The following is a 72,089-nucleotide window of genomic DNA, read 5'->3' on the forward strand; positions in this document are numbered from 1 at the left end:
TGTGTTTAAAACGACGGGCCAGAAGCACGGCTGAAGACCAGAGATGAAAGAACATTTGTGCTCAAAGCCCTTAAACTGTGAAATGAGCTGCCTGAAGAAATCCAGCCGCCAGTCATTGGCCTCTTTTAAATCTTAAAACATACATTTATAAAAGAGCCGTCCCTGGTTTTATTTAACTCTTGATTTTTATTGGTCGACTGGAACGCTGCCCCACTATTTTATTGTACGCCTGCTTTGCTGTTGTTGTTTTAATTCAGTTTTATGACGTGATTTCTTCTGCTGCCTGTGTGAAACCCTTTGTGGTACGATGTTTAGAAAAATGCCACAAACAAAAAGGCAACCACCCATTACTCTGCCCCAAAGGGCGGGATACAAGACAGCATTCTGGCTCTCCCAAGACAGATCTGCATACGAGCTGCTTGAAGCGTTCACATTTATTTTCCACTTTTATGTTTTGGTTCAGTGTTGAGACTCAGATTCTGCAACAGCAATACGACAGTTGCTTTCCAAGATTACATACATCTGTGAGGCGTATTAACGATTGATAATATGCATAGTATAAACAAAAACTGGCTGCAGCTGCAGAAGGAGGATGTGGAGTTGATAGTGTATACTTTAAACAGGAACATATTTTGCATATATAACAACAAAAGTGCATATTAAATCACACAGAAGAGTTCTTACCATATTTATGTGTAGCATAATTTTGTGTGTGAAGCAACAGGAAACTTAAATCTTTTTTTTTTTCCGAGCAGCCTACTACAGCTCACTTTATCTTGACTTCCAGAGAGACTTATTTTAAACAAAAGTGTTGCTGTAAACATGGTCACTAACATAAAAACCTCTGCAAACATCACTGAAAGAATGTCGCTACAGAGTATCTAAGCTCTCAAATCCTTCACATTATCCTGAAAAAGCCCTCCTTCTGTGAGGGAAAGCAGAGAGGAGATTTAGGGGGTGACCGATAACGCAAATAAACACTGATATCGTGATAATTCATGTCCTAACGTCCAAAGTCAGGCAAAGAGTTTCCGTGGACTTTAATCACTGCTTTGTTATTCTCTTTTTTTATCTGTTTATAAGACGTTTCCCACGTTTTTTTTTCTGCTCCGTCAAAGCAGCTTTGAAGGGGAATGACTTTTATCTCATGAAGATTTGGGGATAGAGATAATGAGCGTCACTGTGGGGTTGGTGGCTGATCCCCGAGCGGCCTGGAGCGCGGATGCCAGCGCGTCTGCAATTTGTGTCACTGGGACAAACACCACCAAGTGTCTGACCCGAACTCACCCGAGGGTTCAGTTAAAGACTAAAACGCTTCTAGTGCTCCAGAGCTGACAAAGCTGACTAAGCCTTATGTTTTATTTGACCTTGTTTGGCATCATAAAAAATAAAAATAAGGAGTGAGGGGAAAGTAGAGTACTGATGTTTCAGCCCTTTTCTACGTCCAAAACATGATCATTAAAAAAAAAAAAAAAAAAAAAAAAAAATATATATATATATATATATATATATATATATATATATATATATATATATATATACACACACACACACACACACATTTTCATGGTGGATGAAGGTATTATTCAATCTAGTAAAAATTAAGCCAAAAGAAAAATAAAAAAACAGGAAAAAGCAAAGCTTTCCGTTACCAAGTCCATACGATTTAATAACAGTGATGTGTTGTAATCACTAGCCCCTGATGAACTGATCATTAGCAGTCCTTTTATAAAGATGTTTGGCAGCTTGCTGGTCTGACGAGTTCACGAAACATAATACCGAGAGGGACAGACATGAGTATTGGTCTTAGACCAACGATTTTTGCGCCACATCGCTCTGCAGAGGGCTATAAAACCATTTTCAGAAGGCTTAAAGTAAGAAAATAATGATACAGTGGAAAACATTTAAAGAGAATAGCCAACCTTCCCGGGAGTGGACATTACAGCAAATTGACCCCATTGTTCAAATCCTGCACAACTCAAACACGGTAAACCCAGGACTGGGGTACCTGGTTGCCACTGAGCCAACCAAGAGCTCTTCTGTACTGCAGAATGTATTAAGCCTGAATTATGGTTCTGCGTTAAAACGACGCTGTGCCTACGGCGTGTGGTACGCCTCGACGCAGACCACAAGCCGTCACTGACGCCGTCACTGACGTAAATTGTAACTACGCGTCGAGGCGACGCAGACCAAATGCAGACCGAGAGGGCTGTGATTGGTTCGCTTGGTAGCAACGCATTTCCGGTTTCCGGTTTGAAGCAGTCGTGAACTGTCAGCGCTCTTTTCTTCGTGTATGTGTGATTTTTCTTGTTTTGGTTTTTTGCACAATAGTTGTCCTTATCTCTTTGATTCACTGTGACCGGAAAAAGTCGGATAAACCATTCAGGAAAAGAATTAGAAGAAGAATTAGAAGAAGAAAAAGAATTAGCGGTCGCAGGGGGTACTGCACCGCGGCGAAATGGAGTGACGGAGAAGTCTGAAGGGTTCACGACGGCGTCACGGTGACGGCGTGTGCACGGTGTCGTGTTGACGCAGAACCATAATTCAAGCTTTACTGACAAATGTGAGACCATCTGTCCAACATCTAACGCTTGGTTGAAATTGGGTCGTGCAACAGAAAAACCATGTGAAATACAAAAGTCTGCATCAGAATCGCTGAAAGATAAAATAATCAATGTTTTGGAATGGCTTGGTCCAATTCACACCTCAACACCATGAAAAAACCCATAAAAAATTCTGTAACGGGACCTTAAGAGAGCTGCGTGTAAATGAATCCCCCCAAAAATGTTATTGAACAAAAGAAACATTGTAAAGTAGAATGAGCGAAAATGCATGTACGTCAAACAGGAAATAGCTTCTTTAAGTTATTGAATGGGGGTACTTAGTGTTGCCCACATTATTAACTTGTTTGTTTTTTTTACTTCAGTTTTGTTTCTTCATGTTTACGCTGCTCCTTATATTAAAGGAACACAGCATCAAGTCAATTAAACTTCTGAGATATTGATCTGGTCAGCTAAGTAGCAGAGGGGGTTCTTTTAATCAGTTTCAGCTGTTTTGATGTTAGTAAAGTTTATAAAAGACACTCTGGAGAGACAACAAGGAGACAGTCTCCAAAACAGGAATGTTTATACAAATAAGGGCCATTGGCTTTGTTTTTGCCCTCCTCATTTTCGGTTTCAGACCTCTGCTGGTGAAGTGGGTCCTGTGTTCGTCCTAGTGTGGCGAGACCATGCACACAGTTCCTGCAGGATGAAGGACCGTCAAGACAACTACTTAAACACCCTTGATGGCACATAAAAATAATATGAGAGTCTAAATGTGCCATGCCGAGAGAAGAAAAGACCATTTCCATTTTCTGAAAGAGGCCAACCTGCAGCTTGCTTCCCAGGCCTATTTTAAAACGTCTCCCAAGCACAAACATGGTAAAAGAAAAGCTAACAGCCCCAAAAATAGGGTTTTGCAGCTGCCACTCAAACCAGTGACTGACATCGGCTTGCTGCAGAGAGACAAGAGATGTGTCTCATCATTGAATTCCTGTCAGATCTGCCTAATGTGCAGGCTGTCTGCTTGTCATCTGCACGTCTACCAAAACTTTCATTACGCCTGTGAATGCGCCCACACAACTGTGCCCACATGGAGAAACACTCAGCCCCACGCACATGCATATGCACATCCACAAACCAGCCTCAGCTCCAACCCCAACCATCCATCTCCCGCTCTGGTGGTACTTATGCAGAGCCCAGCCTGACTTTGGCCGGTTACACTGTCGTCTTGCTTCGTGATGATTCACTCCGCAGCCACAGATGGAAGCAGACCTGGCTGGTTTTGCCCTTTTCTAATGCCTTCGCAACTTTCAAGCTCCGTTCCATCATCACATCCCTTAAAAGGCAGAAAAAGGCTCAGCAGAGATTGAGAGGGTAGCAAACGCAATGGGTTTTTCTTTTTTTCTTTTTATTTTCTGCCATTCCTCGAGCCGTCAGAGCCAAGGAAGGAAAAAGATTGACAGCTATTTGCTTCGACAGCCTGGCACTTTTTACTTTAAGTGCCAGCCAGGAAACACAGAAACATTAAATAGGAGATGCACAAACTGATATTTCAGAGCTAAAGTGGGAGAATGTTGTCATTTTTTCTTCCACGTATGCCCTGACTTTGTTTACCTGGCCTGCCGTGATGTTCAGGATGTTTTATTCCTCACCCAGAACCCTGCGTCCCCCCCCTGCCAGGAGTACCTGGCACCTCACTGATACCATTACACCACTGCTGGTGTCAGGCAGAAAAATATGGAACTTCCTGAGGGCTCTTTTGTGGAAACAAGCTATTGCTCCAGACATGATTACACACTCAACGTCGAGCACGGATCCCAGCAAAGAGAATAATGCGTGGACTGATCCAGCTCTGCAGCCTCGGATGGGCCAGAAATCTCTTTGCATTAAGGTGAGAAGGATGGATGAGAAGAGAGCTACACGCTGTAATAGCCGCCACATGCACACCGGCAGCAGTGCATCCCACAAACACAAATTACCTGTCAGCATGAATGCCAGATCCCGTGTGTTGCAGTTCTGTGAAAGGTTAAACAGAAACAAATGGCTGATTTGTTGGGCGCTGATGCCTGGCAGGGGGCAGACCCAGTTTCTCAGGAGGATCCCAGAACAGGGGCGACCGCAGTCACGGGGGGCGGGGGGGGCTCCACTCGGAGATTTAAGAGCTGTGCTCCTGCTGGGGGCGTGTTGGCGGCTTGGTTTATGAAACCGCATTGTTCCTCGATTGTAGTTCAATGTGACCCAGTCGTCTCGTCTTCACTCTGAGCTTGAGGAGAAGTCTGCCGTTGCTGACAAGTCACAAATCTGCCGGGAGTTTTGATGACATTCCATAAGGAAAGGTAGGGTCTCATCAGAAAAGTTTTGTTTTTGTTTTTAGCAGCAACGTGCAAAGGTTTGGACCCCCTTAGTCACAATTTATGAACAAAAAGGAAAATGGCTCCTTGTCTCTACATTTTATTTGTAACACCATTTCCTCCTCCTCACACATCACAGCCTGTCAAAAATAAAAACGTTAAGCTTAAATTGACTTCCACCTGTAAAGGCTGTTGTTGTGAGGTTTGTGTGCTCTCCTACACCTGTTTATGACAGCTTTGCACAGATTGGTAATGATGTTAGGTCAGGTAGAGCTTTCTGCCCAAATCAGGAAAAACTGACAACAAAAAAAGCATGATTCTTGGATGCTATAAAGATTTATTATGTCCTTATTTTTTTCTTTTCTTTTCTTTTCATTTGTTAATATACTTCATTTTTCCTTTTCAGACCTGTAACTCATACCATGCCAAGAAAGGTTTTACCACTCTGTAATGTTGCTGTGTCCTCTCACAACACCAACAAGGTGTTCTGGCACGGAGACCAGATGAAATGAAACCAATGTTATTTTCTGCTTTGATGCTCCCATCGCAGAAGTGTGGCTGGACCGGCTGTTTGGATGGTCCTTTTCATCTTTTGGGCAGAGCACATGGTGCCAATCTTTAAAAAAAAAAAAAACAGTTTTGACTTTATGATGTTGAATCACAGAAGCCTCTGAGTCCAGAGATGTCAAGATAGTCTCCAGACAAGGTAAGCATTTCTTTTTATAAAGTCAAATTTTAAGTGACACACAGAGCCGGATTAACGCTAAGGCAAACTAGGCATGTGCCTAGGGCCCGATTGACAGGGGAGGGGCCCATACAGAGGGACAAAAAAAAAAAAAAGAAATTTGTCTGCACACATATTAATGGTTGATACCATACCGGTAAAAACCTAAGGCATACTATATTTAGTATACGGTATATACATATATATACGCATACATACGCATACACATACGTACATACATATACACATACAAACCCACTGCCAATCCAGGAAGCAGGAACACACGGAGGCACACGTACTGCAAATTGTATTGGTCTTTGTAGATGTGACTTCTTATTTAACTATTCAATTTAATCAACACATTTAATTAAGATTTTCTGCAAAATGCAATAGCTTAAAACATGTATCTTATTTTACTCTGTTTACATAGCAATGCTGACACCTATTGGTGATTTACTGGTACTAATACCTTAACAATGATACTCGCAATCGATAAGATAAGGATAATTTAATAGCATTTAATAGAGCGGTGTAATAACGTATAAATAAAAGAAATCAAAAAATAGTCTGATATACAACACATGACTTATTTTGGAATACAAAGAAACAACTTGACTATGACTATGCTATGTAAAATGTGAATTAACTTTTATTAGTAACTTTGGTAAGTTTAAGATTTCCATTCATAAATAACATCGATGGAGGGGGCCCCAAAAATCACAGTCTGCCTAGTGTAGTCCATTTATTTAATCCGGCTCTGGGGACACGTGAATAGAGCTCCATCCATCAGTGCTTGATGAACGCTTCCTAAAGTTGCATCCGCCCTTAGTGAAGGAAGTTTCATAATGCAGTGCTGTCAGAGGGGTCAAAGGTCACTAATGTCCAACTGAAACGTGTCCCTTTTATGTCCTTAAATTCTCCCACATTTCTTGAAAGATTTATCCAAATTATACCTGGTGGAATGAGAAATATGTCAATCTTTTTCAGTCTTTGTGTGAGGACACGTTTGTTGCTCCTCAGGGACTCATTCTTTTATGGATACTGCTTCTGTACCAGGGTTTGACTTTTATGGTGGACAATTTCACATTGGTCAATACAAAGACTCGTGGCATTTTTAAATTTCAGTCCACAGCGCTCCTTTTGTGTGTAACTGTGGTGCAGTTGTGTTGTTTGAACTTTCACTGTAATGGTTTTGGAAGTCTGAATGGCTGAGAGCAGCGTTACGCTGAACAAACAATGAGCAACTGGGACTCCACGCTTACATGAACCAGGCCATTTGGCCAGTTCCTGGGTTTTTATACGTGCCATATGAGCAGAGTCAGAGTGGGGGTAACATCACTGCACTCCATTATCCAAAACTGCTGTTTGGACTTACTTTCCATGAAAGCAGAGCTTTCTCATGCGTCAGTGGGGGCACAAACTCAGCGGGGCACAATAATGTCAACAAGATTTTAATTTAAAAAAGATGGAAAGGTTAATCAAATCATATTAAGATTTGTCGGTCTGATTGCTTGATGTTCTTTTTGAGTTTATTTGCAAATATCTAAAGCTGAAATTTGACGTTGCGGATGTAGGAAAGGATTTCAGATGACGTGTCTTCTATAAAAGTGCACCACTACAAAAACTTCCCACAGGAACTTTAATTTGACTTTCTAAATACCTCACCAGCACTTCTTCCACGGGGTTCTTTATCTCCTGCATCTTTTTCTTTTCTTTTTTTTCTTTGATAGCCCATTCCTGCTTTGTGGGCAAAATTTACTTTCATTTTCAAAACTCTGGAGCTTCCCAGAGGAGTTTGTGGTTGCTGATTGTTGGTGATACAATAAATGCTGCTCTGCACCTTGTGGTGTTTTATTTTATAGATTATTCATGATGGGGCTCCAATATTAATGCTCTACATATACGAAAGCTCCGCGTCTGGTCAATTGATGTTGGTCGACACACAAGTTTGATGAGAGTGTGAGTGAACGCTGCAACTTATTCTTTATTCCTGAAAGACACTTATCCTCACACACCTTCGGTCAAATAGAACAATCACCACTTCATCATCACTGTGACATTGGTTCTCCTGAAGGGCTAAAAAAGTATGATCTGCCAAAACTTTGGTCCACACCTTTATACAAAGAGACATGTATATATAAGAGGGTTTTACAACAATTGCTGCTAAGTTACCCCAATGTTCCTGCTGAAAGACTATTTGTCTGATCTGAAACCAAAACCAAAGATAACCATCGCATGCAGCTATTGCTCATGGCATATCAGGTTTTTGTGCTTTTGAGAGTCGAACAGCCTTTCAAATGTATTGGTTAAAACTCTATCCATTTGTTTTGGGCTGCACACAGATGTTAAATAATGTAGCTGAATCAGCCAATCTAAGGACACTGTGATGTCACAGACCTGGATTAGACTACAATGATCCATCCTTCACATCTTTACCCCCACTCAACTTTAAATCAAGCTATATTTCATGTTCCCCATGAACATAATGTAATATCATTTTCAAAAGAAGCATGTCAGACTTTTCACTATAGCAAACCGTGTTAACTTTTCTTAGAAAGTTCCCCATCAAACGCATTTAGACACAGAAACTAGGGCTGTTCGATTAATCGATTTTAAATCGTAATCGCGATTATGTAATTAGAACGATGTTAAAACGTGAAAATCGTAAAATCGATTTTTCACTTTTTTTTTTTTTTTTTTTTTTTTACCTTGTCTGCACACATATTAATGATTGATACCATATTAATGATTGATGGAAATACCTCCCAATACCTGCGACAAGTGCCCCATGGGAGAGGCTCTTTAGTGTAGGAGGGGGCGTTGGAACCATGGTGATATACTAACATGCCACCGGGTAGACCGGCTCGTGTTCCTTGATAAAAACTTGCAAATGTGAACAGCAAATGTAATGACTGACCTTACACACCTCTACCTCCTTCATGGGTTGCATTATTATTTAGGATGCAAAGACCCAGTTTAGTTTAATTAGAAAATGTCTTGTTTTATTTAATTGGAAATATAACTTACTGTATGTTTGCAAGTGCTGATATGCTGATTTTTTTTTTCAGAGATAAAACTTTATATTTTATAAAACTTTTTTTCAACTTATTTTACAGAGTTTTGCACTTTATTCATTCATTTCTGGTTTAATAAGAGCAAAGTTTGCACTTAAAGCCCAATGGGGCAAATGTTCAATAAAAAAAACAGCATATTTGAAATCATTTCTTTGCCTTTTGTCAATTCACAAAATAATCGTAATCGAAAATCGTATTTTGAGAGAAAAAAATCGAGATTTTATTTTTGGGCAAAATCGAACAGCCCTAACAGAAACATGTTACATGTTAAACAATAGTTTCTTAAAACGTATAAAATCCTGACAGCTGATGGATTAAATCATGGAGTTAAACCAACCACGCTAGTTAACTCTTTATCCTTTAGTTCTTGTTTACAGTGCCAATACTTATTTCACAAAATATAACTAAAAAGACCAAAAAAAACCCTCAAAAAACCAAATCATATAGTCATTATCATCCAATTATGTGAGACCTGGAAGTAAATGTGTCTTAAAGAGAAACGATAATCTAACGCCGCAGGTTTTACTACTGCTGAGCATCAGGTGCTGGATCCAGCAGGCCGTCACTCAATAAACACTCATTCTTCTCATTAAAGCTAAGTCATTACATTTTTTTTTACCCACAAGTCATTAGTGTGTCATTTGTTAGATTCCCTCGTCTTGATCAGTGAGCTCATCGTCCTAAATTAACTCCATGATGGCAAAGATATTAGGCCGCATAGAAACATTTGTTTCTGGCTTTTAGATTCAAGTGTCAGCTCACTCCTCTTTTTTCTAACCTCTGGCTCCAAAAAGACCGTCTTAACTCAAGTCACTGACACTAGTGTATAAATTATCCTTTGCGTTATTTTCAGTTGACTGACATATTCAAATTTGATCAAATAATAGATGATGCAGAAAAAAACACCCAGAAATACTGAATCTAAACCTGCTGTGACCTGTGAAACATTTCAATAAAACTACCACTGCTTATAGATCTCTGTTGTGGGAAATAAATGTTCATATTTAATCCCCTGTGGAGATCTTTAAAAGCAAAGAAAGTCAAAAGAAGAACTCAACAACTTATCTCCTTAAATATCTAAGTTACTTGCACTCAATATTTTTGTCTATTCTTTTGCTTATCAGAAGTAAATAATATATTTTATAATCCAACATTACAAGAGCTATGGCTGCGGTAAATACCCCTATGTTGCAGTCAGTGACGTTATAGCATCCTGCTGTTCTGTTGACACAACTACTATTGTCAAAAGAGTCGTGAATTACTCATAAATTCATTAAAACAGGATTATCAGCTGCATTTTTTACCACGGTTTTTCAATCTAACAGGACTGCATTAATCAAATCTGGGCAATAATTCAACTTTTTCTCTCAACACAACAAGACAATTTCAGCATTTCTACTTCCTGCATCACAGCATTTAGCCCTTTTTCTCCCTCCAGCCCAACCAGATTAGATGTTGTGATACACTGACTCGAAAAGCTATTGACGTCTCTGATGAGGTAAATACACATTTGCACAAAAGGTCATGGCGACAGCGGACGTGAATCACTGAAGACGTACGCAGCAGGGGGTCTCCAACAAACCTCTCCTCAGCAGCCTCCATGCTGGAGTCTATTTTCACAGGGTACGTCATCGTCAATTGGCAATTTGCTCTCATAATAGATGTTGATATTATTCAGCATAGCAGACTGAAGCCTGAATTATGGTTCTGCGTCAAACCAACGCAGAGCACACGCCGTCACCGTGACGCCGTCGTGAACCCTTCGGACTTCTCCGTCATTCCATTTCGTTGCGGTGCAGTACCCCCCGCGACAGCTAGTTAGCGATCTTTTCCTGAATGGTTTATTATCCGACTTTTTCCGGTCACCGTAAATCAAAGAGATAAGGACAACTATTGTGCAAGAAACCAAAACAAAAAAAATCACACACACACGAAGAAAAGAGCGCTGAAAGTTCACGACTGCTTCAAACCGGAAACCGGAAATGCGTTGCTTCTAAGTGAACCAATCACAGCCCTCTCCGTCTGCGTGTGGTCTGTGTCACCTCGACGCGTAGTTACAATTTTCGGGAGGTGCACGTCAGAGACGGCGTCAGTGACGGCGTGTGGTCTGCGTCGATGCGAACCACACGCCGTAGGCACGGCGTCGTTTTGACGCAGAACCATAACTCAAGCTTAAAGGAGCATGAGGCTCCTTTTAAGAAATTACTCATTAGCGCCACCCTTCGCCACGACGGCCGTCGGGGGTACTGCAGCCAACGGCGAAGCCGGCACGGGAGAACGCACATGCAGCGTCATGTGACGTCACATCCGCAGGACAGCGCGGGAAATTCCGGTCACAATTGCAGCACATTTTGCAGCACACAGCCTGTTCAAGGCAACGGAGAGATACGCTAGAGGGCTCATTCTTTTTGGTTTGGAACACTTCATCTGACATTATTACTAGAAAACTTAAAACGTATACGAATTCTTTTCATAAATCCTGCCTCCATCCTGCCTCATGCTCCTTTAAGTGACACTGAAAGACGGGCATGAGCAGGCAAACATCACCTCCATAAAGCCTGTAATAGTTCTCGAAGGGTGTTAATATTATGTCTTGCACAGTTTTGTGTAAAAATGTTTTTAGAGGTTATCTCTCCTGTAATACTTCCAAGGGATCATATGTATGTTTACAGCCCGACTGACATCCATGAAAGGCCTTTCACTGAGGAGAAGAACGTGAGGATGTGAGAAGCAGCAGCATTTACTCATTGTTCATTAGAGTTCTCCACAGCTTCATTCACACGTGCCTGTAAGAAACACACACAGGAGTTCTTATTAAAGAGACCAGCAGGCCTCGCTGGTGTGAAGCGTCACAACTGAAAACACTTGCGTCGTTACCGAGAGTTTACTGGGCTCAATTAAAGTAGTCTAGATGTTATCTCAGAGAATCATGAGCTTTCACTTCACCAGAGGAAACCGTCTTAACTCAAGCCACAAGGCCACAAAAGCCATATTACCGTTACACTTTTAAAGCGATACTCTGAATTTGTGATTGTTACCGAGTAAGATCGTATAATGGCTGTTTGTCAGAGAAAATACCTTTAAATGACAAATGTGACGGGAAGCAGACTTGTAGATGAAAGAAAAGTTTTAATGTGTCCCAGGCCCTGAAAACTAAAGACAAAACAACTCTAACAACAAATTGCCACATAGTTTAAATCAAGAGGTATTGAGTAAACCTCTCCCTTACTGAACCATTTTCTCCTTATAAAAGTTCTACTGACCCCAGCCCTGGTCAAGTAATGGGCAAGTCAGAGCATTGCTGCAACCCAAGCCAGGTGTTTCCATGAACTAATCAGCCATACAATGAAGGCAGCTTCCAAATAACAATTCCTGTGTAGATAAGTAAAGATCTTTGAAAATCACAAAGCAGAATATGCACCTTCTGTGGGACAGAGGTCCCGTTTACACGTAGCAAAAACGGTGGTGTTTTCATGCGTTTTGGCCGTTCGTTTACACGAAAACTAAGCTCACCAAAAACGATCATTTCTGAAAACTCCGGCCAAAGTGGAGATTTGCAAAACCTCCGTCTTCACGTTTGCTTGTAAACAGAGAGAAACGGACATTTAGGCTTCAGAACGTCACATTATGACACAGAAACGTCACCAGCGTCATGTGTGCGACCTGTGTTTACAATTTGTTTGGCCACCGTCAATATTTTCTTGTATTTTACCTGTTTTATATTCTAAAGTCACACTTAAAAGTAACTCCACTTCTCTGTCACTCCAAACGAAAGACTCTCGTTCCATCTTTGAAGTAACTTTAAGTTACTCGTGTCATTTGTTGATGTTTTCTTCCAGGATTCTGATTGGCTAGCATGACTTCACGCTTCTCGTTACACTGCCCCCTGTAGGTTTGGCTGCTCATAGCACCTTAACAGATATTTATGCAGGTTCGTGTAAATGATGGTATTTTTCAAAAGGGGGAAATATCAGTTTTTGTAAATACCCGGCTATGTGTAAACGTAGCAAGATAATCCAAGATGCAAATAAACAAAACACTACATACTGTATTGCTTAACCGCATCAACACTCAGAAATAGGCTACTCTGTCACAGCGATAAAATGTACAAATTGTTGTAACTGTTGTCATAGTCAACAGAAGAAAAGGCAGCGGATGATCAATCAAATGATTATTCAAAGAGAATGCCTGTAGTGCAGTGATGTATAATGATTAAGTGACAGGACACATATTAATGGGGCCAAAAACAGCTGGATACTAGATTCTGGTGACTTTAGATCGACCGGCTACGTCACATTCAGCTGTCAGGGATGTGCCAATGTGCAAAAAGTGTTTCTATTACACTTTTGCAGTAAACTGGTTTATCGACACACCTGATAAACTCCTGGAAGTATTAAAATATAAAGAAAAATGTTGCAGTTTTTTTCAAATTACAGATGATTCCATGACAGTTTTTTCTTTGTGATATATAGGTTTTGCGCAAATCTGGGGTAACGGAAACAAGACTGTAAAGTTTTATTAGTGTATTTCATCAACCAAACAAGCCTCATGCTTTGTGTGTGTGTGCGTGCGTGCGTGCGTGCGTGCGTGCGTGCGTGCGTGCGTGCGTGCGTGCGTGCGTGCGTGCGTGCGTGCGTGCGTGCGTGTGTGCGTTTGATTATTGGTAACATGATAAAACAAAAACATAACTCGGTGCTACATCTAACAATCGTAGGTTATAACAAGCAGGAGAAAAGTTTGGACACCGTATTACTCTTATTTGACAAGAAATACATCACATTTCTTTGAACATTCAAATTCCCCCTCCTGCCGTGCGTGTCTGTCCGTCAATGCAGCAGTTTGCAGCAGACTTTAAGTTAAACGCCATATGTGGTGTATTTATGACTCTGTCCTGCTTCCTCAGAGTCTGCTCACTCAGACATAAGACCAACGCCGCGGATGCAGCATGTTTGTGGATTCATCTCGAGTGTTGCAATGATTCATTCTGGTTTTAGATGTCATTACAAGCTTGAGAAAAAGGGATGCGTGAGATGTTGTATTTCTATCCAAAGTAAAGAGGGTGCATCCAAGCATCACACAGCATGAGGCTTGTTTGATTGATGAAATACACTACACGGCTTTAGGTCAGGACTTGAACTAAGTATTTCATCGGGTGGGAATTGTCCAGATCGATCAAAGTGATGGTGGCGGTGAGGTGTGGATCCGGCCCAGCTGTTGAGGGGGTTTAGGGGACAGCTGGAGAACAGACTGGACCAGCTGAATCCACTCGTCTCCTTAACCTCTGTTCTTAAGCAGGCGCAGCTGGAACCGGAGGAGGGATCCAAGGACCCGGGGCTGCTACCAGACCGACTGCGTGTGTTCCTGGGCTCTGAAAACGGTGTTGTGAAATAAAGTGGTTTGGGAAAACGTTGTGTGTGTTATGTGCCGCTGGAGGAGAAACCCTTAGCAGCTGCTCCCGTCGTGATGCCAACGGTCAAACAAACGCATCTTGGTGGGAACGCGTGAAATCGATGAAACAGCTTTTACAGTCGCCCCGAACAGGGATGTCAGTGTTTAATCTCCGCTGCTGCAGTTCCTCTGATCCGTGACTTTCATACTCCGGATCCAATTCTGGCTTAAACATGGATGCCTGGATTTCTGGACCCGTCCTGGAAAACATAACTGATGTCATAGTTTTGTTTAGCTTGGTTTGGACCTCTGCGGTCTGTGAACAGCAGTTGGGTTTTTGAGGCATCCAGATACTTAAGCAGTCAGAAAACAAGAGCATCTCATTTTCAGGAGTGGTATTACGCCGGATACTTTACTTTCCTCTTCCTAAAGTAACTAGGGACTGTTTGTAGGTATGAAGCTGATATAGAAGAACCCTAAATAAGACAAGCATGGCCGGAAATGTCCACCTGATCTTCATTTTAATGCAAAGCAGTGTGTGTCTGATACATAGTTTTGTGTGTGTTTGTTTTGCGTAAAGCCATATTGAAATAGTTAGGATTGGTCTCGGGGCCATCCATCAGCCCATTACTGGTATAGCCCATCGGCCATATCACAAATTACAAAAGTCCCCCTTTGCGGGAAGGATTGCTCACAAGCTTGGATGACAGCACTCAGCTGACGTGGTCCACTCTTGTTGCCAGTTCGTGTCTAACTTAATTTTCTGGAAATTCAATTGGCCACTTGCGAGCATACTCTTAGTTTTCCAGCTAACAGATAATGACTACTAATATATTTTGTGTTATGTATGATTGACAATACCTCTGTGCCTCTCCTCTTTCTCTCTTCTTCATCCTCTCTTTCCTATCTCCCTTTTCTTGCCTAACTGGCCTTGGCCGTGGATGAGGGTCCCTCCTTATGAGCCAGGTCCTCTTTAAGGTTTCTGGCCTCTTAAAAGGGGAGTTTTAACCTGCTGTTTCTTTAATTATTGCTCGGGGGTCATAAAGCTCCTTGACAACTTGTATTGTAAAATACATGATACAGATAAAGTTGATTGAATACAGCCGTTGAACCCCAACTAACCTGAACAGTCATCAACAAAGCAAAATTATTATATTTAATTATTTTCTTATTTAGCTTGGATCGGCTCTCGGGCTGCATTTTGTTCATAGTCACCGTGGAGATATATCCTAAGTGAAAAGGAGAACAAGATGTATATGTATCAACATGCATAAATGTGTGAAACTTAACTCCATCGCTTTGAAAAGTAGCGGCACATTTAACACTTTTAACGATTGATTTTGAAACTTTTATTTAGTGATGCACCGATTGTTCGGTAACCGAAATTGTTCGGCCGAAAATGGCAAAAAACACTTTCGGTGTTCGGTGGAATAAGTGGGAAAAAAACCAAACAATTAATAAGGGCGTTGTAATATAAGGAAATAGACTGGCCACTCCTGTACCGGTTGCGCACCATAAAACATAAATCGTTGGCCAACCAAAAAGTAACCACATAAGAATTTTACCTAACATTCACCAAGAGGTGGAACCAAAACAACTGGGAAATTAAAAAATGTTAAGTTTTTTATGTTCAATAAATATTTTCTACCTTGTAATTTTGTAAAAGATTTTTTTTTTTGAAAGGCATGCCTAAATCAAATTTATTTGATTTATGCAATGGTGAAAAAATTGGCAAAATAAATGAAAAACTGCGAAGAACCATGTTCGGTATTATTCGGTATTCGGCCAAGTGTTATTATTTATATATTATTATTTTCGTTTTCGGTTTTCGGCCACAAATTTTCATTTTGGTGCATCACTACTTTTATTTATTTTAAACTGGATCAACAGGCTTTGACAAGAAGAATAGCAGGCTGGGGTTTAGCTAACAGTCAATATACTTAAACCAGGGTATTTTTTTAAATAGTAGAGATCAGTGAAACTCAAAGCACACTGACTTTTTTACAGAAGGAAAGCTGAACAGACGGACACCAGAGAGACACCAAATACAAAGAACTGTTTTCGCTCGGCGGCTAACTGTGTGGGACGATACGGAACTGGATTAAAACTTCACACAAGCCCCGAAGAGATGGTGGGTTTTTGCTCAACACCCACAGCTAGCCAAAGGGGGACAAACAAAAACCACACCTGTGTGGAGGAAACGTTAGGACAGAGAGAGAGATCACTGCATGCTGGAAACGCACAGAGCTATGCAGCAAGAATATGGGCCAAGAACGCAGAGGCAGCATTGATTCACATAAGTGGAACAAATCATTAATCCCGAGCTGTACTGTATACGCACCACTACAAACACTTTAAGGAAGTTCATTAATTTACCACAGAGCCCAGGACCTGGGGAGCTTGTTGAGGGTGACAATCAAGCTGAACTTGTTCAAAGAAATCAGTGATGTGGAAGTGAACAATAAGATAGCAGCTGGTCAGATCAATTATAAAAGGTGTCCATGATTTGAAACAGGAAACGGGATTGTCTTTAAAATATTTTTTCCACTTTTCATTAGATGTTACACAAATGGACTTGATTGCAGTTAAAATCTGCCTCATTATGTTTTATAACCAGCCTATTTTCCTTAGAAGAACATTCTCATATTTTTTACTTGCACAGGTAGTCGCAAACAACTTTGACATATTTTCTAATGTTAAAAAAAAAATCATTTTCCATATCACGCAATGCTTGAATGTCAAAAGTGTTTTAACATTTTATCCTTTACAGTTTTCCGCCTCTAGCAGCACTTTGTGGCGATGCTTTTGTGAGCAGATGCAATCAGCAGTTACAAACTAGACAATGCAGCTGCCGACGGTCTGCGAGCTGAAAAAAAGCATAAACTGCAACACAGGAAGAGAAAGAAAACGCACTAGCAAAGCCAAGTGAAGGATTACAAAGTTAGTAGTCCAAAAGTTTAGTTTAATAGTCACTCTGCAAGTGCTCAGAGATAAACATTTCACAATGCATGTTGGCAGATGTAGATTAATATTTAGGTCACAGTAAAAGCTTGTTAGTCATGACTAGTTTTTAAGTAATTTGAGATGCATCGAAACGAGTATTTTGTACCGATACATTTCATTAATCACCGTATCAATATATTTCACCAGTAAACACGATTTCTATCAAGTGTCTTTTGTTAGATTGACTTTGTGAATTCAGGTTTATGATGGGTGACGTACAGAATCCTGTTATCACCGCCAAGTCTACAGAATGGAGACATCAGCTGCAGTGTACAGTACCACGACACAGAAAACAAGGGGAAACAGCATACTGCATTACTAGTATGTACTGATTGTGCCAAACTATAGTACACAGGATTGAGTGTGCAAAAAAAAGAACAAATAGAAAGGAAAAAAGGCAATTAAAACCTTTTAAAATATGTCCGGTACAGCTGACTAGATTTCCTTGCTCTCCCATATTAAAACATACTATTACTAATGATGAGTGCATTCTGCACACCTTGTGTAAGTGGGTGTTGAGTATGTAATTTCTGAGATTGCCCGTTTTCATGAACCCCAAAAATAACTAGATACAAGTGGAGTAAATACACAGGGATGTATACAGTAAAATTCATCATTTGACACATACTCAAAACCAGAATGACACAGTTTCCATGGTGACGGGTAACAGTATACACAAGACACAAGACGCTTGCCCCATTCCTTTTCAAACCTCATGTCTTCACAGTCTGAAGAGGTTTGCTGTCGTGTCTGATCCCTTCCTTCCCGTTAAATAGTTCAGTGTGCAACTTTTCAACAGACTGACAGGTGATCTCATTACAACTGACTCCCCTTCAACATGTGGGTGAAGCTTCTTTCTGAAAGTTGAAAGACAAAATATCCTTCGACGATCTGCAGTAACAACCACTTAGTCGTCAAGGATGTTCTACTACCTGGAGGTCTGATGGGCTTTTGTTCAAAGGATCCTGGCTCTGTAGGATCATGCTGCAGTGATCTCCGTAGCATATTTTGATACCTCTATCTCTACAAGTAGTCAGCAGCTGGGTCTTACTGCACATTCGTGTGAAAATATGTAAAAGAGAAGAAAAAAAATGAAAAGAAAGAGACTTTTTTATTGAGGTTAGCACTGGATTCATCTCTGGGTGACTTCTGTTGCCATGCAAACCAAGAGGAGATCTGCAAATAGGCTGACATCAAAGAACAGAAACAAATCCCGCACTTTAATGTAGCAAAGCAAACCTTGACATGCCCCGTTCATACGACACTGAGAACAAATTGCAGTGATATCTTATGTAATGATGAAATATCCAGCATTTGCTTTTTTCCTAAAACAACAAACAAACCCACACACATCAGATGAGACTACTTTTACTGTCCACAAAAAACCCAGTCAGGATAAGTCACCAACATTTTTTAATGCCTTACAGTAAATGAAAACTAATGCACTATTTTTTTGTCATTGGTGGGTGCGTTTTTGATCCAAAGTAGCTATAAGGGGTGTTTAGAGCCAGATATGCATTCTTTCAACAGTAATATACCTGACAATTGTTTCAAATGCAATGAGGTTCAGGGAACATTTGTGCACTGTGTCTGGGAATGTGACAAAATTTAAACATTCTGGAGGGAGGTAATTAATAAAACCATGATTATCCTGTCCTGTATGAATATTCCACTGGAGCCTACCTTGTTATTGCTGCATTTATATCCAACAGATAATCAATTTGAAACCCCAAGAACATAAATGTATTGATTTTGCTATATTGCAGGCAAAAAGGATTATTGCTCTCAATTGGAAGAAAACGGATGCAGCTACAATCGGTGCTTGGATCAAGGTTATGGCACAATGTAGGTCAATGGAGAAAATAACATATACATTAATAAACAAACTTGGGATGTACGAGGAAATCTGGAAACCATTTGATCAATTTATTAAAAAAGGAGATATAGGGGTGCTTCTACGGGAGGAAAATGCAGGGCAGGATACCGTAATATCAGAGTAGTGGTGAACCTGGGAAAGGGGAAGGATTTTGGAGGGAGACAGTAAAAGTGTAATTTTTGGTTATTTGTTTAGTTTATGTATATCTTTAATTTGCTAGAGGTACCATCGGACTGTATTCACAATACTATCGTATGTTATTTTGTACTAATTTTGGATCTTATAACAAGAGAGATGTAAAGAGAGAAGGGATGTGGGTTGGGATGGGGGGGGGGGGTTAAGACTGTTAAGTCAAAAATAGCTGTGAAATGTCCTTTATTATAATACTCTGTTTGAATGAAAAATCAATAAAGATATTGTTAAAAAAAAAAAGAAATGCATTCTTTTTTTTTCTACACCTGTATTTCTGCAGTTATGTTGACGGGAAATATGGATGAGTTGAGGGGCAGGGGTTGGCGGCACGATGTACAAGGGGAGTGCTCCAGTCTGATGAGACGACCCCCCCCCCGGCCCTGCCCTCTCTTCCCTGCCCTCTCTTCCCTGCCCTCTCTTCCCTTCCCTCTCTTCCCTGCCCTCTCTTCCCTTCCCTCTCTTCCCTGCCCTCTCTTCCCTGCCCTCTCTTCCCTGCCCTCTCTTCCCTGCCCTCTCTTCCCTGCCCTCTCTCCTGCCGGTGCTGGTTGGACCGTGGCGGTGATTTTGTAGGTTAGCAGAGGTTGCTGTGTTGATGGGGAGCAGTGACAGCTGGGATTAGGGCCGTGACTCTGGGGACGCCAGAGATCACTGGGACTAACTAAACAAAACACGGATGAAAGGAGGTTCCCACCTCAAGACCCCGGAGACATTATCGCTGCAAACAGGTTTCAGGTTGATTTAAAGGCTTTATTGAGTGCTAATCCTTCAGCTGGACCAAGTTTCTTGTGGGGTTTATTTCAACCTGCTCCTCCACCTCATCGCCAAATTATCCATCAATTATGCTCTAAATGTTCTGAGTCTTATCATATTAAAACGTGTTAATAATTTTTGATTATGTGTTGTTGCATTATGGTTCAGCTTTAAGAAAACATGGACAGATCAGTCAATCGCACAAACACGCCTTCACAATTCAGAGCCACCGATCAACTTTGAACGCAAACTTTTGGACTGTGGGAGGAAACTGGAGTACCTGGAGAAAACCCACTCAGATACAGAAAACAAAAAAACACTACAAAGAAAGGCCTCACTTGGGATTCAAACCAGGAACCTTCTAGCTGTGAGGCCACACCCCCTCATATTTAAACACTTAAACACTGAATTTGACTTGCTGGGGGCTCTAAGCCAAAGTGGACGATGGCTAAAGTAATTCAACGTCCCATTGGGACTCCAGCGCTAGCACATGGCAGATGGATGACTGACTTATATGGTCATGTGATTGTTTTTACCTTGAAAATGAAAGACATGCTGCTCAGTCACACATTTGCTTTCATTTTTTTTAAAAAGGAACCCCTTTTTACCAAATCAGTGTAATAAGGGAAACAAACACTCGATCTGCAAGATCTATATATATATATATATATATATATATATATATATATATATATATATATATATATTTACATATATATTTACATATATATTTATTCATATTTTTAAATTCATAACATTTTATCAATCCCCAAAGGGAAATGACAGCATACATCTATGCAAAATATTAATAAAAAATAAGCATTTGAAGTGGATTAAAAACATGTTTACATGTTGATTAAATGTTTTGATCATCTTCAAATATTGACTGCTTTAAATTTTTAAAGGGCATTTAATGTATAACACCACATAGAGGAATATTTCACGAAAGAAATCAACAGTGATGTAAAGATGCCGTTCTTGTGGATGTTACGGGATTAGAAAGTTCAGGAGATAAAAGTTCCAACCCATCCTTGGGAGGTATGTCATTTCCAAAATGTGAAGGTCTGCAGGAGGTTGCGTTCTCTGACTGTGATAAAAGTTTCCTCTGCGAGCGCTCTTGGGGGGGACCTGTGGATGCCAGCTCAGCTTGAAGGACGGCGAGCAGCGGTGAGCCGGCAGCAGGGAGCAGCTACTCGGCTCCTGCTGTGGTCTGAAAATGTTCCCTTTCGTCAAGTCACCAGTTCACTCGTTCAAGATGCCCACTTTCAGAAGCACACATTTGAAATCGTATTCGATATATCTCTCCCTGGTTTGTATCTGCCTTGTAGCACCCTATAATGTAATAACTTCCTGAAAATGTAATAAAATTTACACTTAACTCAATCGAAAATGTAATAAAACCCAATAATGTAATAACTTCCCCAATAATGTAATAAAATATCCTGATGGATATTGTAGTAACATTTTTACCAATAATGTAATACCTTATTACGGATGTAATACCTTATTACATTATTGGGAATTTATTACATGGTACTCAAAGTCTGCAATTTAACCCAATAGCCATTCTGGTGTTTCAAATCCAGCGTATATAACATTCTTAGATACACAAACACAAAATGTAGAACTCAGGACTGAAAATGAACATATATATTAGATTATTTGTCAAGTATTACATTATCAGTTTTTGAAAAAAAAAAAAAAAAAAAAGACCCACCTGAAAATGTAATAGGTATTACATGATCGGTAAAAATGTTATTACAATATCAGTCAGGATATTTTATTACATTATTGGATTTTATTATATTTTTGATTGAGTTAAATGCACATTTTTGCTTATTACATTTTCAGGGAATTATTACATTATAGGGTGCTACATAGCTCTCTGTGGCTCACAGTCATTTGCTGTGCTTCTTTTTAAGAGGTGTTTAGTAGACAGAATTTTGTTTTTTAACAAGTTTCCTCAAACAAAGTTCTTTGCCTCGAAGTTATTGTCCTTGAGAGGCATCATGGAGTGAGTCTTAAAGAGCTTCTTTCCTTTTCCTCCCACCCACCCCAGGTTCTCTTCTGCTCTGTCTTTCCCAGTCCTGTCCTCTCTCCTCCTCCCACCTCTTCTAGGTCGCCGGAGGGGGGGTCTTGCAATGCTCTGATTGGTTTTATTGGCAGTGGTTCAACGGCGGAGGATGCTGACGTGACTCTCGATGCCGTGCTGGATAAAGATGAATTAGCACATAACGTTGCGCATAACTGTTCTCTCTTTTCCTTCTCATTAAAAAGACAGAATTGAATAAGGAATTAAATATCCTCCAGTGTCAGAAAGATGCATGTTGGGTTATTTATCTGCCAACTGGGTTTTATACACAAAGGCTGGTGGTTAGGCAATGTTTTTCTACAGCATTTTACTTCTTACTTTACTTTTCTTTTCTTTTTATTGACCAGAGACACACCACTAAATTAATTTAGTTATATTGTTTTTGTTGGTTTATATATTACCTGCAGGTTAAGTCCCATTCAGGACAAATGTCCGTTGATGTGAAGGAGACTGAGTGGCGCAGTAGCGCTCAGGTCGACCAGAAACAAACTCCAGGGACGGAAAGGTGCATGTTAGCTTAGTTTTCTGTTTACTTTGCTTTACATCAAAGCTTGTCAGACAATATATTTATAGTCACGATACTGCTGCTGTCCTCGACACATTTCTAAGTACATGTTTTATTATAGTCACACTTATAAGACCTATATTCATGTGCTGCCTTTAGAGTTTGAAATGTGAGCAGTGTGGTGAATTACATATACCACAATGGTGGTTTTACTAAAGAACTGTTTGTATGATGTTCACATAAAAGTCAGTCTTCAGAAATAGTCCAACTTTGTAATGTGATGCAATATTGCATTTGGTTTTAAAGGCACTGAGTGCATTAAATCATCAGGGTTTTCAATTGTGACTGTTTCTGATTGTTTCTTTTTTTTTTTGCCAACAACAGAAACAGTCTATTAGATAATAAACCTTTTCAAGATTGTACCTTCACTAGACGATTGCAGAAAATAATTTACCAACCAAATGATACTGTCAGTATTTAAATTGATATCAAAGCAAATAGTTTATTTAACAAAATACAAGATCTCAACATGAGTCAGGAGTTAAAATACTACCCCACAGCTAATCTAGCTGAACTTGTGAATCTAATCAGCCAACAGCCGTAAGCTGGATAAATGAGATTTGTTGTAAGAGTGCTACTATTAGAAGATGAAAAATATGAGAAATACTATGAGAAAAGTGTTAAAAAAATCGTGCCAGGCAGACTTCCTAACCCTGGAAGAAGCGAGATGTAACAAATGGCTGAATGGATTGATGCTTGATAGCATGTAGTTAGGTGTAAGACGTGGTAACAAACTCGGAGCATCTGGCTTAGCATCTTGATTCTTTTTTCCTGAGCCACCTAAAACCTGAACATTTCTCATGTAGTCAGCCAGGGTACTATGATGTCACAAACCAGGTGACAGAAGATGTGATCACAGGCCAGGGAGTGCAGGAGCCGACTGCAGGAGACTGGAGGCAGGAGTTTGCAAAACAACAGGTTTCTATGAACCAAAAATGAGGAAAACCACTGACAAAACTGAAACAAAGCATCAAAGACTAAGCAAAAATCGACTAGCAGGGAGGAGGGGAAAGAAGAGCCACCTGTCAGTGGACCAGCTTCCTGACTGACAGGAGGCAGCAGGTGAAGTTGGGTCAGCACTGGCCCTGGCACCCCACAGGGATGTGTCCTCTGCCCACTGCTTTCTCTCTCTCCACCAATGACTGCTCCAGGGGGCCCGTCTATGAACCTCCTGAAGTATGCAGATGGCATCACAATCATTGGACTGAGCCTGCATACAGACAGGAAGGGGAACAGATGGTCCAATGGGGCAGTCACCTGGAGCTGAACCGGCTCGAGACCGTGGAGATGACTGGACTTCAGGAGGAAACCATACCACTCCCCTCCCTCACCATCCTCAACAACGCAGTGTCTACTGTGGACACTTTCAGGTTTCTGGGAAACACAATTTCCCGGGATTTGAAGTGGACCAAACACATAGACGGTGTTGGCAAGAAGGCACAGCGGAGGTTGTACTTCCTGACACAGCTCAGACAGTTTAACCTGCCTCAGGAGCATCACTGGCTGGTCTGGATCGGCCTCCCAACAGGACCGGTGCAGACTGCAACAGACAGTAAGGTCTGCAGAAAACATAATCAGGGTTGATGTTCCCTCCATCCACGACCTGTACCGTTCCATGGTCCGAAAACGGGCAAGGAATATTTCTGCAGCCCCGTCACACGCTGTACACAAGCATTTCAAACTTCTCCCGTCTGGTAGGCGCTACAGAGCACTGCGCACCAAAACCACCCGACACAGAGAGTTTTATCCGTAAGACCATTACTCTGCTGAACTGCATATATCTTTCATATCTGTGCAATATCTTCATGACTGTAAATATTGGCACTATATTGTATATAGTGTACCAATTTTTTTGACTTCTGTTTTTATCTTATTTATTTATGTATTTTTTATAAAAACTTGAAAGCCAATGTTTCAATCAAATTCCTCGTACAGTATTCGGAAACATTTGATGAGACACAAGTGATCAGGCGAGGGGGGGTAAGGGAAGTAAACTAAGAGCAAAATAAAGACACACTTTCAAAATAAGACAGGAACTATCCAAACCCAAAACCATAACAGCTTTATCCAGCTGTTCCATCTTCATCTACACCCAACTGCACATCATGCAACATATGCTGTACATCTGACAAGTGGTGAGCAAAACACTGTAATGCTTGTTTCAAAAACGTCACACTCCACTGGATGAGGGGGTGGAGTTGATTGCCTGACTCCGCCCCCTAAAACCAGCTTCTATAAAAAACAAAACTGTGAAAATATGGTTGAAAATTGAGCTACTGTACATTTTTTTACCAAAACATGTGAAATGTATAAACTTTTAAACAAATGTAATTTGTCGCCTTGAAGACAGTGGCAGGGTGGAGGAGCTGCAGCCACTCAGGCTGATGGGACACAGGTGTGGCCCGTCAACCTCTCCACCCTGCCAGCCTTGATAAGGGAGAGACTGAGAAGTTGGATGGAGAAGCTGCTGCTGGAGCTGTGAAGGAGCTGGAAGCACGTGTCTTGGCTTGGGTGATTGCAAATAAAAGGGTTCTGCACTAAACTCTGTGTCCTCTTCTATCCTGTTGGTCGGGCCCACGTAGCACTCGCCGTGCTACACACTCGCCGTGCTACACACTCGCCGTGCTACACACTCGCCGTGCTACACACTCGCCGTGCTACACACTCGCCGTGCTACACTGGCCCGACCAACAGGATAGAGGAGGACACAGAGTTTTGTGCATAACCCTTTTATTGCAGCATACACCAGAGACACCAGAGACACCAACACACGTGCTCCTGCACCTTCTCCCACAGCATCAGGCTCAGTCTGACCCAGCTGCAGTCTCCCAGTCCTCCTTATCAAGGCTGGCAGGGTGGAGAGGCTGATGGGACACACCTGTGTCCCATCAGCCTGAGTGGCTGCAGCTACTCCACCCTGCCACAAAGACATAACTAAAGACAAAATGATAGCCATTTTATTAGTCTTCCCGAGAAGGTAAACTTACCACACAAGAAGTGAGAAAAAGGGGAAAATAAATGTGAGAGGGTTTATTTAAAGACAGCCAGAAAATGTTTTTTTCCCTTCCAACGATGTCTTCATGTGCAAATCCAACCCGACATTTTTGTCACGGACCATCCTTTGTGTTTCCGGACATACGCCGGTTTATGGCATCCTCGGCTCCAAGGCTGAGTAGCTCGCGGATCTCCTTGTCTCCCCAATTACTCACCTTGCAAACATAGGCCCTACCTGTGGCGTCCTGCTGCTGTGGCTACTCTCACCAGCATCCTTATTTTATGAAATAATACATTTTAAAACTCCACTGGTGGGATGTACTGAGGTTACGGGATCAACAAATCCCTCCCACGACCTGCCACCCCGCGTTACTTCTGTGGTCTTGACCAGCGAGTAAGTGTTCCCTCGGAGGCCAGTTATTCGCGGGGCCACCTCGACATGCCACCTCGCATCGGTCAATGTAAAAAAGACCTGCGACACGCTAGATCCACACGTTAAAGGTGGGGTATCCGCCAATGTTACATCCTCCCTTTCAACACTGGTGAACCTCATTTCATGACAGTTTCACAAACTGAAGTGAGGTTGAAAAAATTGATTCATTATCTGATAGGGAGGGGGGACAAAGAGGTCATTTTAGCTTTATTTGAGCTTAACTGATACTTTAACTTGCCTTACGAGTTGTTACCGGGGATGTTTTTATTAAGTTTATACATAATTACAAAAAAAGGAAAAACATTCGTTTTTGCTTATACTCACTGTACAGTATCTAATGGGATTATGGGGGGGTTATTATCGAAGCATATGAGGGACTATATTCAAATTAAAATGCATTTGCGGAAATGCTTTTTCATTTTAAGAATGTGCCCGCATTATTTGAGTCAACTCAGGAACTATTTGCTGAGGCATGATTTGAAAATTAAATCTCAAACGTCTTTTTCTTTTTAATTTGAATTAAGTACAAGAATGAGCAGTGTTGAATACGAAAATTAAAATGCAATTCAGATTATATATTATCAATTTTATTTTTGACTCAAATAATGCAGCTACATTCTTAAAATGAAAAAGGATTTCTGCAAATGCATTTTAATTTTCAAATTTTAGATTTCAAATTGAATATTGGGAACTATTTGCTAAGGCATGATTTGAAAATTAAATCTCAAAAGTCTTTTTCTTTTTAATTTGAATTAATTACAAGAATAAGCAGTGTTGAATACGAAAATTAAAATGCAAATCGGATTATATATTATCGATTTCATTTTTGACTCAAATAATGCGGGCACATTCGTAAAATGAAAAAGCATTTCCGCAAATGCATTTTAATTTGAATATAGTCCCTCATATGCTTCCATAGGTTATGGGGTGGGATGCAGTCAGCGATATGTCGCAGCTTGTTTTTTTTTTTTTTTGTTTGGGCTCATTTTGAACTCTAAATAAACCAGATAGGTGAAAATGAAGCTCAGGTTTAGCTTAAAGTGACGTGAATTTGACGAGAAAGGAAGAGATGTCATGTGACATATGTGGCCGACGTATTTCCAGTTGTCACGGCGAAATTCAGAAGCCGTCTGGTGCCTGAACGTGGAGCAGGTGGTGCAGCAGTCCTTCACAAATACAGATAGAAGTGTGGATTTACTACACACGACAAAATTGTGACAGGTCATCCACCCACAGTCAACTCCCATAGAAAATTATGTAAATGAATATTGCTATTCTTGACTAGTCATGTCATTCTGCTCCATTACCAATCTTAATTGTCTTTTGATCAAATTGTCTTAAGAATTAGTATTTTTAAAAGAGTTATAGAGAGCTGCTGGAGTGAAGTCCATCAATTAAAGGGCTGCGAGAGCTGCTGTGGAGAACAAAGGATACCACCCACTTATGTTCTAAGGATCCCAGTTATTTTGAGTGCAGCTACAATCAACACCTATTTCAAGACTGCAGCCGACGGAGCGCGGCTACGTCGATGCCAATGCTCTCCCTCAGAACTAGTGAACTCGGAAATGAGGGTGGGAGAAAAAGGCTTTTGATTGTTTACTATAGTGGTGGGCATGAAAAGCCAAATAAGAAGACAACATATGTTGTAACTATACGCTAACGTTCACGCTTTTTAGGGGATTTATGTTTGTATACAGCCTGGTGTTTAGGAGAAATCTTTGCGTTGGTGTTTAATGTGCCTGAAATGAGCCCCGTCATGGCTGATCGTTCCCAATAATTAAGAACAATTACGTACGGAGTGAGTAAAAATGCATCTGTGGCCATGGCAACCGGCTCCCAAATGGCATCGAGGCCTGCTGTCTTCCCAACTTCCCCTGGCAGTCATTGTGATTTGTGGAGCAATTACCACGCAAGTAAAGGAGAAGGATCACTTCAGCTAGATAAGTTGGTGTCCCACTTAATGTGTGACATCCTGCTGGTGTCTGCTAGCACGCACGCGCCGCCGTGACGGCCCGCGGAAATTACCCCACACATTATGTTTCAGACGAAGCTGCGAGGAGATGGAGGAATTTGTGTAGCATAAGGGGATATTGTTTCATGAGTGTCACGGAAAGAGGGAGCCCCGTGGCTGAGCTGTGAAATGAAGATGCTGAAAGTGTGATGGTTTTGCTAGCTGGCAAATATGTTGCTGAGTGAGTAGCGGCCTAAAGCAGGCCTCGACTCCCAACGGTAAAACACAATCTTCCTCTGAACACGAGACAAGTTCATTCTGTCCTGTAAACAAACTCTGTTATAACTGAAATTGCTCATGACAGATTCATCCCCAAAAACCAGATTTTTTGAGTAGTGACTTTGTGTCATAACCATAGGCAGCCTTACCTATGTTTCAACCGTTTCAGTTGAAACGGGCCCCGGCCACCAGGGGGCCCCCAACTGACTGACAAAAAAATAAATGCCGCAAGGAAGACACAATAATAAATCACTACCCGCCATTAAACTAACCAGCTAACATCCAAGAAAAATGAAACGAACATACCAGAGTGGTGCTGAAAAGCGAAAATTAGCAGATATAAAAAAGAAAGCTGTGAGTAGTCTTCCGAAAGTGAGCTCTTTCTTTGGTCCAGCATCTGCACCGACTACAGCAGCGGCTGCCGCCCACTCTAATAACACCAGCCAAACAACAAATACAGGAGAAGGTGAAAATAAAGACCTTTCTACAGATACAGGTGGTGATAATGATGACCAAACATTATCGTTGGAAGCACGACATGATCATAATCCCACAACTGAGACAGGTGAGGGATTGTTGAGAATTTAGAATTTTTTATTTTTTTTTGCTGAATTTTGAAAACAAATCTGTAGAAGGTTGTTTCTCTTTTATTTCCGTTTCTCTGACCGAGAGAGTGCTCTGATCACAAAAATAACGCGGAGCACTCATTATTTTTGCTGTTAATTTAATTTGAGGGGATTGTAAGGGACAATAAAGTATCCATATCCTTATGTGTTGCAAACCAACCTGAATCCTCACCTTTTCTGCTGAGTCCTGGTTTCTTGTCCTGGTTATGATTTTAACACTTGGTCACAATGTAACGTTTTATATGGGAAAATATGTGCATCCTTCGGACGCATGGATGCGTTTACTGCGTTCTTTCAGCTTATAATGCGTCACGGACGCAGGACACATAGCTGGCAAATATAGTAATAAATATGGCCCCATATTAAATATTGAAACAGGGCAGGGCAGATGGGAACAAGGGAAGTCAAGACAAAACTTAAACACAAGGACATGGGATTTCAAAATAAAACAGAACCTAAATACAAAAACCGTGACAAAGGCCTCTGCAAATTTGTTTTTAGGTGAACTTGAAGAGTTCGGTAGATTTTTGTATGATGACATCACGTACTTGAAAAGAAAACAGAAAACCTTGAATTAAAGGTTTGAATAGAGTAAGTTCCACTTTTAATTCATCACTCAGTTTTTTATCATTGATCCCAGTCTGGAACACCGATTTTAAATTGTAATAAACGCAGTGGTTAACCTTCCTACCATGTACTTTAACTCATTTGCTTTTGTAAACATATAACACATAATGTCACAAGTTTCAGTTTACCTTTGGACTTTTTGCTGTGGACTTCTGTGGCCATCAGGTATGATTTCTGACAAAGACTCTCCCCAGTTACAGAGACAACGTGGTTGTCTGCAGCAGAGTTTGTTCATCCGTGTTTCTTTTGTTTTTCTCATCCAATTTTATATTATTTTCACCTTACCTCTTGAATGCTTCCTTGGAAAGAAGAAAGATGTTGGTCAGCTCTTCCTGAGCCCGTTCTCCGCTGGTTCCTGCCACACCTGCAGCCTACATACAAAGCAAAAGGAAATGTTTTTTCTTTTCTTTGCTCCACTTGAGTTGAAACGACTTATGTTGGCACATCCGAAAATACTCTCTCTATTTTTCAGTGTCCACCATTAATACCTTTCCCTTCTGGGGTAAATGAAGTATTTTGAATCTGAATGTGAATGACATGGCGACAGGTGGACCTGCAGGTTGAGGGGGCCTGTTTGCACCTCCTCTCATGATGGTCACTGGGCAGGGATTCATGCTCCTTAATGAGCAACGGGAATGCACAAGCCGGTTTGCAATCAACCACCATTCGTGCACGCGCACTCCTCCTTACAATCAAATCCGAGGCTTACGCGGCATTTGTGAATCTGGAGTAGATTTTTTTTTTTAGAAAGGACATAAATCTACTCACAGTTTCAGAAGGATTTTATGAATGAGGGCCAATATCTGTGCTTTACTGGCCCGCCTGCTGTCCAGATCTGTCTCCAGCTGAAAATGCACGGCGCATCATGTACAGAAAGATCAGACAGCAACCACGAACCTCTAAGCAACTGAAATTTAACAAAATAATGCATTATTAAACTCTGCTCTCTCCTCACTCTGGGATTTTTATAATAAGAGGGCGATGGATATATCAGATCCCTGCAAGAAAACAAGCAACCAAAAACAGCTTCTTGGTTAACTTATAATGAACCAAATGATATGCTGTCTTGCATTTATCTTAACGATTTAGAGAAATTCACTCAGTTGACTTTTAATTTTCAAAGCTCGCCCACTGACTGAACTATTTATAAGTACTCAACACAAGTAGGTACACTAAGTGTACCTACTTGTGTTTACATATTTTAACCAAGAGAAGAGAGTGAAGTGTACTACACTTCACTCTCTTCTCTTGGTTAAAATATGTAAAAGAGTGCACGGGTACATGACTTCACATCTTGAGGACTTTTTATTTTCAAATGTTACCTGGGTTTTTTTTGTGGTTCGCCTTCCTTCAGCAAACATCACTGGAGAAATATTCTCTTTTCAACTCACAGGGTATAAATTCAGACCTCGTTACGTTTACAGGCGCTCTGCTCTGGATCCATACCAGCGCAGGACATATGTGAGGAATTACTGGACCAGGCTCTGGCTGGCGGACATGTGGGGGCAGTCAGTTTATGGCCACAAGCTGCCCCGGGCCAACCCACAGAGAGCATTATTTGTTGGCAGTGACAGCACCGTGAGCCTTTCACAGTCCTCCCCTCTGCAGCTCGCAAGTCAGGCATCGAAAGTGACCCACAGGCTCTCTGCTCAATCTTCTGGGGCTTTTAAGAGGTGAATGTCCAGTCTGGAGCCTTTACCAGCGCGAGTATACGTGAATGGACTGAGGGACATACGTGGACAGCGTGGTATAGATGCATACTGCCATCTTGTGGCTTGATTTGATATGACTTGATTTTTATTTTTGTACATGTAAAAAACAACACATCAAGAGAAGTTCAGAAAACAAAAGAACAAAACAAAGAATTTAATCCTTTAACACTTGATATCTTAATTTACATGTGCAAAAAAGGAGTAGGAAGAAGTGTAAACTTATTTAATCCTACCCCCATTCAGTAATCATTTTACCCGTATTTATAAATACTCACACACTGTACTCACACTGCTAAATAACATTATTATTATTATTATTATTATTATTATTATTATTATTATTATTATTATTATTATTATTATTATTATTATTATTATTATTATTATTATTATTATTATTATTATATACTGTAATTATACTCACACACATACCTATACACACATACACATAGTTGAATATGTCTATATATTTGTACACACATGCCCATATAAATATTTATATAAATATACTTATTTACACTATACTGTCTCTATTAACTGCATCTGCTCTATAGATGTATATATCTACTTACACACACAACGAGAGAGAAAGTAAATGCTGCCTCTTGTGCTGCAACATACTGGAATTCAACATCATCTTCTATAGACTTTTTAAGAAAAAAATAAACCTTAGTCTAGACAGAAGACATGAATTTATAAACTGACTTTAAAAAAAAACATTTTTGTTCTTTAAAAGAATAAAAAAGTACAAACAGGAGGGAAATTTGAAGGCCACAAATAATACATTCCCAAATGTAATACCATTAAGTGAGATGGAGTATTATGTAAAATGTCCAATATAACCTCCACTACAAAGTGACACTTTGAGCCAATTTATCCTGGCTGGAAATCAAAGAAACTGACCTTTCAAAATAAAAATATTTAAAACAAACAAAAAAACACTATTGTAGTACAAAAGATGACAGATTAAAAAACTATAACTGGATAACTTTTTCTTTTTGAGGTTGTTGAGACACAATTTACATGCTTGAAGATTGTCAAAATAAGACATGCATTTCAGTTTTTGATCATCCGGACATCAAAATAGTTGAGAAACCACTCACATTTTCCTGCACACCAGCCGCATAACGATGTCTGTCGGTTACGGTCTACCTCCAGGCCATCCGATGCGATGAGACGATCAAAGCAGCTTTAAAGTGGGAGTTGTTTATGTTGGAAATTACTGATTCTGTGTTTCCCAAAGGAGAGTATCTTATGAATTTTTAATCAATAGTAAGGCTGTTGTAGTGTTGTATCAGCAAACAGTGAGGTACTCGCCCATGCCAGAAGAGCTGAAGTCATGCAGAAAGTTCAGGAAATTTGGTAAGCTGCTGTAAGCACTAACTATTATTCAACCCTGGAAAAATACTTACTTTGAGAGAATAGCTTTAGATAAATATTGACCGGTGTAAGCTGGAGTTTATTTAAATTCACCCATAAAATACAAGAGATACTTGTGAGGCTTTATCAAGTTTTGAGTAATACCCCAATATCTGTGCAATTCATAAAAATTGCACACGATTGATTGCACACGTCTCGTATGCAACAAAGTGTTTTCAGAATATTTTAGTTGGAGAAAACTGTTGCTATGTGGCTAACTGAAATGACATAGTAAAATGACATGACATAAGTACATAAAAGTACATAAAAGTATGGTATTTATCGCTGAACAAACGTGAACAATGACGTCCCATTCAGGTCTCAATCCAAATCATCAGTGAAATTATGTAAATAATTGTATGTAAATTATGACGCTCATTCTTCATTTCACATGATATTAAAATCCAATAAGAGGCTTCAACAGGGCGGGAGGTAAAACAGGGCTTCTGCAGATCATTTAGAGGTTTTATTACTGTAAGTCTTGAATTATCTGTACCAGGTACAGTTAGTGGATGTGCAAATTTGAGGAAAGATAACGAGGAAGCTCCAAATTTACCTGGTGCTGTGAACAAATTTGTCTAACCATGTCACTTTGAGCCACTTCTCTCTGGTGAAATGAATCTTATACCGTTCTCATTCACAGATATTTCCACCAGTATAAAAGGTACCGAGCTATTCAGGCGGGATCGGGGTGGGTTTTATGCGACAAAGACACTTCTACACACTTAAGATAAGATAAGATATCCTTTATTTTCTCCCTCAGTGGGGAAACTTATTTGTCGTCAGCAGTACACACATATAGGGGAGGGGTAGAAAGACTGAAAAGTCAGAAATAAAAAATATATAAAAAATACAAAAAGATACGTATAAAATATGTATAAACACAGGATATGAACAGTATATACAGTTAAACAGTGCAGAAAAGCAGGTGGAGTGTTGTGAGGTAGACCGGTAGATTGGCAGATATTGCACATCTTAAGTTATTGCACATATTATTGTCATATTATTGTCTGTTGGCTACTGGGAGCAGGCGTGGTTATATAGTCTGATGGCAGCGGGGAGGAAGGACCTGCGATGCCTCTCGGTGGTGCATCGTGGGTGACGAAGCCGGTCACTGATGGAGCTCTCCAGGGCTCTGACAGTCTCATGAAGGGGGTGGGAGACATTGTCCATGATGGAGGACAGCTTAGCCACCATCCTCCTCTCCCCCACCACCTCCACCCGGTCCAGACTGCAGCCCAGGACAGAGCCGGCTTTCCTCACCACCTTGTCCAGTCTCTTCCTCTATGCTGCTGTGATGCTGCTGCTCCAGCAGACCAACCCATAAAAGATGGCCGACGCCACCACAGAGTCATAAAAGGTCCTCAGGAGGCCGTCCCTCACTCCGAAGGACCTCAGTCTGCGCAGCAGGTGGAGTCGGCTTTGGCCCTTTTTGTATAGGGCCTGGGTGTTAACAGTCCAGTCCAGTTTATTGTTCAGGTGAACACCCAGGTACTTATAAGAGTCCACAATCTCTAGTCCGTTCCCTGGATGTTCACTGGCGAGGGGGGGACTTTGCGCCGGCGGAAGTCAGCCACCAGCTCCTTCGTTTTTCCAGAGTTAATCTGGAGGCGGTTCCGCTGGCACCAGTCCACGAATCTGTTGTTAAGTTCTCGGTACTCCGTCTCGTCTCCGTTGTTGATGAGACCGACGATGGCGGAGTCATCCGAGAACTTCTGGAGGTGGCAGGTTGATGTGTGGTGGGTGAAGTCGGCTGTGTACACGGTGAAGAGGAGAGGGGCCAGGACGGTCCCCTGTGGAGCTCCGGTGCTGCAGACCACCGTGTCAGACACACGGCCTCCTGTCCTCACAAACTGTGGTCTGTTTGTGAGGAAGTCCAGGACCCATGATGTCAGCTGCTGGCAGACTCCAGCATGGTGTAGTGTGTCTGTTTTTCCTCCTGGACAACAAAGTCTAATCCAGAGTAACCAGACTGATGCGTATCAAAGAAGTGAAGGATTGCAATGGCAGGCCACGTTATGCAGAAACCAATGCCAAGAATACGACACTTGTTTTGGTCCGTGCAAGAACTTCTTAAAACTGGGTCCAGTGAGCCTCGGGGCTGAAGAATCCCGCTGGGAATGTGAAAAACAGTGAATTCGGATCAACAAAACACCTGGTCAACTTTCTAAGTACATTTTTAAACACTGAACAATCTCTTTTGGCTTTGGAGAAAGAACATTTTAATAGGCTATACTGTATATTCGTACCATTTACAAAAGTACAGATGGAACAGTAGTCAAGACATGACATGTATACCTGTCTTTGACCTTTTATTCTTTAAGCCTTTCAAATATGTGTTATTTATTTAAACTAAATACATTTTTGTGACCATTCTTTTTGCATAATGCTGGTGTATTTACGCTGGTTTGAGCTGTAGTGACATCTAGTGGACGGATGCGCTAAGTGGTTAGATCGTTTATCTTTTGCATAAACTTGGAGACAGGCCTACTTCATTTTGTGGATTCCAGTTCAAACAGTGGAGATGTTTCTGCAGTAAGTATTCTAGCAGCTCCGGAGATATTTTAAGGAGCCTCATACGGTGTGTTATTTTGTTTTCCCCACAAAATGTTTCTTAATCTACACTTAAATATCTACCCTGTCAACTTGTTTTGTGCTAAAAACGGCTGTTGTTGTGTCATTACAGTTCTACTTCTATATAAGGGACTTAAAGCCGCTCAAACCACCGGCTGTATGAGGTTCATACCGATACTGCGCTCCTGTAATGGTTCATTTTGTCAATAAAGTATCATGAACCAAAAAAAAAAAAAAAAAACTATTGTCGGGCACTGTAGCATGAAGTGTAATTAAATAGGGTCGGTTGTTTGGATTTTCAGTTTGTTTACTTTAAGTGATGAATTCATATGAACTTTGCCTTAAGATAGCTGTTTATGATAGCTGTTTTGTTTGAAATAACGCTGTCACATATACACAGGGAGGCGCCATTACTTTCCCATGATGCCTTGCAGACAAAGAAAAACTAAACGAATTATTTTTATTATCTGGTACATATTTGTATATCGAAATAGCTTTTCCTGTCTTAAAAAGTAACAACGTTTTGAAAATAGTCATAAACGGTGTACCGTATAATATTTGACACCGTCCTTGAAAGAGTAATGTCTCGCCGGTGCTATATAACCCACTGAGTACACCTCGCTCCTTTGGCTGGTCCGATGGCGGTGAGATTTCAATTGATTGCTACAGTGAGTTACAGAACCTCTACGTTTCTTCTCTCCCCTCCCTCACCGCCGGCCTTGACCAGCCTTTTGGCGTTTTATTGAAAATGAAGATTGATTCAGAATTTTGATAAACACTCTGAAATAAGAGAAACATTAGGTTATGAATAACTACTTCTGGAAATAGTAACCGGTTTCACATTAACAGAACCGCACAACTCTGACAATTGGAGTAATCCATGTGTAACTTCACTGCACAAACTCTGAAATTAAAGTTTATGACAGAAAGCAACATTGATATCCTCTCAATTGATGACAGGTTCATTTAAAAAAAAACTAAATATTTCCTCATGTTTTCTTGTCAGATATCAGTGGTAGGTTAGTAAAATATCTGAGTTGACAGACACCCAGGGATTTGATTGACAGCCCAGGATTTATTTGAAGCAACTCAGTTGAGGGGCTGGGATTTTTTATTTTTAAACTACATATTAGAAGCTATTAAAATCTGACTGCTTAAATATGACAATATATTTAGTTGACTGTAGAATGTGTACCTTTATTTATTTAAATGAGGTAGCAACCCCTCAACTTTGATTACTCCTTGTGAACAATTATTTATTTGCTCTAGGAACACATCACAGCACCATTTACTTTCATAGAATGCCTTTTTTTCTGCTCTAAAACTAGTTACAAATTAAATCACACACACACACTTTAATATTGATATAGGATATTTCTTATATTTCTAAAGAGCATAACCTACTGTTGACTAATGTCATTTTCCTGTCAGGTACTATCACAATAACTAAGCAAACACCACAAATAATCTTCACACGTTCTCATTATACTGTTTGCTGGACTTTGGAAACTTGTTACCTGGTCTGAAAGTTTGCAGACAGCAACAGCTAATCATTCAATGCATTCTAATAACATATTGTATTGACGATCGCGTAAACCTGACCAGGATGTACACCTCTTACCTGATGAAAACAGATCGGATTAGGGATAGCAGCCATAGAAAATGTATTGATGATGAGTACATAAGACTGCTGTTGACAAATACAAGTACTAAAGTTAAAATAACTAGAGAAATAAATCCACATTACACGGAAGGTTATGAAATTTATTAGAAATAACAACCAAAATCTATTACAGAAAAGCAGCTATAATCTGCCGAAAGAGTGTTGTAACGCGCTGGGTCACCAAAAAAAAACAAATTACTATTACGTCATCACACCCAAGCCCACAGATCAGGCCCATCTCCTGCCCACCACACCAAATCCAACTCTCAAGTGGCTAAACTGCAAATTTGTGTTTTGGAATGGATTATCTAATACATAAATCCAAATACGAGTGAGGACTTGAGTTTTTTGCATCTCCAGCGTCTTTCACAACAATCCCATCTTGTATTCCATCATCATGTGCGGCTCACCCATCATTTCACTTTGGGTTGGATCTGCAGAAATACAAGCATTACATGGTGGTGGTTAGTTTTCATGTTAATTAGTGTGCACCAGAGTTGTTGAAAAGGCGAATTACAAGGCTCTTACCACTGAGGACGTCTTCAAAGCCGATGGACTCGTCACCGCCTCGAAGAGTGTCGAGAGCCAGGTTTGAACTTGGTAAGAACGGCAAACGCTGGATCTGGAACAAAAAGTCAATAAATAACCACACATTAGGACCAGAAGGAGTTACTGAAAAGTGACAAACACATAACAGTAAACTGGAGACAAGTTGAGTTAAATGAGCTGTCAGGGGTGTGGGTTGCAGATACCTGTCTGGCTGCTCGGTACTCCATCTGCAGTTTGATCGGAGCATGGAGCCCCTGGATGTTTCTCAGCGTTGAGAAATTCATCTTGTCCTGATTAAGCTGGAACTGCAGAAACACACAAAAGTTAGTTAATATTTATTTCGGTCAATCACAAGCATAAAAATCAACAAGCAAGATCAACAAAAATCAACAAGCCGCTGACAAAACAGTCAGTAGCCATAACATACAGTCTTTGATTTTCTGCAAATGTGAGCAGTTACATCCTTTCATCTATTTTCTATACCCACCTAATCCTGTACAGGGTCACAGGGATCTGCTGGAGCCATTTACAAATTATTATAAAAATGCACTCCACCATCATAGTAAATATCCAGTTTTTCTGTAACGTATTTAGTTAACACACTGCACATATCTATATTGTTCTTACTACTACTATAATGGTACTGCCATTACAATGCACATATCTGTACATGTTGTTCATCCATTGTTCATATTACATAACCATATTTATTATACTCTTATGAGGTAACTGCTAATACACTGCACATATTTATATGTAATTTCTACTACCTTCTGCAAAACAACTATATACTACTCTCTACACTGCACTATACTTCTTGTCTATGCAGCACCTGTCTATAATTTATATATAACATTGTACTTTTCTGCTTTTTGCACTTCTGGTTAGACACAAACTGCATTTAGTTTCTCTGTACTCTTACTCTGCAAATAAAGTTGAATCTAATCTAATTAACCCTTAAGTCTATAATTACCACTTATTTTAGACGTGCAATGGTTTCAACAGTCATTATAAACATGGCAGATGATGTTCAGTCTTAGCTTCAACAGCCAATCATTGATGTATCAAGGATATTTAAATGAAGTCGAAATTAAAAACCTCACAATTAGAGGACTTACATTTTTCTCCGACAGCTCCAGCGGGTGGCTGGGAAGGAGCTCATTCTTTACACTGGTAAAGCTGATGAAAACACAGAAAGGAGAGGGATTGTGGCTCTGGAACACGGTTACAGATGCATACACGACTTATCTGAGTTAAGGCTGATTTATGGTCCGCGTTACATCGACGCAGGGCCTACGCCGTAGGCTCTGCGTCGATGTAACGCGGGACCATAAATCAGGCGTTAGTTTTCTCACCCGCTCCTTAGAGTGTCCTGGAGCCCGTAGGCTCCCTGCGGACACAGACCCGCCACAGGGACACTGTCCTTCAGCTGCGATCGAAGTCCTCTGGTGTTCTGTCAGAAATAAAGAAATGTAATTGATTCAAAGCGGCTGAACTCTAGTTGTGTTAGGAAACCTCGCGGAAACCGCTGTGCTGCTTAGCATTAGCTCAAGTGACTAATCACATTCACAACAACGCGCTTTCATAGCGAGCAGAAACACACGTCTGCTGCGGAATACCTCAGATAAATGTACGAATACATTAAAAAAAGACATATATATTACAGGCCGAAATGCGGTACAGAAGGAATAGTTAATACATTTCATCCATCTCACCATTTTGATTCAGGCTTTTACAGTTTCTGTTTGATGAACTAGGACTTCCGGCTACGTCACGGTGACAAGACGACACATCCGGTGAAATCCACGACGTGTTTTCTTCATTTTATAAATAATTAATCCTGTATTTGCACCACCATTTCCGCGTAGTGTTTAGGTTGTGAGTTAGCTTGTTCATCCCTTCTTAATGTGGATGTTTATATAAATATAAACAAACGCAGCACATATTATGTCTGTGAACGTTTAAATAACAGCAGTCCCTCGTGTTACTGCATCTGGGGGTATAGCTCAGTGGTAGAGCATTTGACTGCAGATCAAGAGGTCCCCGGTTCAAATCCGGGTGCCCCCTCTTTTCTAGTGACGTGTTTATTGCATTCTGATTATTTAACGCCACCCGTCGTTTTAGTTTAAATGCTTTTACAAAAATGACCAAAATACATATGTAAAAGTAAGACAAACGTTTCCCTGCAATTTCAATTTACTAAGGAACAGATGTTTATAATTTAATTCAGTTTGAATACTTTATTCTCGACTGCAAATACCTTTTATCATGAATAAAATATTGACCTGACTTAGCTCCTGACATCAGAAAATTATCAGTATATTAACACAGGTAGTGCTTCATTTTTTTCACATTTTATTTTATGTATTTGTCTCCAAAAGTTTTGTTTTGATAGCAAAGGTATGTACATTTTATCTTCGTTATTATTTGATCTCAGTACAAATTAAATTGAAAAAAGACATATCTGATATGATGAAGATCTTTCCATCATCTTTGAGATGATTCCCCATGGCCTTGTGACACACTTGACGAAGAGATTGCATTGTCTTCTTCACCACCTTTTAGACTGGTCCTCTCAGTAGATTTGGTTTGGTGCTGCAGACTTTTATTTGGTGTTTTCAGAAGAGAAAAGAAAAGAAGAATTGTATGCAGAGTGTAAGGCAAGCTAGAACAAAAATAGCAGAGCTTTGTTCAAAGATAGTACTTAAAACCTAAAAAAAAACCATGGTATCTAAGGATATGACAGGAGTCAGGACTGAGTCACTTGGGGTTTAAATGTAGGAAACTTGATATCGCTCCTTCCCTGAAAACAGTCCTAGCTATGGAAATTATCTTATAACATCTCACTTACTTTAGTTTTTCACGAGTTTGTGTTTTTCATTGTTTCATCGCAATATTCAGAAACTTTGACGCGGCTTTTCTCTGAAACTTCTGGTTGCAGCATTTCAGAAAGAGGACAATTCCACCAAAACCAAACCCTTGCTTCATAATTATTTAGGTTTATGAGGATGCAGTGAGTTTCATAATTTCACTATTTATTTATATTGCATTAAAGAATAATACAAGCGGTGAATACACACATATTGGGACAGTCTTACACATCACAATTAAATAAAGATGGATCATAGTTATTTAAAAAAAAATTCAGTTGTTGCCATCTGAAAACTGAGATTCATGAAAGTTGGCATCTTTGGGTGTGTACTAACTTATCAGTGGTTAGTGTAGTGTTTACCATGACGTCTATGGAGACAGATATCCGTACATTTACACGTATTGACCACTAGATGGAGCTCTTTAACAGCAACACATTTTGCCTGGACACAAACGCTCTCAAAGTATCTTTAACAATCACTCATCAATAATGTGTTCTTTATAACTTTGTAACCTAACTCCTGAAGTGGCTGCAAATTTTATCCAGATTTTACAGAACACTCCTGCAGAGATTTTACCAGCACCCTGTGATTTTATCGTTGACAATTTTAACAAAATACTCAAAACAACGCTGGACTCAGTGGCTCCGATTTTAACCAAAAGAATTAGCAGAAAACCTACACCCCCATGGAGAACTGAGGAAATAAAGAAACTAAAAAGAAACTGCAGGAGTGCTGAAAGGAGATGGAGGAAATCAAAATTAACCATACACTATGAAATTTTATGCCAACTCCTTAAAAACTACAATAATACTATTAAAAAAGCAAGAACTTCACATTTCAAAAACTTAATTTTAAATAACAAAAACAATTCCAAATTCTTATTCTCCACAATAGATTTTTTAACAAATGGAAACCCTGACAGATCCCATAAAACAGCAACAAACCATTACTGTGAGGATTTTGCAGACCACTTCAGGGGTAAAATTGATGACATTAGATCCAGTCTTTTATCTCAACAGATTTTAACTCTTAACACACCTGGATCAGTGCTTTTACCTGAGGAAACACTGGAGAGTTTTGCCTTGGTTGATGCGGGGACACTTTGTAGAGTTTTCTCCAAGGTAAAGCCCACAACCTGCCTTTTAGACCCCATTCCCACACCGTTTTTTAAAACACTCTATGGATTCTTTGAGGAACAGCTTTTATATTTGGTCAACTGTTCTCTTCAGACGGGTGTCTTCCCCACCGCCTTTAAAACGGCGGTGGTGAAGCCCCTTCTGAAGAAGAGTGGGTTGGACCCCAATGTTTTAAATAACTACCGGCCTGTATCCAACTTACCGTTTTTAAGTAAAATTTTAGAAAAACTTGTTTTTAATCAAGTGAATGAATTTTTAAACTCAACACACATTTTAGAGGCTCATCAGTCCGGTTTTAGGATGAACCACAGTACAGAGACAGCACTTTTAAAGATTTTAAATGACATCAGGTGCAATTTAGATAACCAAAAACTCACAGTCTTGGTTCTGCTGGATCTAACCGCCGCCTTCGATACAGTAGACCATCACATTTTATTAAACAGACTGAAGCACCTGGTCGGCCTCTCTGGTACTGTTCTTAAATGGTTCACGTCCTACCTCACTGATCGTAGTTTCTTCGTAAGTATGGATACATGTTCCTCAGGAACCTATAAGATAAAGTGTGGGGTTCCCCAAGGGTCAATTTTAGGTCCAACTCTTTTTAATCTATACATGCTGCCCCTTGGGGACGTCATCAGGAGACACGGCATCAGCTTCCATAGTTACGCTGACGATACGCAACTGTACATCGCCGTGTCTCCTGATGACACTGGGCCAATTGATGCCCTTTTTAACTGTATTTTAGACATCAAGTCATGGATGGCAGCAAACTTCCTACAGCTCAACCAGGGCAAAACAGAGATTTTACTCATCGGTCCTGAAGGCCAGAGAGAGAAACTTTTACCAAAGTTACAGGATTTTAAACCCTCAAAATCTGTTAAAAATCTGGGCGTGATTTTTGACTCTGAGCTCACTTTTATTCCACATATTAAAAACAAAGATCGGTTTTTACCATCTTAAGAACATAGCCAGAGTCCGCCCGTTTCTCTCTCAGGCCAGCACGGAGGTGCTAATGCATGCTTTTATCTCATGTCGTTTAGATTATTGTAACGCCCTGCTCTCTGGTCTTCCCAAAAAGAACATGTACAATCTACAATTACTACAGAACTCAGCCGCACGCGTGCTGACGAGGACCAGAGGGCGGGAGCACATTACACCTGTTTTAAAATCGCTGCATTGGCTCCCTGTGCGCTTCAGGGTTGATTTTAAGGTTCTTTTACTAGTTTTTAAGTGTCTTAATGGTCTTGGGCCTTCTTATTTGTCTGCACTACTTTTACCCTATCGACCCTCGCGGACCCTGAGGTCCTCCGGTGCTGGCCTTTTAACCATACCAAAAGTTAGAACTAGGACACACGGGGAGGCGGCATTCAGTTTTTATGGTCCCCGATTGTGGAACAGCCTCCCGGAGAACCTCAGGGCTGCAGAGACTGTTGATGTTTTTAAAAAGAGGCTCAAGACTCATCTCTTTAATCAGGCTTTTAACTGACTCATTTAACTCTTTTACATTTTTTATGCTCACCCTTATTTTTATTGGATCTTACTACTCTGTTTTATAGTTAGTTTATCCTTTTTTATTATCATAATTTATTCTCATTGTTTTATCTTAATGTTTTATCTAAATATTTTAGTCGTTATTTATGGTCTATTTTATACATTTTACTGTCTTAGTCCTTTAGTTTTTAATGTCTTGCTTTTTAGACATACTTTTAGGATTTTACGTTATGTTATACTTTTTAAACTCTATTAGTGTATTTTATCCTGTTTTCTTGTAGCTTTTATCTCCAGTGTTTCCTCATGGGGAGCCTCCATGCTGGGAGTGACTCTGGCCTGCAGGGGGGTCGTCCTGGGGATGGTTCTGGCCTGGATGGTGGTGGAGTTCTGCACCACGGCTTCACCGCTGTGGTGTGGACTTCTCTATCCGTCCGGGCCGGGATGGTCTCTGTGGGCCCCCCCCCCCCTTCTAGCTGCGGGCTATGAGACCTCCTGGCGTGGACGGCTCCCTGTTACCGTTTCCTCACCTGGATCCTCTGTGCCTAGCCATGTCTGCACCATGTGTCTGCGTGTGTCTATCTGTGTGTGTGCGGGGAGGGGGAGGGGGAGGGGGGGGGGGCACTAATACATTTTATGTTTATGTTTTATGAAAAGCACTTTGTGTTACATTTTTTTTGTATGAAAGGTGCTTTAAAAATAAAGTTTGATTTGATTTGATTTGATAATTCCTGGTCAGAAAAGGAGTTCCTGTGTATGAGCTTTGTGTTTGTGTTTGTTGGACACATCGATCTGCAGTCATCGTTCAGGCTTGTCTCTCCTGGGGTTAACATTTAAATCTTCAAACTCGCCTGAAGTTTGCAGGGACAACAGAAAATGCTTTCCACAGGAACGTTTTAAGGTTTAACGGGACAAGAATTTTCTCCCATTTGGCCACAGTGACAGCAGGTTTGTTTGGAGAACTTGAGACAGAACTTGAAGAAAACTGTACCAGCAGTTTATGGTGTGGTGTCACCATCATGCCATGGGACAATGTTGCAGCAGACAATTTTGCTTGCAGTCGAGAAATTTGCAAGAATTAGCATTTCATTTCCCAAATTCAAAATGTCTATAACAAAAATTAATTAAAGAAATCATTGAAAGCCCGATGTGTGGACCTTGCCTGCAGACTAATATTCCAGTTACAGGTCTGTTTGCCACAGCTCATATTTCTGGACCACAAAAAATTGCTGAATAATTTGTTGAGTAGGCTGATGTCCTTTTTGCAAATATCTGACGAATGCAATTCCTCAAAGCCTGTGGGCATGAAACTTAATCCAATTCACTTCATGCATAGTGAGTCTTTCTTTCATTTCAGCTCATTTATTTTGTGTTATGTGATTTGGACGCTTGACAAAAATACACACATATATATATATATATATATATATATATATATATATATATATATATATATATATATATATATATATATATATATATATATATATATATATGGCAGGATATAAATCAGCATATTCTGGATCTCCAATAAAAGTATAACACCCTTACATTTACATTTTGCATTCGGTTAGACTCTGTGATTATTTAAAAATCAGTATTTCATTAAAACCAGAAGATAATTATCAGAAAGAAGTCAAATCTGAGGAATATCCCTTTGCATTGATGTTGTTTTTGCTTTCAATCTTATAGTTTATTTTCTGTAAAAGTTTCCTTTATCTCTCCTTTCTGTTAGTTACATTAATCAAATGTATCTTTAATTCCTACTCACTATCTCAGTGTAGTTTAATTGAAATATCTTGTCATTTCCATTTTTGATACTAAATCACCACAGAATTCAAATAATTTCCTTAATCTAAATGTTTCGTACGGCTGTGACGCTCTGCTTGTCCAGTATTTCCCTGCTGATTTGTGATTCCTTATCAGCATTGATTAATTTCAGTCTCTGGCTCCACCACCAGCTACATTAGCTGCCTCTCGTGTCGTCAACAGTGAGGTATTTCTTTTTAGCAGGTGTTTGCTGTCACCTGCAGAACTCTACAAGACTCTCAGTGCTTTTATCGTCTCTTTACTGCAGAGCTCTGTTTTTCTGACATCAGCCGGCGAAACATGTGAAGACTAAAACACTTCTACCAGGATTTTGACACTTTGTAAGAGATACGGGAACAAAGGAATAACACAGTATCCCTTTTGAAAAGGAAATAAATTGGTAGGGGCCAGTGATTTTTGAGGTCTCTCACTTTTACAGAAACTGCAGTCTACTTTCTGTTTGGAAGGTGCTCTATAAATAACACGATTATCATTTTTCTCATTATGCTTCTTTGACCGTCTCCATCCATCTGCTCGGGGGACAGTGGGAGAATGTGATCTCCTCCCATATCAGGCACGAGAAGAAAATCACTTATTTTCTCCTTTTCGTCCTTGATAAAACATTAAACCCATCCTCTGAACCAGCTTCCAAGGGGCCTATACCCATTTCTTATTCAAGTGTTATGAGGGCAAAACCATCGATTTTCTCAGATTTTTACTATGTTCACTCTACTGCTGTCTCATTAGCAGGAGGCTCCAACAGCTGACACGGTCCCTCAAAACAAATCCAATACTTTGCAGGACATTCTTGAAATCCATACTTTTACAGGAATGAATAGTGTTGTGACTTAACAAGTAATGAAGCTGGCATGAAGCAGATCTCCAGGACAGCCTTTGAGCCAAAATACGGATTTTGATATGTGCAAAGGCTCATTTACAACTCACTGTTTACGATACGAGTAAAGATAAAAATACATTCCATCCTAGTTTATCTAGATCGAAAATACAAGTGCTGTACAGATTTAGACTTTCTAAAGCACTTAGCAAGACTATATGTGATAAAGAGACAAAGATGACTTTACTGTCACTGCGATGCACATGATTCAACAAGGTCAGTCCAGGTGAGGTTATTAATTATAGTCCAAGGAATGAAATGTCGTACCATCTCCACCTGCTCTTCTCCAATGGAAAGTGAAAGTTGCTGTTTCCATCCATCCATCCATCCATCCATCCATCCATCCATCCATCCATCCATCCATCCATCCATCCATCCATCCATCCCTCCCTCCATCATCTTCCTCCAAAACCTCCCTCTCCCCGGTTACTTCGTCCAGCTGATCAGGTGGTATCCCAAGGTGTTCCCAGGCCGGCCAATGGACATGGTACCTCCAGCGTGTCGACCATCTGACTTCTGGATTGAGGCTCGTGTAGAATTAAGATTTGTGCAGTTCCTCGACTGACCACTCGAGGCTGGCTGCAAAAGCGAGTCAATCTCCCATTGACTCCTTTACTTTACAGCAGAAATAAACATTTTACAGCCTGGTCCAAATATATCACACCCATGACATCTTTGAGGAGGCGAATTTGTTTTGTACCAGGAGAATTTTTATAAAGCAGCATATTTATTTAGGCAGCATGGTGGCTTGGTGGTTAGCACTGTTGCCTCACAGCAAGAAGGTCCCCGGTTTGACTCCCAGACAGCTCGTAACCATAGGTGAGGGTTAGGAACATAGACTGACAGGTAATCGAGAGTGTCACCTGTGCTGTGTTTCCTGAAGTCCAAAACTGGTTCTTTTGTTTTTATTTTGGGTCTTCAATGTTAATTGTTTGCAGAACAGCGTATTCATTGGTCATCCGCAACTTTTGTGATGGTGTTGATGAGCAGGTGTGCAGTCGTATGTGCACAGTGCAGACAGAGTGGGGCCCAGCACGGTGGTGAGAATGATGGTGTGGGCTCCAAATTTAGGAGTCACGGAAGTCTTTGATCCAGCTGCAGATGTTCGTGGTCAATCCAAGATGAGACAGTTTATGTATTAGGATGTTGGGTATGATTGTATTGATTTCAGAGCTACAGTCTACAAAGCCATTCTCACATATATTGATCTCTTTTATGAACAATATTTCACTTGTAAGACAATATGCATGTAATATGTGGATGGAAACAGGTTTGATTTGACAAAGAGGAAAGGCTATGGCCACGAGCAGCGTTGCAATATCACCCTATACCCCCATCATTTATTTATTTATAACTTTTCACCATGCTGTTTTGGAAATATACAACACCCAGCAACTTCTTACATTTCTCGCTAGGTTTCAAGTTGCTTTGTTTGGGAATGATAATGATGATCATGACCAGACAGGGAACCCCGTCTAAGCTGTGGTTTGATATCAGTTATAAAAGCGCTTCCACGCCCAGCAATTTACAAATGCATTATTTATAAATCTCTGCGTCCCACCATGCTCAGTCAAGATTGTGGTTTTCCTCCGACCGACAATCATATACCAGGTAAAATCTGCCCCAGGTTGTAGAATAGCACTGTGGTGATGTGGGTCTTGATCTGGGTGTTGATTTTTTTTTATTCTATCCCTGTTTCCTGGTTACAGATCTGATGTAGATCAGGTCATGTGGCCTGACGAACAATTATTTAATAACTTTGACAGTGCAGGTTTATTTCCAGTGTATTGTAATATATCTTTTGGACATAATTAGCATTTTGTCATTTGTTTTATTTCTTTTTTTTACTTTGTAAGAGCTTAATTCAAACATTCAATAATATATTGCTGAGATATAACATATCTAAACTGCTGAATTATTTTATTTTGTAAGGAATGGTCTGCATTTGCATGTGATCTTAAAACTTTTGCGAAGAGATGAAACTCTTGAGGAACTGGTTTAAATCTGACGCGAGGAGGTTTTGTGAATGAAGCTTGAAAATCGGGCGTTGCCTTTACAATTTCAAGAAAAAGGTGTAATATTTCAAGAGATGTATTTTCACAGTAGTGTAAAAAAATGTATGTCGTTGCTATGTCTTTACATATTTCCACATGAACCCTGCATCCACAGTAGATGCGCTAAATTTAAAGCGCTCGTGTGTCACTGATGTCTCTCCCCCTCAATCCTCAAGCAATGTAGGGTGTAGCTGTACCATTTCCACCTCTGGATGCAGATTGCTCGTGAGCATTTCTGTGTAAACGACTCTTGCTTCAGGGTCCTGGAGACAGCAGCCATGTTGAAATTATCTTCTTTTGTCTTTTTGTTTATCACTATCACAGCATTTCAGCTGCGTCTTATAAATGAAGCTAAGAGCTAAGCAGAACCCACAACAAAGGCAAAATACGTGTTCATTGTCATCCATGAATGAAGCCAGAAAGATGATTTGAGAATGTTTAATATTGATAAATGTTTAATAATGAAGAGAGTTGCAATGAATAATACAGAAAAATGATTGTGAGTTAAAAATGTGGGCATATTATACGTTTAAAAGGTTGTCGTGTTTAAATGTGACATTACAGACTCCGTGCCAGAGCTCCGGGTCGTGGCCCCCATCACCGTGACAACGAGCATCATGGAGTGGCTGTTGTCAAATTCAACCGGATGTTTAAAGCTGGTAACATGACCTTTGGTTTTTGCTGGTTTACTGAGTCTGCTGGGTCATGTGACAGTCTGAGCTGTTTCTGACCTCTCCCACTCTCATCCTCGCTCTCTCACGAAATCACAGACATTTTGTTTCTTAAATTTATAACCATTAACTTTCATTTAAAATAAATAATTTGTAAAATGGGCTTGTTTGGGCTATATTGATGAAGATAAAGCCACTTGTTAGATATTTACATACTTTATTCAAAATACTTTATTAATCCATGAAGGGAAATTAATTAATATAAGAAATTTTAATTTCCAGTCTTCGCCAGTGTCAAACCCAAAATCGTGACTAAAAGCTTTTGGACCGGGTCTTGTTTTTTCGAGCTTTGTTCATTCTTTCTTTTTTCGTTCCCGTACATCTCTCTGCCTTTCATCTTCTCCCTTGCATCTCTGGGATCTTGTTCCATTCAGCGGCCATCTGCCTGCCTGTCATACTCACCATCAGCCCCGATGCCTGACACACCTTGCCCCACGTTTCCACTTGTAAGCTCATCTCTTCTCTCTTTGTCTCCCAAGAGAGTTGCTTGATAAACCTTTTTATAACAAACACTACTTGTGTCTGTTTGTTTTAACGTATCATTACAGATATGGTGCATTTGTGTAGAAATGTAAAATGTGTACAGCTTGACAACAAGTAAAATGTTCTGCACAGTCAAGTCAACACACGAACCAACATTCCAACTTCTGGGTTGATGCCAACGCAGAACTATGAACAGGTGCAGTTCCTCACCTGGCCGCCAGGGGGATGTGCTCCAGGAGAAAATATACATCCTATATGTTAAACTGTTCAAGTTTGCAGCAGAAATGTATATATTTACAGCCTGATTCAATTTTACTTCCATGACAACTGTATAGGGGGTCATTTTTCTAGTGTTCCTCATCAGGTAAAATTATAGAAAGCAAGAAATGTATGTATTATTAGGAATATGTCCATGACAATGTCTAGCTGTCATCACTTGTGCTACGTAGTGTTTAGCACTGTTTTGACCTCGGAGCAGTTTTGAGCTGTGAATAATGATTTGATTTATTCACAGTCACACATGTGAATTGGTCTCCTGGAGAAGCTATCAAAAGCTTATGGTAGGAGCCAATGAACATAAATACAGTAGGCAGGAATACATACACTTGCACTTAATACACACAAAACAATACAACATGCACATTATACTATACTACCACTTACATACAACATATCACATTATAAACACTTAACATGAAACATTTTGTGATCCCGGAGTGTACATTTATATATATGAGCTTAACAATTGATTCTTTAACTGCCGTTTGAATATGGAGATGGACTGTAACTTTTTAAGGCTCATCATTCAACTCATTCCAAATCTGTGGTCCCCGACACACAACACTCATACTTGTTCCCACAAGTTTACGTTTTTTCCCTATAATAAGGTGTTTATGTCTAGTTTTGTGGGTGTGCTGGGGAACGGAGATGGGATGAGTTGAGTTAATCTGTGATTCAAACCTGAGACCACCTGATATATTGTACATGCATTATGGAAGTAGTTATATTCTTTGAGGTGAAGAATACCATAGTGGGCAAACAGATGGCGAGTAGATGAATTAAATTCAGTCCAAGAGATAATTTTTTTCTGTAAAACTTCTAATCTTTTTAGATGACTGGGGTAAGTATTACACCAAATAATATTGCAGTAATTTAAATGAGGTTCAAACAAGATTTTATAAAGAGTGAGAAGGGCAGAGCGTGGAAGCAGGTGTCTCAGTTTGAAAAACAGGCCGACATATTTAGATAGTTTTTCCACAAGGTGATCTATGACATTTAAAATTTAGACTGTCATCAATGTCATTGTGCTGTTAAATGTAGTCACAGACTGCTGACTGGCTGCAGGTTGGTCTAGTAGGGTAAAGGGATGAAGCTGAGCAACAGAGGATCCCAGCAGAGTTTTACTGGTCCAAGCGTCGGTAGCGACACTTTGAATGAGGATGTTTGGACAAATTTACGTAATTAAAATGAAAGTAAAATAATATCAATAGTTTGGCATTAACTAAGCCAGCCAACCTACAAGAACAACTGTGGCTGAAATAAGGTGGGCGTGTCACCGGTGCCTTCCAGCCTGCTAGCTCCGCCCATCTGCATCAGACACAGTACGAGTAAAAAGAGGCTTCAAAAGCACAAAACCTATGGGCGATGTCATTGGGGTTTTGTCAGGTATTTTTATGAAGTTTATGAGTAAAATCAAATTGCATGCCATGTGGTACAGGAGACATTTGTGTTTCATCGTGCTTTTTATTTTTCGTGTCTCTCATTTGCTTTTGTCTTTGTTCCTGGATGTAAAACAGAGAGAAACAAGAACAGCAGTGCTACCGTGTCCGTCTTAAGTAACATGTTTGGCTGAATCATTTATGTTATCCCACTTGGTAAAATAGTTTTGTATTAGACACTCCTGTGTTTCCTTGCCCTCTTCTCCCCCAGAGTCTCCTCACATCTCCAAGATAGAAGACAGGAAACAACTACAGGGGAGGAAGGGTGTGAGGAAGCCTAATCTGGCATAATAAAAAAGCACTCAGATGCTGAGTGGGGCGATAAAGTGGAAAGGGTCATGGCCTAAGGTAGAGCAAAAAAGCAAAGGCAAAATACAGGCGTGGACAAATTTGTTGGTTTGATAAAAATTTCCACTAAAGGAAAAAAAAAATTGAAATAACTTGAAACTGACAAAAGTATATAAATAACTATTGCGAAACATGGAGGAGGCTCTGTTAAGTTCTGGGGCTGCCTTGTTGCATCGCAGGGGAGTCTGGTCAGGATTAAAATAAATCTTAAAGCAGTCAGAAATGTGCTGCTCTGTCTGAAATCTTGGCCTCAGTTGCAGATCATAGCTTCTCCAACAGGATCACAAACAAAAAACACCCAAGAACAAAACATTGGACTACTCTCAACTGGCCTTCTGTCAGTGCTGATCCAAATCCTATTGAACATCTTTGTAGAGAGCTGAAACTGAAGCTGAAACATGCCATCTGGAGACACCTGGAGCCGTTTACTCATGAGGAGTGGACCGAAATACTAGTCTGCAGAAGTCTGTTTCAGAAAAAAAAGGTTGTGCAGGAAAATATTACATTGAGGATTGGGTTGGTTTTTTTAAAGGGACTACGATTTTAGTGACCAATGTTTTTATTTGTCTAATTTGTCCATGACTACTTCATCACACAGCAATTGTTAAATGCAGTTCACCTCTTTATTTGCATGACATGATGTCACAGTGATTTGCACTGTTGCATTGCGTATGGCTTATGTTTGAATCTCCTTTTAGTCTCATACGTTCTCTCAGTGTTATGTGTGTTACCTCCTGGTGCTCCAGAGTCCTACGGTGCAGGATAAGGGACAAAATTAAGACTAATGAAGCAAGCGGCAGTGATGTCTTTTCCGATGGGAGCGACTGATTTGACTATTTATATTCCAGCTGTGGTAAGTGATGGGCCTGCAGTGGGAAATGAATACTTGAGGTTGGAGACTAACTGCCTCTCTTTAACCCCGAAGCAATTGAAGAAGAGGTTAGGAAAACGTTCTGGCCTGGAGGAATCCAGAGGCCTTAAAAGTAATATGTACTGTATAATTAATAAATAGATAAATCATAGCCACCTGTAATTGGCTACTATTTCAATTAAAGTAAAATAACACAGATAATTTAAATGCTATGTTCTTTTACAAGCATGTTAGCAGTAATAAAAAAAGCAGGTTAGTAAGATGTTTATTTTCATAAAGAAGTGGGATGATCTCAGGTACCCTACTCTGTCTCTGATAATGATTTATGCTGCACGTCAGAACAGGGAATAAAACTGAAGTACCACTTTATTATCAGGCTGGGAGTGGCTTTTTGGTTATTCCTGCAAATGTGAGGTGAGCCAGGTTCACAGCAGGCTGCAAGGTCTCTGGAAACGTGGAGAAAAACAATGAAGGAGAAAACAAAATGTCCAGGCTGTCATGGCTGGCTTGTTGTTGCTCTAAAGGTGCCCCCAAAGCCCCATCGTCACCTCCCCCCATGCTTTAGAGTTCATCCGTGCAATAAGAAATACTTGCATCAAGACAAACAGCGGCACACTGGCCAGTAAATGGATACAATTTACAAAATATTTTGTGTTTGCATTCAAAAGTAATGCAACTGATGCAACTGCTAACTAGCTCATCGGTGCATATCAAAGAGGGAGTGAAGAGCTTGGAAGGAAGTTGATTCCAGCAGAGAGAGCTGACCCGTACGGAGAACAAGCACCATGAAGCATCACCTTCAGCCTGGAGCTGCCCCTCATCTCTACTATTTTGTCTGTCCCATTGCTTTTAGAAAAACACAATACTTTCCCAATATTTTATAATATAATAGTGGCGCACCCACGGAGCCCCTCTGGTGACGTTTGAAAAAAATTAAATAATGCGTGGCCACGCATTAATATCTCGTGGCCACGAGATAATCAATGCGTGGCCACGAGTTATTAATGCGTGGCCACGCATTATTTTATTTTTTTCAAATGTCACATGTTTTTACTACACTCGCCATGACAATACTCTTGCTCTTTAATATAAATAGACTATAATTACCGTTAATAATGATGAATAACCATCCCACCAAGGAAGTTGCATCCACAAAGTCCAGACAGTAGGTTATAATGCCATCCACGAGTAAAATAAAGTGTGGGCACGAGATACATAATGCGTGGCCACGCATTAATATCTCGTGGCCACGAGTTATTAATGCGTGGCCACGAGTTATTAATGCGTGCCACGCATTATTTAATTTTTTTCAAATGTCACCAGAGGGGCTCCGTACGCACCTGATTTTTTTGCTATGGTCTGAATACCTTGAGCTTTTAAATTTACAGTATTTCGCTTTGGTTCAGCTGCTTTTCACAAGAAAAAATCCAATCACACCTTGATGCATTACTTCACACCTTTTGGAAGTTGGTCCTTGCTCTTCTGGGAGATGTGTCCGTGACAAGAATATAAAATACAAGGACAAGCTCTTGTGATATGAAATATGACAGTGCACACCTTGTTGTACAGCAAGGTTGAACCCATTTGGATTGGCTGTTACTCTAGTGATTCTTTATGTCACCTGCATTTATCATTCTGACATGATAATGAAAAATGAAGCAGAGCTATGGTTGGCAGGTTTTGATCCACAGTCGCTTCCAGAGGTGCATAGGAATATAGCACAGTAATCATAAAGGGCTGTCACATGCTCATCACATATTTTGTATGATCATGAAATCATGCTGTTATTGACTTTTAATCCTGTTTGCTTCAATATCTCAGCAGGAGAACCAGCCCAGTGGAACTTGGAGAAGGCATTCGACACAGCTTGTTCTGCATTGTCGGTTGTAAGAAGAAAACATTTGTGTATATATACATATACAGAGGTGTCTTCAGTATTCACATTCATTACTCAGGTAGAAGTATAGATACTAGAGTTTAAAAATACTCCTGTAGAAGTTGAAGTATCAACTGAAGTTTTTTACTCAAGTAAAAGTATAAAAGTACTGGTTTCAAAACTACTTAAAGTATAAAAGTAAAAGTAATGTAAGGGGAAAAAAGCCATTAAGGACAAAAGCCATTGAAAATGAATGCATTTTAGTATAATGCAAATATATTAAAGAACCATATATGTGTACTATTGAGCATTAACATGTGTTTCAGAGAGCAGGAGATATGATGACTAGTTGCCTATAAGTATTGTAATGGTGCAAAAAGTCAAACTTCAGAGGCATTTTATCATTTATCCTAACTTTTATTGGAATGTACATCCAAGTTTAGTTGCAGGAATCTGAGGGAACGGATGTAAGAACAAAACTGGACAAGAACATCTGAAACAACCACAACCAAATTCACTCTATCCGGATGGAGCAATTTAACTGGATAGTTTTTTTTTAAAGGCCGAAATGAAATAGAGTAACGAGGCTGTTTTTAAAATGTAAGGAGTAAAAAGTACAGATAATTGCGTTAAAATGTAAGGAGTAAAAGTAAAAAATCGTCTGAAAAATATTTACTCTATTTACTGAAGTATAGATAACCAAAATTTCTACTTAAGTAAGGTAACCTGTACCTCTGTACATACATATATATACATATATATATTTATATATATATATACATACACAGTCCATAAATATTGGAGGGTTACCTACCACATTCACACATGGTAAAGGTAAAGACAGGTCAACACTGTAACGCTGTACAAGCGAGATGGCTGGGTTATGCAAGTAAAGGCCCCAGGTGTCAGAGTATTGTGATGGAAACAGATTGCTACGCCCAAAAGATGATTTGTTCTTGTTAGTCACAACATATCAAGGATTCAATGCTCCTCCAGATTTACACTTGGCTCCTCCAAAGGCACATCAAACCGATAAGAAATAGATGATCCAGTGCTGCGCTGACCCTTGAAATTTAGTAGCTACAAGGAAGGCACTTTATCAGAGTATAACAGCCTGTGGAGACTTGCATTAAATGTGTAGGACAATAGGGCATAGCTTCCTCTAATGAAAGTAATAACAGACCGGAATCTCTTTGAGCACCGTGAGTTTGTGCTTCCATTTTCTTCTCTTCCTTCTTTGCTGATTTTATGGGTTGCTTGTTTTCTAATCTTGTTTTCTCTTCATCTTTATCTTTTCCGCTGCCTGGCTCATATCTCACTTCCCAGCAAAATGTTCTCACTATTTTCTTCCTCCCCTTCATGTCTACAGCATCCTGGATCTGTCTTTCTTCCTGATGGCAAACCGCCTTTAATTTGCAACTCAGTGATCAAAGTCCCTTCCTTTAGTAAAAGTAAAGCACTAATACATAAAAGTACACCATTTACACTATTGCGTAAGAAAAAGCTCCTCCATGTGACGGTGAAAACATTGCATCTTGGAAACATGATGTTTTAAAGATGTCAAGACTTGAAAACATGCAATGCATTGTTTTCCTATTTTTATGCAGTGTTACATCACAGCCGGATGGCCTCCTGTTGCCATTTGGTGAAGATGTTATTTGCTTTGAGTATTTTGACATGCACTCCATTGTTTTATTTGCTAGTAAAGTAACATTCTGGACTTTGAACAGCAGTACTTTTAATATTAAAGGACAAGTGTAAACATTTGTGAGGGACCAGAACAATACGAATGACAGCAGTTTTGAGTTGGAACATGTGCTCACAACAAAATGCTATTTAATGCTGGGACTTGTGGCAGTTCTCCTGGATGAAAATGTTAAATTGTTATGTTAGACCTCTGAGAAGACTCAAAAATGTAATTCCACTTAAATAATAATGAGGGCATGATCATTTCAGACGAAATAAGGTAATTTCCACCTTGTTCATGGAAGGAATGTGCGTAAATAGTAATATTTAAACAGGCATCTCTGAATGGTTGCTGCCTTCGAGTGATGTTGTGCAAACAAAGAAAGGGGGGTCTTAGCCTCTGTGTCATGCTTAGTTTTTGATATATATCGAAGTACTGATCCAGTTCTGTGAAAGGTCATGTTTTAGTCCCAAACAAAAATGTATACTACTTACATCTAATAAAAGCCTGAGGGGTGTTTTAACTTCAGTGTTCCTTTAATTTACTAAAACTATCTGACTAAATGCAGTTTTATTTAGTTTTTATAAAGGAATGAAGTGAATGTAATTACATGGCTTGTGTCGCATTTATTTCACCAGGCTACATATAAATATCCAGAGATATTTTCTGTATTTAGTTTTAAGATGCAAGGACTCTCATACTAGTCTGGGCACATAAATGTGAGGAAGGGGAATTATTATTCAGAAAGGCTTGAGTTTTGGACACACGTTAAAATCTTTTCTCAAGGATTTTGTATGCATAGAAAATGTGTCTGTCTCATGATGAATTATTAAAGAAATGGGGAAGGTGTGGTGGTGTGGTGCACTCATGGCCTCCGCCTTCAGGAAATATTACTGGGTTGTGGGCTGATTTTAGTGGTCAAGCATGTGAACTGGCTTCATTTGTGCACTTTCTCTACTGGCTCCAGTGGTAAAGTGGTTATGTGGCATGATCACTGCCAGAGAGTCTGGAAAGCTTTTAATATAAATCGTAGTGTTAGTGCTGACCCTACTAATCTAGAAGGAAGTCAACAGCTAGAATGAACATGTTCTTGTTTTTGTATGTGCATCCTTTTACATTCACACGTGGATAGCTACTGCGCCACATACTGATGCTATGTGAGAATATTTTCATATTAGAGCTTATATTGGTGTGTGCAAACTCGACTTCGCCTTTGAAGAGTTTAAAACTAGTAAAAAAGACAGTTATTTCTACAATTTCTAAATTTATCATTTTCTTGTTTGTCATTGTCGACAATGAAAAACGAGTGGGTTGAATTTGAGGGGGGGTTGATGCATAATAGGTCTGTCACTGCTGCATTTTTGTCTTGCTTTTATAATTCATTTAAGCAGAAGCCTGCTAGGATCGGAGGCTTCATTAGGCAGTCTTCCTGTTTTCCATCAGAATCTAATTGGATGTAAAGAAAGAAAAACTGCTGATTCACTTAGTGGCCTCTGTTACCACTTCCTTCCATAATTACTGACAATTCATTATGTTTTGCTCAGTTAAGACTTCAGGAAAGAGGACTCTAAAGTTTCTCAGAAGACTTTAGCAGCAATATGATGGGTAGAACTTTGAAGGTGGATGAGCTAGATACTTTCAGATAATCTGCAGGAGACACGGAGATCTAAAAAAACGTTCACAGGGCATCTTGTAGTCGGATCCTCTGGATCCAGCAGGATGTCAGCGCTGAGTCTGACGATGATGGGTGGTCGACCAATCGAGGCAACTTTCCTGGTGAACCTCAGAATATCTCAAGAATAGCCACCTGATGGCTGAACTAATGTAAGGAAGTCCAATGGCCAGTTCAGATCATCTCTGCCTTAATAACATGACAAATCTAAGTTGGGAAGAGGATGAAAGTTTGCTTGCTTTTGCTCAGGATCAGCCTCTGTGGTGATTGACTACAGAGATCTGGCATCGGACAACCCAGGAACTGGTTTGTAGCTGAGAGGTGGAGAAGGCATTGGACCGTGTCCCTCAGGGACTCCTATGGGGGCTTCTGTGGGAGTATTTTTGAATGCCTTCAAAAATGAGACATTTGTGTTATGCCAGACTATTTTCATACTTTACTTCTCACTTCAGACATCCAGACATCCGTATATACTCTCAAAGATATGAAAAAGTGATTTTACATCCCAGTTGATCCGATGAGCTAACTTCCAATGTTTCCCAGAGGAGGGAAATATTTTTCAGAAGCTCAGGAAGTCTCCATAAACTCCCAGAAATAAAGACGTAAAGATAGAGGGGAAACTAAGATGTGAGACAAAGCGGGAAAAAAATACAATTAATAAAAAAGTCAATACATTTAAAGGAAGAATACAGACGTAGCAATAAAAACTCTGTATTTATAGATAAATAAATGAGACACAGAGGTGTTTCATCTCGAGTATTAACCTCCATACTGATTTAGTATAAAGATGTTGGAGACATTCAGATGACAGCCAAAGAATCATTTTAACATTTCCTCTTGCAACCATGTCCTGGGAGGTCGGCAACAGTCTCCTGGACCGTAAACCTCATAGCCATATTTGCAACCATAGTCAGAGGAACATGAAGGGCAGCACAGCGGTTTAGTGGTTGGCACGGTTACCTCAGTATAGCGAAAAAAAGGTTACCGGTTTGATTCCTGTCAGTCTCATTGTAGAGGTTGCATGTTCTCGCCGTGCTTGTGTGGGTTTTTCTAGATACTTTGGCGTCTTCACACAGTCCTAAAACATGTATGTTGAGTTATTTGGTAATGTGTGTGTTTTCCATGCTTGCAGGGCTGTGTTAGGAATAAGCCGAAAGAGTATTTTTTAGGGGTATGAATTGATCTGTGGAGACTATTTTAGAATATGTTTGAAACAATAAATAAAGACAAAGTAATATTAAAAACGTTATGATGAAACTTTTATCGTCCGACGGTCACAAACTAAATGTGTAACAACTGTTTTAATTCAGACACTTTTCGGGAGTAAGGGGGTATTGTTCTAATGAGTTGTGAGGGTGTCAACAATTTAGTCCATGTGTGTAAATCTACACTGGCATATTATGATCACACACAATACTAGATGCAATCTTTGTGATTAGAGGATAATTGGCACAGCATAATGGATTCAGTGTGCAATCTCTGGCTCAGGGTGCAGTGATCCGTAAGGTTGCAGCAAAGATGGGGAGCTCTGCACTGAAAAAAACAAGCAAACTATTAAATCTCTTTGGAAATGTGCTATTTCCTTCTGCCATGAACTGACTGGACGCTGTCTTGGAGCTCTTCTTGAAGTTTTTCAGCCTCTCCTTCCTCCCCCTGTGGTCCGCATCTCGTTCTGCAGTTTTTAACCCTTTTCTGGATTTCTGAGACCTCTGCAAATACAAAACAATAAGTAATAAAATAAATAACATTTCCAAATGTATTCATAATGATAGAAAATATTATTATTCTGAAACTGTTAAAGAACAAAAGTCATGGGTGTTTTTAATTTACATATATGTTAAACATAAAAAAAGATTTTCTGCATAATATTTCACGTATCAATGTAAAACACCTATATTTTTGTACTTTTGCTTGTGGAATAAAAAATACAGTTCAGTTTAATCAGAGTTGCATATTTCCAAACCAAATTCTAAGTTTTTGTTGTCTGACATTGTAGAAATAAATACATTTTCTGTTTTTGTCTTCCCCACACAGCAGTAACATCATGAAAAGCACCGAGGCTCATCATCACACAGAGTCTGCTCGGCTAAAAGTTCATAAGAACCTCATCTTGCTGTAAAACAGCTTAATGGGTGATTTTTGATTCTTTTAGCCATGAGCTCATCATTTGACACGGCTGACACTGTTTTCTTATCCTGATCTGAATGTCTAGCACCTATTATTTTCAGTTTATTAAAACTGGTTAGTAACACTTCTAAAATGGTGCAGTAACTTGAGGGACATACTCTCATGGGACAAATCTTTCACAAGTCCAACGTCTCATTTCACTTCTACGCTGATGATGTCCAGCTTTGCTTGAACTTGAATAGGGAGCAGTCTACTGTTCCCGCCGGCCTGTACCACCTTCACAAGCTTAAATACTGGATAGAAAACAGCTATCTTCATAACAGCTGAAGTGTTTTTAATTTTGTCCCTCTAATCCAGGGGTGTCAAACTAATTTTGCTTGGCGGGCCGTATTTGACTAATTTTTTTCTCGCGGGCCGCACGCTCAACATAACAAAAACGGTGCGAAAACATTTTTTTCTAATTATTTTTTTTTACTTTATCTAATCTAATTATCTAATCCAATATCAGTTAAGTAAATTTTAAAGGAAATATGCACTTTGTTTACACTCTAATTATGTAAAATATATTTCTTCAGGATCTTTTCTTGAAATTTCTCTTTTTTTTTCAAATTATGTAAGATACTTTTAATATCTTTTTACAAAGATAAACAGAAACAAGTATGTTTTTTTTATATTTCGCTTTTTTATAGGAAATTTAATTAAAAGCAAAATCTTTCTTATTACATCCGAGAGTGTTTCTTTGTGATTTAGAGATTTTTCCAGTACAGGCACGGATATTTACGCCAGTGTGCCGAAAAAGTCAGCACTTCTCTTTTAACTGTTTTACTTTGTCACTATGCTTGTATTCAAAACTGAAATTCTCTGAATAAATATCTTCTATCTTTTTTAGCAGTGATATTTTTCCTGCGAAAATATATAATAGTAGTCAGTTAATAAAAATAAACGACCGTCTACAAAGAAATAAAATCGGCAAATGCATTCTAGAAAACTAAAAAAATGTCAAACTGCTCTCTTTGTGGAATAACAATGGATTTGTAGAAGAAATATATTATCGGATATGCTGCGATTCATGGCAATTATTTATGCCTTCCTTTTTAGTAAATTAACATTTCGTTTTTTTGCTTTGGAAACTTCTCGCGGGCCGCATGAAAACCTCTCTCGGGCCGCATGAGGCCCACGGGCGGCCAGTTTGACACCCCTGCTCTAATCCCACACGAGAGGAGAAAACCACTTAGGCCCCATTGTCTTTAAATATTCCGGTCCATGCCAGGAATCTGGATTTTATTTGTGATAGTGATCTGTAGTTTAATAAACAAACAACCTCTGAAGTTAAAAACTGCTTGAGACTCTTGTTTATACCTAATTAAGATGCTGCACTATCTATTTGTGCACTTCATGTGGACCAGTATGTAACGTAGAACAGAATAAGTGGTAAGAAGTCATTTTTAATCTTTTAAAGGACCTTTTAGGGATTAATATCTTATAGTAGGGAACTTTGAACCTCTTAGCAGGTTAGACGGGTTATTATGGTTCATTTTTAACAGCTGCATTTCATCAGCAGGGGTCCTCGCAGAGATACCGCGACTAATGTCTGTTGTGAAAGAGAACAGGTGCTTCCTTCTCTGGCAGATTTTCCTTGCCTGCCCTTCCTCAGATAATAAGTTCACTCCTGCTGATATCAATAGCACACACACACATCCAGATATTTTTTCTAATTATTTTTAGCTACTCGTCTCATGGCTCATTCCATTGTTTGAGATGATCACACCCGGTCAAAGCTGTTTATTAGAGGTCTAATAATGCAGAAAAAAAGTAGAAACAGGGTCACTTATTTTGTGCTGCTGGAACGTGTCCTTAACTGGGACAATAAACAATGTCTGAATGGAAACATGACCTGTATTGTGTTTTCCTACTGTCTTGATTGATAAATCGGTTTATTAGGGCTTTTCAGGGTCTGTAGAGCAAAAAGGGATTTAATTCTCAAGTGCAATCTATAGGAGGAACTCAATAACATTTAAACATTTTTGTTCTCTGAAAAGAATGGTCCCTAAAACACAGATGGCCCTTAATAAAAAATGATTTTACCAGAGTTGACAAGTGTGTATTCAGACCGGCTGAAGACATGAAGACAGTAGACATGAAAGCCTTGACAGACTGTTGTCTTCCAGCCATCACTTTGACGTGTTCAGAGTTTCCTCAGGATGAGTGAGTCCTTGCTGACACGTGCTGCACAGCCTGACGTCCTGCCTGCTGAAAGCTTTTCAGTCTGTGCAGAACTTCCCAAAAAGGTCCCGTTGCCAACGTTGAGACATTTGCTATCGTTATCGATGACAGGAAGAACAAGTCGTGGCTGCAGAGGGCTAATAAAAAAAGGAAACAGGAACCCAGCTCCAGGTGGTTGGGGCATTAATGGCCCTTGTTCTCGGAGGCTTTACTAGCAACAGAGTTAAGAGACTGATATATCCTCTATGTGATGGAGGCGGAAACTGTTGAGAGGTTATTTATTACCTTCATTGCACTAGGAGGAATTACAAACATCCGTCAGTAAATGACTGAAAGCGTAAAAACTTGTCCTTTGTTCTGATGAGGCGGGGGAGGATTTTGAATGTAATCAATGACCTCATCATTCACAGCAGTCATCTTTGTCTGTTTCAAGTTATTTCAGTGGCCGTTGAGAGTTTTTCCTTTCTTTAATGGAACGCGATCAAGGAAATCACAGCTGCATGTAAATGATGTTGAATTCTGCCCAAGTAACCGCCCAGCTGTGCAGGATACACAGATAAACACCAACAATGATGGTGTGAAATGAGTTCTATCTGAAACTGAAAGATCAGAATGACTCAGGGTTTCCGTGTTTCCCCAAGATCCCCAAAAACTTCCAGGCGTGCATACAAACTGCTCATCAGCCCAGTCATCCAGGATGTGAACATGTAAATTGTTGATTGTAATTAAGAGTTAAAGGAGCATGAGGCTCCTTTTAAGAAATGAGACTCTCTATCGCCACCCTTCACCACGACGGCCGTCGGGGGTACTGCAGCCAACAGTGAAGCCGACACGGGAGAACGGGGAGAACGCGCATGCAGCGTCATTTGACGTCACATCCGCAGCCCAGCGCGGGAAATTCCGGCCCGGAATTGCAGCACATTTTGCAGCACACAGCCTGTTCAAGGCAACGGAGAGATACACTAGAGGGCTCATTCGTTTTGGTTTGGAACGCTTCATCTGACATTATTACTAGAAAACTTAAAACGTATACGAATTCTTTTCATAAATCCTGCCTCCATCCTGCCTCATGCTCCTTTAAGTCAGAAGTTGTAAAATCCATCTGAACTGGTGCTAAATGAGTGGATATGTTTGTAAACCCATCCCAGAGTTCTCTAGTTTATTGTGGGTGTTAGAGCCTATCGAAGCTGTCACCCAGTGGGAGGCAGACTACTCCTTAGACGGGTCACAAGTCCTTTAAACAGTCCTCTGTGGCTGAAGCGTCCAAATATATCCTTTAGAGAGCATTGAGAAAGAAGATAATTAGCTCTGGATAGATCTTTTCCTTTGTCTGGCCTGTGACTAGAAAAATAACTGCTCCTTTCCTCATATCGGTCTGCATGTTGAAAGTAGCCACAGATGAAGGAGAGCAAACCAATCCTTTAAGGGCATAGTTTAATATGTCCATTTTAATTAAAAATGAAAAAGGCAATCTTGAAGAAAGTGCTTCACTTCAAATGCATTGAAGCACTGAAGCCAGGCAACGATTTCAAACCATTCATTAGCGTGCGGAGGCAGGAGCTCTGCAGTGATGGAAATGACTGCACTGTGGGAGGTGCAGTCAATCTGCTGGCACGATTAAAACAGTTTCCAAACTTCTCTTCATGGATTAACCTCCTCGTCTTAATGAGAGAAGCCAATATAGCATAATGTTGAAGTTGTTTCATGTATTCATGTTGTACACATTATGGTCACCTTCACATCCATGAGGATTAAAAATAAAAAATAAAAAATTTGATTTTCATTTTCACTGAGGAATTGAATTTATTCATCTTTTATAAATGTTCAAAAGACAGTTATGAGAAACAGACCTTTACCCCGCCTGCTTCCCCAGGAAAAAGGACACTCACTGTGCCCGGGCTTTGGTCAGCGCCTAATTTATTCTACATTTTCTTTTCTGCCGACCTTGAAAAAAGCTTTTTTTTAATATACTGGAGGAGGGAGCACTAATAATATTGGGGTTTGGCTTGCAGGCTCCCTGAAGCAGCTCTCTGATTTGAAAGCAGAAGCTGTAGCCAGAGCTGATGCTGAAGGTGGAGGACTCATAAACTGTTTAACTGTTTAATATTTCAGTAGTGTTTGGGCATTTTAATTGTCGTCCTTTTATTTTATTATAATCAATGAAGTTGCAGGTAACAAGCTAAATTTTACACAGTGTTGTGTTGTGAATATCATCTCCACAACAGCTTTGTACCAATGCAAGCCCATATAATCACGCTCCCACCCTTTGCCTTATTGTCAGGACCAGGTAAATGCCAAACATGCTTAACTCCATCAGACAGACCCAGGCGAATAAATCTTCATCTAATCTTATCTAATTATGTGTCTCAAACTGTGTAGCGTCCTTCACTGTGCTATTTAGGAGGAACTATGGTCTGCCCATTAAAGTTGCAACCATTAGTCCAGATTTTTATTTGGTCATGAACCCCCCCCCCCTAAAGTTTCCCAGTAATTTGGTCTGAGGCAACTGTACCCCACACTGTGAAGTCCCGTCTGTCAAAGGAGGGCTGATAGTTAGATCCCTGGCAGCTCCACTAGAAATGCCAAAGTGGTTTTGGACAAGATCCAGAACCCCACATTGCCCTTGATGTTTGGATCAGTGTGTGTGAGCATGAAAAAGCAAAAGTCACATCAAAAAACGAAAAATGTATAATGGTTTCAAAAGTGCTGTTTGACAACACAACAAAACAATTTTGGCTCATGTCTCCAAAATTCAGCTCCTACAGCCCTGTATGTTTCAAAAGTTTCTCTGCTACAACACGTCGCCAGCTTGTCATCGAGGTCTGTCGAAGTTTTACTAGAATGAATAGGTCAAAGATGGACCTTGGTGAAAAGATCATGAAGATCGAACAGTTTGAATCAGATGTGTTGGGCAGAAAAACATCTAAGAAAAGGAAAATTCATGGCAGTGGGTCCCGAGGATCTGAAGAACACTGACCCAAGTTCTACCTTTAACTTCCACCGGACAGGAGGGGAGTTCTTCTTCTCTTTTTGCAGGCAACTACTGTAGGCACAATTTAGTGCATTGTGGACCCCCACAGCAATGAGCATGGTCTTTGCAAGCAGGAATAATATATTTCCATATTTCCTAATAGAGCAGGGATTTCTCAAAGACTCTCGAAGACAAGTTTTCACTCGAGACACACGCAGAGACATGTTAATGCCAGGTGTAAAGACTTAGAGCTGACTATTGTTGATGGGGCCAATCTGGTCAGATGTTATGATGACAAGGAAATCAAACCTTTTAAACTTTTTAGCTACTCACTAGCTTTATTTCCTGACTGTAACAAGAAAACTCAATAAAATCAGCCACATATGGCTTGGTGTTACATATACAGGACTGTCTCAGACAATTAGAATATTGTGATAAAGTTCTTTATTTTCTGTAATGCAATTAAAAAAACAAAAATGTCATACATTCAGGATTCATTACAAATCAACTGAAATATTGCAAGCCTTTTATTATTTTAATATTGCTGATCATGACTTACAGTTTAAGATTAAGATTCCTAGAATATTCTAATTTTTTTAGATAGGATATTTGAGTTTTCTTAAGCTGTAAACCATGATCAGCAATATTAAAATAATAAAAGGCTTGCAATATTTCAGTTGATTTGTAATGAATCCAGAATGTATGACATTTTTGCATTACAGAAAATAAAATACTTTATCACAATAATTTTCTGAGACAGTCCTGTATGTACAGTTTGTCTAATATTTAGTCACAATCATGGCTAAAGTTATTGGCTGTTAAAGCACTAATCTAATAGCAAGACTCTCAGAAGAATACAGGCAAAAGAGGAGATTGCGGGAAGCTTTCTATATTACAATCATCACAGGAAGAAGAGTATAATTATACACAATTAATCTAACTATTCTCCTCAAAATTAAATGCAGTTCGCCTGCCCTTTTACATTGTACCATCTCCAAAGTTATCTGCAGCTTTGATGGTGGCTGGTGCAGTGATGTACACAGCTGGATGCGTCTGTTTTGCTTTGCACACACACCTCCCACAACCGGTGAAGCAAGTCTTTGCCCGTTGCTATCTGAATTTCTAATTTTATTTTTCTTCATTGGCAGGTGAGCAGTAAACATACCTGCTAATATCTGCAGTGAAAGGTTGACCTGGGTCAGACCACCTGTAGAGAAGATTAAATGACCTTATAAAAATCCCTTTTAAATCCTGGCTCTTTTGTGGATCATGTTTCAAAGATCTCTGATAAATCCTGCATTGACTTTCAACAAGCCTGCACAAAAGAACAGTTATTCTTGGCCTCAAAGCTCTGGCTGAGTCCACTGGCTGGTTCATTCTGGCCATTTCCAGTTATTTAACTGAAGCTCTGCAGGCCAAATAAGTCGGTTCTGAAGAAAGTGGCACCACTCAGGGTTTTTTTCTTGTTTTTTTTAATCAGCGAAGAGGTTTCTGATTGACTTGTGCATGATCTAAGTATCTGCAACAAAATGCCACCAATCAAAGGATTGAGCGAACATTGTGTAGGAGGATAATTTCATTCAGGCATCTAGATTCATACCATAATTCATGTGGACAACGACATATCAAAATGACGTTGTTAAAGTGCTCTCCACATGCCAGCAGTGGATATGAAGATAATGATGACTAACAGAAGCAAAGTATATTGTAAATAAGGAAAAATTGATAAAGACAAGAACTTATGGGTATGTGTAAAAGGATCAGTTGTAACTGCATTTGAAACAATGACGTAAAAAATATATTTTATATTTTTATATCATTATATATATATATATATATATATATATATATATATATATATATATATATATATATATATATATATATATATATATACCGTATTTTCGCGACCATAAGGCGCAACTTTTTTTTTTTTTTTTTTTTTTTAAATGTGCCGGGCGCCTTAAGAAACGGTGCGCCGTGTCTATTCCCTGAATTACGGTAATGTAAGGCCGGCCACCATGTGAATGGTAAAAAGAGAAGGGGGCGGGGGAAGCCCCGGTGAGTTGCGACGTGAATGAGACTCCACTGAGCTGATTAATGCGAAACAGATGATGAAAACGTTTAAGGATTTGCTTGATGTGTAAAGTGAAATAAAATACAATCAAACTAAGTTTTGCTTCCGCTCTATTTAAATAAGCACACTTGTTCTGCAGCGCGCGTGTGTTTTGCATGTCGGGAACCGAGGAAGCACCTGCCGTGGGTTTGCGGGTCCGATCGCCGGTTCCCCGGGGCAGATCCGGCTGAAATTCCAGTGCTCTTTCCCCGGGAGCCCCTACAACAGTGCAGGCGGGCTCCTCCGGTCCCGGCTGGTCGGAACCGTCCACGTTCCCCGGTTAAAGCAGCGGCTGGAGCAGCGCGGTGATCGGCGCTGCTGCAGCCGACTTCCTGGTTCCCCAAGCGGGGTCCGATGACCTGGTTCCCGGCCGCTTTGCGAGCAGGGATTTCAGGGGTCTGTCCCAGGTCGGATCAACTTCAACCTGCGAGATTTTCAGGCAAATCTGTCGGTTTGATCTCCGGTAACCAAGATGCAGAGGATGCGCTCAGGAGCCGCCAGGCTCCCGCCGCGGGTTTGCCGGGCCAGGGCGCACCATCCCCGGGGCAGATCCGGCTGAAATTCCAGTGCTCTTTCCCCGGGAGCCCCTACAACAGTGCAGGCGGGCTCCTCCGGTCCCGGCTGGTCGGAACCGTCCACGTTCCCCGGTTAAAGCAGCGGCTGGAGCAGCGCGGTGATCGGCGCTGCTGCAGCCGACTTCCTGGTTCCCCAAGCGGGGTCCGATGACCTGGTTCCCGGCCGCTTTGCGAGCAGAGATTTCAGGGGTCTGTCCCAGGTCGGATCAACTTCAACCTGCGAGATTTTCAGGCAAATCTGTCGGTTTGATCTCCAGTAACCAAGATGCAGAGGATGCGCTCAGGAGCCGCCATGCTCCCGCCGCGGGTTTGCCGGGCCAGGGCGCACCATCCCCGGGGCAGATCCGGCCGAAATGCCGCTGGTCTTTCCCCGGGAGCCCCTGCTCCCATACAGGTGGGTGGCTTCGGTCCCAGCCGGTCCGAACAGGTCACATTCCCGGTTAAAGCCGCTGTGACGCGCGCTGCTCCACCCCGCTGGGGAGAGACGGGCTCTGCGCGGTGGAGGATCCGCACAACGGGGTATGAAAAGTTTATTTACTGTTGTGCAGAAAGTGACTGACACCGAGGAAATTCGGACTGGCGCAGCTGAATTAGCGGAGCTTTTTAATGCAGAAACAGAGGTTTTGCTCCTGCTCTATTTTTTAAATAAGCGCTTGTGTGCTTGTGTGTGCGTTCTGCATGTGTGTGCGTTCTGCAGCGGGTGTGTGTGTTTTCCGGCCGGCGTGTTTTGCGGCACGCGTGTGTGCAGCTCTGCTCTGTAGACTGCGCCTTTTGGGTCGGTGCGCCATATGTATGTTTTAAATCTAAAAATGACACACAAAAATGAGGGTGCGCCTTTCCACACGGTGCGCCGAATGGTCGCGAAAATACGGTATATATATATATATATATATATATATATATATATACATATATATATATATATATATATATATATATTGTTTACAGAGGCAAAGTATCAAAAGCAAATCTTTTGCAGCTGATATGAAGGATGGTGGAAAAACCGGAGATAATTGTGGGATCTCCACCAGGCAAAAGAAAAAGGTCCCTTTGTCTGAGATAGGAAAGGAGGAGTGGTGCCATATACCCGATTGAAACCAGATTAAAACTTGAAGGGACATTTATTTAATGAATGGCTCCCAGCACCCCAAGCTGAAGTTTTGTGTCCAGACGTCACAAAAGCAGAAAATGTATAACATGTGTTTTTTATCATCATTATTTTTGCAGAATGAGGCACAGTCTCTTCAAAAGCGACATCGGCCGGTCTGCAGTTTTTTCTCTGCACAAAGTCACGTCCCAACTGTTGACGCTTTTGGAGAGTTGACAAAAGAGAAGAGGCTGAGTGAGCTGTGTCTGTGGTTTGCTTCCTGTTGTAATTTCATTTATCTTACTGTATGTTTGGTTGTTGACTGCAGCAAGTTCACTGTTTCACTGTCAACCTGATGCCAATTGAACATCATCACTGGTCTGATAGGCCACTGCTCAATTTGGTGGGTCAAAGTTGGCATCATTTCTTTTCCATCAGTAAATAATAAAAGCTGCCTATATAGTCACACAAATGTTTTCGCTGATGCTCAAATTTGACATTGTGAATCATTTTTATCGTTTATATGGATAGATGGGAACTGTGACAAATGTTCTCAGTGCTGGTACCCAGCCCAGAAAAATGTGGAGGATCTGCAGTAATCCCGAATCAATACGCACAACACAATGATCCGCTGTGGCGACCCATAAAAAGGGAAATACTGAAAGAAGATTATAAGGTTATGTGTATTTGTGAGTTTTAAAAAAGCTAAGGGATCTTAATAAACAGAGTAAATTAACAAAAAGGTCTGGAAATGGAGCCGCCTCAGTCTGCTCTGTGAGCTCCATCATCTGTATCGACGGTGTTTTTTGAAGCAGAGACCGACACAGACAACGTGTGCAGCTCAGGGATCAATTAGTCGAGAAAATACAGCAGACAGCTGGCGGTTTCTATTAAAATTTATCAGGACAACAAGTCTGTGTTATTTTTGATAACAGTGAAACTGTGAAACATCCCTGTTTGATAACAGTGAAAGCATCACAGTCATGCTAACTCAAGTGTCAAAGAAGAGATGAGAATCGATGAGTGCTGGCGAGCGTGTATGACAGTGCATCTTCAGTACAATTTGTGTCGTCCTTCCCTCAAACTCATTTGGCAGCCTATTATCTCTGCGGCATGTCAGTTTAGAGCGCATTTCAATTATAGATTACTCGTCGCAGGATGAAGAAATTGACCTGCCCAGACAGCTGAGCAATAATTACCTCCGCATTAAATCTGCAACCATTTGAGAAACAACACGGAAACTTCAAGAAGAGGAAACTTCTCATGTAAACTCATTACACAATTTTGAAATATCTGTTATTGTGAAGACCTGGTTATAATAAAACTATGTATGTCATTTGGAAATTAGAAACGAGAAGTATTTCTGTATCAGCAAACAGACTATATCAATAGGAAAGAGACTCATCATCCTCAGCTTAAAGGAGAAGAAGGTTTCAGTAGAATAACAAGCACCCAGGAGTTGCTCAGTGAACACTTTTGATTCACAGTCATTTCAAGTTTAATCTTGACTTGAACCCCAACTTTGGACCAGTGGCGTCAATTCAGTCAAGGTTACGAGTTACAGAACTTAACTACAGTATCAATCAACATGCCCAGCAAATCACAGAAGTCTGCTATGTAGCTTATCTGTGTGGTCAAGAAAATGTGAACTTTTTCCAAATGCAGTCTCACTCGCATCCTGCTAACTATGAACACTACACTTTAACAATGTGTGGATCAATTCAGTCAATGCGCCTTTACGCAATAAGGCTGATTTATGGTTCCGCGTCACACCAATGCGGGTACGCGGCGACGCACACGCACGCCATCGATTTAACGTGGAATCATAATTCAGGCTACATGCATCCGTTTTCTGCACCACAGACAGCAAGCGGCAGAGTTAGAGAGCAGAAAAAACATAGACATCCCAGTTTAACTTAAAACAGTTAGAGTCCAAATGCAAAAAGGAGAGGGAGGGAGCAGAAGACAGAAAGAGAGAGAGAGAGTAAAAAAAGTAAAATATTTCCCTTAAAAAGATTTATAAGAGGGTAGGATGATTTGATATCTTACCTTAAGATAAACTTGCATAATTAATCCATCAGTGGCTAACAGTGTATTAAATAATAGAATAATAGATACAATTAAAGCTGCAAGCAGCGATGAACGGGCCCTCGCACTCATGTCCACCGTCCCCCATAAGCATATCAGAAATGACACCACCCACGACTTTCTATGTCAAAGCATTCAAACTTTATAGCAGAAAATTCATGGGTTTCAGTCACGTGACATTTTTGGTTGTCAGCGCCATCTTGAGGACCGACCGAGGACCTTTCCGTTGCGCAGCCAATATGACGTCTCACCTAATAACTCAACGGTATCTACAGAAAACTGACACTTTAGGTTTCGATCCGTATATAATAGCTAATCAATTACTGACTCCACTCCAGTCTGCCAAAAACCTGCCAGATTTGTCGTTAGCGGACATATATATCTACCTGGTCCACAATCCTTCTCCATACACCGGCAACGCTGTTTGCTGTTTGATTGCGTCACCACACGCAGTTATTAATTGTTTTTTTTCCCCCCCACTTACAGGACCTTTTCTCTCCCTCCCATCCGATGTTCTGGGACCTATATAATAAAAGGATATTATTTATTTCTGCCACTTTATTGAGGTTTTTGTAGTGAAATGAGGAGGAATCATAGAGATAACTTCTCATTTCAACTAACTGGACCAGCCGTTCCTCATCATGACTGTTTCCTACAGCGCTTTAACCGGCTTTTAACGCGAGTGACAGGAAGAAAATAAAAGAACATTTAAACATCACAATATCCCACGGCCCACTTAAAGCACTGATAAAAGGTCAATCCCGTTTTTTTAGACTTATTATTGTCGCATCCCACGGCACAACAGATAGACGGCATGCTGAAAGTCGGTCCTCAAGATGGCGCTGCGAGTACTGTGTGACGTCACATGAAATCGATGAATAGGGACAACCAATCAGATGAAGGGGCGGGGCTAATTTTCACCAATTATGGTCAAGGACTCAATACCGGGTCCGATGACACCACCCACGACTCTTTATGTCAAACCATTCAAAAGTTATGGTAAAGAAAATTATTCTAGGGGGCGCTGTTGAGCCATTTTGCCACGTCCATTAATGCAAACCATGAAATATCAAATTTATTGCCAGGCCTGGCTTGCATGCAAAATTTGGTGACTTTTTGGGCATGTTTAGGGGGGCAAAAAGGCCTTCCTTTTGTCAGAACAATAAGAAGAAGAAGAAGAATTCCTACAGATACAATAGGGCCTTCGCACTGAAGGTGCTCGGGCCCTAAATAGACAGAGTAATTCCATAAATGTATTTAAAAAACAAACATTTACATTTTTCCCTGAAGCCGAGGTGTGGCGGCTACCATACCTTGCCATACCCAATACGCCCCTGCTTTGGACCCAAGAGGCTACATCCAGTATGGTAAACAAACGAGGATCAGTGCAGTTCCTTAACTGACCACTAGGGGCGGACTCCACCAGTCTCCATTGACCCCCGTGTTTCAAGCCGACCCTGGGGAGGGTCTGGGGGTGAAGGCAGCTGGACCCTTCGACCCGAGTCAGTGGCCGAATCGGCCTTTTGACAGGGTGATTTTTAGATTAACTGAGGTTGGAATGAGACGGCTTCTCCCAAGACGAGATCCTCCATGTGTCTAAAAGAAAACTGGCTTTAAAAACTACTCTTCAGAAACCAATGGATGAGATCACTGACGGTTTGTCCAACTGGACCCAAAGACTGCGTTTTGGAACCAGATTCTTCTACAACTTAGAACAGATAAATAGAAAAAGAGGCTGTTCTGCCACAGCTGTCAAGTGTCACAGCTGCTTGAATCTGAGGGAGTATTTTGAGGGAACACATATAAAGTTTTGACAACTGTGTAATACTGTGCTTAGCTGTTGCCGTTTGGGTTTCCAATGTTAGCTTGCAGCAGG

At 40.3% G+C, this 72,089-nt stretch overlaps 1 protein-coding gene and 1 non-coding gene across 2 annotated transcripts; one reads left to right on the forward strand and one right to left on the reverse strand.

Moving 5' to 3' along the window:
- Positions 1 to 36,923: 36,923 nt before the first annotated feature.
- Positions 36,924 to 39,162, reverse strand: pomp (proteasome maturation protein). The gene is made up of 6 exons (XM_061713388.1): positions 39,101 to 39,162; positions 38,741 to 38,838; positions 38,504 to 38,564; positions 37,589 to 37,690; positions 37,365 to 37,458; positions 36,924 to 37,270 (listed from the first exon to the last, which is right to left on the reverse strand). Exons 1-6 carry the CDS (start codon positions 39,101 to 39,103, stop codon positions 37,203 to 37,205), a joined length of 426 nt encoding a protein of 141 aa, XP_061569372.1. The 5' UTR covers positions 39,104 to 39,162; the 3' UTR covers positions 36,924 to 37,202.
- A 218-nt stretch (positions 39,163 to 39,380) lies between these two features.
- On the forward strand, positions 39,381 to 39,452 carry trnac-gca (transfer RNA cysteine (anticodon GCA)). Its single transcript has one exon. It is a non-coding gene; the product is annotated as a tRNA-Cys (tRNA).
- The last annotated feature ends 32,637 nt before the right edge of the window (positions 39,453 to 72,089 follow it).

The sequence above is a fragment of the Cololabis saira genome, chromosome 22 (genome assembly GCF_033807715.1).
Source record: "Cololabis saira isolate AMF1-May2022 chromosome 22, fColSai1.1, whole genome shotgun sequence".
NCBI classification, from domain to species: domain Eukaryota; kingdom Metazoa; phylum Chordata; class Actinopteri; order Beloniformes; family Belonidae; genus Cololabis; species Cololabis saira.

Bases quoted from the DNA above. Each gene is read 5' to 3' on its own strand.
- pomp (XM_061713388.1), bottom strand. The intron at 37,459-37,588 runs GTATCTGCAACC...TTTTTGTTCCAG, and splicing joins AGTACCGAGCAGCCAGACAG to ATCCAGCGTTTGCCGTTCTT. The intron at 37,271-37,364 runs GTAAGAGCCTTG...GTATTTCTGCAG, and splicing joins CTTTGAAGACGTCCTCAGTG to ATCCAACCCAAAGTGAAATG.